The sequence below is a fragment of the Oncorhynchus mykiss genome, chromosome 7, assembly GCF_057628025.1.
Source record: "Oncorhynchus mykiss isolate SJ-2025 chromosome 7, ASM5762802v1, whole genome shotgun sequence".
NCBI lineage: Eukaryota > Metazoa > Chordata > Actinopteri > Salmoniformes > Salmonidae > Oncorhynchus > Oncorhynchus mykiss.
Window position 1 is genome coordinate 54057762 of NC_143028.1, and position 72089 is coordinate 54129850.

General features: G+C 42.1%; 4 protein-coding genes and 1 long non-coding RNA gene across 6 annotated transcripts in view; 2 read left to right on the forward strand and 3 right to left on the reverse strand.

Moving 5' to 3' along the window:
- The window catches only part of LOC110528984 (photoreceptor ankyrin repeat protein), a 9804-nt gene extending 6652 nt beyond the window's left edge, over positions 1–3152 (forward strand). The window contains exon 5 of the mRNA XM_090241342.1: positions 1251–3152. Within this exon, the coding sequence (XP_090097468.1) occupies positions 1251–2074 (824 nt within the window). The 3' untranslated portion in view covers positions 2075–3152. The remainder of the gene's footprint in view (positions 1–1250) is intronic.
- Positions 3153–8896: 5744 nt separating this feature from the next.
- On the forward strand, positions 8897–38397 carry LOC110528117 (activin receptor type-1B). Of its 2 annotated transcripts, none has more exons than XM_021609938.3 (9): positions 8897–9100; positions 28680–28925; positions 30378–30644; positions 30866–31096; positions 31253–31420; positions 31698–31854; positions 32023–32147; positions 33144–33274; positions 33687–38397. In XM_021609938.3, exons 1-9 carry the CDS (start codon positions 9013–9015, stop codon positions 33810–33812), a joined length of 1539 nt encoding a protein of 512 aa, XP_021465613.3. In that variant the 5' UTR covers positions 8897–9012; the 3' UTR covers positions 33813–38397. The 2 variants fall into 2 exon arrangements, with proteins under 2 accessions (XP_021465613.3, XP_090097469.1); XM_090241343.1 differs by lacking the exon at positions 8897–9100 and adding an exon at positions 21278–21787.
- A 668-nt stretch (positions 38398–39065) lies between these two features.
- Positions 39066–45477, reverse strand: LOC110528118 (5'-AMP-activated protein kinase subunit gamma-1). The gene is made up of 13 exons (XM_021609941.3): positions 44857–45477; positions 43691–43742; positions 43277–43377; positions 43093–43174; positions 42913–42971; positions 42656–42701; positions 42506–42560; positions 42242–42368; positions 41809–41974; positions 41661–41698; positions 41066–41212; positions 40765–40870; positions 39066–40581 (listed from the first exon to the last, which is right to left on the reverse strand). The coding sequence occupies exons 1-12, from the start codon at positions 44863–44865 to the stop codon at positions 40766–40768; spliced, it is 987 nt and encodes a 328-aa protein (XP_021465616.1). The 5' UTR covers positions 44866–45477; the 3' UTR covers positions 39066–40581; position 40765.
- Positions 45478–49477: 4000 nt separating this feature from the next.
- On the reverse strand, positions 49478–53666 carry LOC110528119 (GTP-binding protein Rheb). The gene is made up of 8 exons (XM_021609942.3): positions 53228–53666; positions 52662–52733; positions 52379–52446; positions 52074–52156; positions 51873–51929; positions 51712–51759; positions 51387–51468; positions 49478–51274 (listed from the first exon to the last, which is right to left on the reverse strand). Exons 1-8 carry the CDS (start codon positions 53277–53279, stop codon positions 51182–51184), a joined length of 555 nt encoding a protein of 184 aa, XP_021465617.1. The 5' UTR covers positions 53280–53666; the 3' UTR covers positions 49478–51181.
- Positions 53667–55487: 1821 nt separating this feature from the next.
- LOC110528120 (uncharacterized) lies at positions 55488–60143 on the reverse strand. The gene is made up of 2 exons (XR_016497318.1): positions 60076–60143; positions 55488–58526 (listed from the first exon to the last, which is right to left on the reverse strand). It is a non-coding gene; the product is annotated as an uncharacterized LOC110528120 (long non-coding RNA).
- Positions 60144–72089: the final 11946 nt, after the last annotated feature.

A 72089-nucleotide genomic window follows, 5' to 3' on the forward strand; every position in this document is an offset into this window, starting at 1 on the left:
TGAGAGGCCTCCTCCACTTCAACGCTACCATACACACCATACTGTAGTCATGAGAAAACATCTTAGAAATGTTTAGATAACCTGACAAATTGATGTTACAAGTATAAAAACATAATTCTGACCCCAATTTACCTGGGTATAAGCCTTCATTGTATGTTTGTGCAGTTCACAGTTCTCAGTTCACATAGCTCACATGTATTATCAGACACACAACAGTGAGTCTGCTGACATTAAATTAATTGAATTACTTTAGAGATTCCAAAGGGTATACTTCTAAACAGGAGTAAGTCCCAGAGAGGGAAAGGGGAGGAAGAAATAGTTATACACACAGAATTCTGGGATTAGCCTATGCTTTCTCCCAGGCAGCAATGTTGCTGACTCAGGCAATTGGCAATTGTAAAATCTCTGTTCTATTTGGGGTTGAGCATGAACCCACAAATTGAAGGGCTAAGGGTATAGGAAGTGTGTAGCAATGTGGTTGGGATGGATGTACCTGTGGTGTGTCTGCCAATGTTTGCAGTCAACTTTATCTGGTTGGGAGCATGTGTTAGTGACGGCTGCCAGGTTTAAGGGATCAATTTGGGGGCACACTCTGGTGTGATCTTTGTCTTGGCTGCCAGGTTTAAGGGATCAATTTGGGGGCACACTCTGGTGTGATCTTTGTCTTGGCTGCCAGGTTTAAGGGATCAATTTGGGGGCACACTCTGGTGTGATCTTTGTCTTGGCTGCCAGGTTTAAGGGATCAATTTGGGGGCACATTCTGGTGTGATCTTTGTCTTGGCTGCCAGGTTTAAGGGATCAATTTGGGGGCACACTCTGGTGTGATCTTTGTCTTGGCTGCCAGGTTTAAGGGATCAATTTGGGGGCACACTCTGGTGTGATCTTTGTCTTGGCTGCCAGGAGATTAGCGAAGTTTCTTTACTCCAGATATGTTGTCCTCTTTTCACAAGATCAGTAGTATCCACTGGAGTCACAGTCACTCATTTGTCAATATGCTAAAAGAGTTGAGGAAAACATGCTCAGCTAACTGAAGCCTTTCCCCATCACATTAAAGATAATTCATTTTCCCCTCTATCCATCATAAACCAAGAAGCATCTATGTTTTCTTATTCATGTAGCACATGATTATCATTATGGTGCTATAATATAGATCTATATGCAATGGAATGTGAATGAAAGCGTTTCAATGGAGAAATAGTATGACCTGAAAGCTATTAAATGTTTTCCCTTCATTGCTATTTCTCTTCCAGGTGCAGACCTAAATGCAATAGACACCAGGAAGCAGAAGTGTGCGCGGGACTGGGCACTAAAGACGGGCCGCTACGAGACCTTGAGCCGCCTCCGCCGCCTCAACCTGCGGCCTAGAGCCGAGCAGTTTACTGAGAGCTACGTCCCCGAGTGGCCAGAACTGAAAGTGCTGGTGGCCAAAGCCACAGCCAACAAGAGCACTGGCCAGATGATTACCCAGCGCATCAAGTCCATCTTCAGCTTCAATTTTCTCCAAGACCCCCAGGACCACGGGGTCTTTGACCATATGGTGCGTATCACCACCAGCATCCACAGCCCTTTGGTGGCCACCGCCTGCCAGCCGCTATGCCCCACCAGCCCCCCTGAGGTGGGAAAGAGGCGCTTGGCCGTGCCTGATCTCAGGAAGAAGCACTCAGAGAAGAAGCTGGAGGAGAGCTCTGTGTGCCACAGCAATGGCTCCGTCTCTTCCATCATTCCACACATCCACTCGGCCGAGACCATCGCCACGTCCTGCTGTGTGGACACAGAGCGCAGGGGCAGTATTATCTCTATAGCCTCCACCGGGGTGCGCACCTTCATGCCCAGGAACATGGCCCACAGGAATAGTGTGTTCCCTTCTGGCTGCATCCCCAAGATCCAGATAGTGAAGTCTGGAGAGCCCACGCCTAGGAAGGAAAAAAATAAGAAGAGGCACAAGGGTCACCTGGAGCTGCCCGTATGGAAGTACAAAGCAGAGAAGCAAGAGAAGAAGGAGAAGAAGAAGGCAGAGAAAGAAAAAGAGAAGGCCAAGAAGGAAAAGGAAAGGAAAAAGAAGAGAGAGAAGTAGTGAGATGTCTAAAGCTGCCAATTTATTTCGATGCCACACATTTCCAATAACTTCCAATATATTTTTCCTGGAGTTATACTCCAAACATCGGAATTATGAAGTACTGCTCAAATTACTCAAAGGTCTGGACTCGGTTTTATGGGCAATGCAGTAAAATTGATTTTTTAAAGGCCATCATATTCATACTGCTTTGTAAATATTATTATTTATTTATTTTTTACAGGACCAGTAAAGGCCCAGTGCACTACATTTGTGAAATTTGTATAACTACATGTATTCAAGTGTTTACCAGCATTTGCAACTTGAGTCTGATAATTATTTGTATAAAACAGTTAATCTGAAAATACTTCTGGAATACACAGGAAAGTATTCAGAATAATAATTCTGGAATATACAGGAAAGTATTCAGAATAATAATTCTGGAATATACAGGAAAGCATTCAGACCTCTTGACTTTTTGACATTTTGTTATGTTACAGCCTTCTTCTAAAATGTTTTTTGTTTTTTAAATTATCCTCAGCAATCTACACACAATAACCCATAATGACAAAGAGAAAACAGGCTTTTAGAAATGTTTGCACATTTATTAAATATAAAAAACAGAAATACCTTATTTACATAAGTATTCAGACCCTTTGCTATGAGACTCCATATTTAGCTCAGGTGCATCCTGTTTCCATTGTTTTTACCTTTATTTAACTAGGCAAGTCAGTTAAGAACATATTCTTATTTTCAATGACGGCCTAGGAACAGTGGGTTAACTGCCTTGTTCATCCTTGAGATGTTTCTTCAACTTAATTTGAGTCCACTTGTGGTAAATTGATGTAAAAGGCACACACCTGTCTTTAGAAGGTCCCACCAATTGCTTTGGCATTATGGGGTACTGTATGTAGATCGATGAGGATTTAAAAAAATACGTAACAAAATGTGGAATATGTTAAGGGGTCTGAATACTTTCCGAATGCATATATATATATATATATATTCATCTATGTATGTATGTATATAAATGTATGTATGTACAGTGGAGCAAAAAAGTAGCCTCGGAAATTGCAGGCCAAATACTGTGGGCAAAAAAGTGCTTTCCTGTATTTGGTCACCTACAAACAAGCAAGATTTCTGGCTCTCACAGACCTGTAACTTCTTCTTTAAGAGGCTCCTCTGTCCTCCACTCGTTACCTGTATTAATGGCACCTGTTTGAACGTGTTATCAGTATAAAAGACACCTGTCCACATCCTCAAACAGTCACATTCCAAACTCCACTATGGCCAAGACCAAAGAGCTGTCAAAGGACACCAGAAACAAAATTGTAGACCTGCATCAGGCTGGGAAGACTGAATCTGCAATAGGTAAGCAGCTTGGTTTGAAGAAATCAATTGTGGGAGCAATTATTAGGAAATGGAAGACATACAAGACCACTGATAATCTCCCTCGATCTGGGGCTCCACGCAAGATCTCACCCCGTGGGGTCCAAATGATCACAAGAACGGTGAGCAAAACTCCCAGAACCACACGGGGGGACCTAGTGAATGACCTGCAGAGAGCTGGGACCAAAGTAACAAAGCCTACCATCAGTAACACACTACGCCGCCAGGGACTCAAATCCTGCAGTGCCAGACGTGTCCCCCTGCTTAAGCCAGTACATGTCCAGGCCCGTCTGAAGTTTGCTAGAGAGCATTTGGATGATCCAGAAGAAGATTGGGAGAATGTCATATGGTCAGATGAAACCAAAATATAACTTTTTGGTAAAAACTCAACTCGTCGTGTTTGGAGGACAAAGAATGCTGAGTTGCATCCAAAGAACACCATACCTACTGTGAAGCATGGGGGTGGAAACATCATGCTTTGGGGCTGTTTTTCTGCAAAGGGACCAGGACGACTGATCTGTGTAAAAGAAAGAATGAATGGGGCCATGTATTGTGAGATTTTGAGTGAAAACCTCCTTCCATCAGCAAGGGCATTGAAGATTAAACGTGGCTGGGTCTTTCAGCATGACAATGATCCCAAACACACCGCCCGGGCAACGAAGGAGTGGCTTCGTAAGAAGCATTTCAAGGTCCTGGAGTGGCTTAGCCAGTCTCCGGATCTCAACCCAATAAAAAATATTTGGAGGGAGTTGAAAGTCCGTGTTGACCAGCAACAGCCCCAAAACATCACTGCTCTAGAGGAGATCTGCATGGAGGAATGGGCCAAAATACCAGCAACAGTGTGTGAAAACCTTGTGAAGACTTACAGAAAACGTTTGACCTCTGTCATTGCCAACAAAGGGTATATAACAAAGTATTGAGATAAACTTTTGTTATTGACCAAATACTTATTTTCCACCATAATTTGCAAATAAATTCATTAAAATCCTACAATGTGAATTTTCTGGAATTTTTTTCTTTCTCATTTTGTCTGTCATAGTTGAAGTGTACCTATGATGAAAATTACAGGCCTCTCTCATCTTTTTAAGTGGGAGAACTTGCACAATTGGTGGCTGACTAAATACTTTTTTGCCCCACTGTATGTATGTATGTATGTATGTATGCATGTATATGTATATATACAGTGCCTTGCGAAAGTATTTGGCCCCCTTGTACTTTGCGACCTTTTGCCACATTTCAGGCTTCAAACATAAAGATATAAAACTGTATTTTTTTGTGAAGAATCAACAACAAGTGGGACACAATCATGAAGTGGAACGACATTTATTGGATATTTCAAACTTCTTTAACAAATCAAAAACTGAAAAATTGGGCGTGCAAAATTATTCAGCCCCTTTACTTTCAGTGCAGCAAACTCTCTCCAGAAGTTCAGTGAGGATCTCTGAATGATCCAATGTTGACCTAAATGACTAATGATGATAAATACAATCCACCTGTGTGTAATCAAGTCTCTATATAAATGCACCTGCACTGTGATAGTCTCAGAAGTCCGTCAAAAGCGCAGAGAGCATCATGAAGAACAAGGAACACACCAGGCAGGTCCGAGATACTGTTGTGAAAAAGTTTAAAGCCGGATTTGGATACAAAAAGATTTCCCAAGCTTTAAACATCCCAAGGAGCACTGTGCAAGCGATAATATTGAAATGGAAGGAGTATCAGACCACTGCAAATCTACCAAGACCTGGCCGTCCCTCTAAACTTTCAGCTCATACAAGGAGAAGACTGATCAGAGATGCAGCCAAGAGGCCCATGATCACTCTGGATGAACTGCAGAGATCTACAGCTGAGGTGGGAGACTCTGTCCATAGGACAACAATCAGTCGTATATTGCACAAATCTGGCCTTTATGGAAGAGCGGCAAGAAGAAAGCCATTTCTTAAAGATATCCATAAAAATGTTGTTTAAAGTTTGCCACAAGCCACCTGGGAGACACACCAAACATGTGGAAGAAGGTGCTCTGGTCAGATGAAACCAAAATTGAACTTTTTGGCAACAATGCAAAACGTTATGTTTGGCGTAAAAGCAACACAGCTCATCACCTTGACCACACCATCCCCACTGTCAAACATGGTGGTGGCAGCATCATGGTTTGGGCCTGCTTTTCTTCAGTAGGGACAGGGAAGATGGTTAAAATTGATGGGAAGATGGATGGAGCCAAATACAGGACCATTCTGGAAGAAAACATGATGGAGTCTGCAAATGACCTGAGACTGGGACGGAGATTTGTCTTCCAACAAGACAATGATCCAAAACATAAAGCAAAATCTACAATGGAATGGTAACATATCCAGGTGTTAGAATGGCCAAGTCAAAGTCCAGACCTGAATCCAATCGAGAATCTGTGGAAAGAACTGAAAACTGCTGTTCACAAATGCTCTCCATCCAACCTCACTGAGCTCGAGCTGTTTTGCAAGGAGGAATGGGAAAAAATGTCAGTCTCTCGATGTGCAAAACTGATAGAGACATACCCCAAGCGACTTACAGCTGTAATCGCAGCAAAAGGTGGCGCTACAAAGTATTAACTTAAGGGGGCTGAATAATTTTGCACGCCCAATTTTCAGTTTTTGATTTGTTAAAAAAGTTTGAAATATCCAATAAATGTCGTTCCACTTCATGATTGTGTCCCACTTGTTGTTGATTCTTCACAAAAATATACAGTTTTATATCTTTATGTTTGAAGTCTGAAATGTGGCAAAAGGTCGCAAAGTTCAAGGGGGCCGAATACTTTCGCAAGGCACTGGATATAAATGTATGTATATATATATATATGTGTGTGTTGGTGACTTTATTTTGTAAATAAACCATTGTGAAAGATGCATGTTTATGATGTAATTTGATTCTGTGCTGTTTACCGTGGTCCTAAAATGGAGGGCTGAGGCTATTTTAAGATTTAGGAGTCAGGACTGGCTTGTGTAAATCAAGTCTTCAACGCTCTTAGTTGATGCGGAAATTGACCCACTATGCTGTTTACTTTCTCAATCTACGTCATATCGCTGAGTCTAATTTTAAAATAGTAATCCTCTGACATGAAGTCAAAGATATAATGGTCCATGCCATCCTAGGTAAAAAAATAAAAAATACATTAAAAAAAAAACATTTGCATGATGTATGAGCTAGATACAAGCATGGAATAGTGCAAAGTTGGCACCTGCTATTTTCAGGTGTAAAAATAATTTGACAGACTTCACTTGGGCTACACTTTACCTCAAATCTGCCACCAGAGGGCGACCTTGTTTCTCTTTTTTCATTCCTCACGGCTTTACTCAAGACTGTCGACGCAGTCTGACTGGAAATATTACAATCAAGGTAAAATGATCAATGTACAATAAGTGAATGCAACTACAAGACGGCATCGATTTAAAAATCCTACTTTTAAGATCAGAGTGTAATACGCAAAACTAATGAGCTCTAGCTAAGCTAATCAAAATGGACATGTATTTGACATGACTTATTGGTCACACTTACAAAAATTATACAACAAAATAATACTAATGCAAAAAAAAGACATTGGTTCTTTGGATTATACTTCACCTTAATCCACATTTTGACCCCCCAGAAATAATGCATTTGTGTCCCACACTCCTATCCATCAGATAATGTGTCTTACAGTATGTCAGTATATGGTTGAAGACAGTGTTTCCTCTCTACACTTCTCTCTGTGTAAGCTATGTGTAGGCCTGTCGGAGTATGGTTGTAAATATCTGTATGTGTGGGAGTCAGTGAACTTCAGAGAGATAATACCCCTTCAAAGCCTCCGCCTGTCTGGTCAGTCTGGCAACCTAGGGCGTGGTGGGGGTTGACTGGGGTCCAAGGGCAGAGTATTTTTTTTAGATTTAGGGGGATTAGGCGTTGCCATAATGTACAGACCAATCCCCCTATAAAGGTAGAGGACACTAGATTATGGTCTGGAGCTAATTCAAAGGAGTTCAACCTTTATGCAAATACTTACCAATGGAATTAGGCTATAGTTCGTATAATATTCATGACTTTAATTTATGTAACCAAAGATATTACAAAGTTTATTTCGGGTAAATGTCTGCTCTTTTAGTTATTTGAATGCTGGACAAATGGAGAGTTACAGAGGAAAAAAGAGATTCTATTTATATATTTTTTTAAAAGAGAGAGAGAGAGATCATGAGTGCTTCACTGGATTCGGTATCTAGATGGTAATCATGAGTAATTAAATCAACTCGTGTTGTATGCACACATCTCGTATTATCGGTTCCAGGAGAAATGTTGGAAGTATACATGTACTGTAGCAAGACAGAGTTGCATTGCTTTGAACACTACACTCCCACTGGTACACACTATTTGAATCAATGTTGTTTTAACGTCATTTCAATTAAATTGTGTTGAATCAACATGGAATAGATGTTGAATTAACATCTGTGCCCTGTGGGCTGTTCCTTATGACTGCATTAAATAATACTGGATACTTACTATGATGTGCAAAACTATTCTTGAATATATGTGTGTGTGTGTGTGTGTGTGTGTGTGTGTGTGTGTGTGTGTGTGTGTGTGTGTGTGTGTGTGTGTGTGTGTGTGTGTGTGTGTGTGTGTGTGTGTGTGTGTGTGTGTGTGAGAGAGAGAGAGAGAGAGCAAGAGAAAGAGAGAGAGAGAGACAATAAACTGGATCAAACTAGCTCCCTCTATATGTGACATACATGAGCAGGACCACACCCTCTTCTACTGTGGACAAATAAATCAATCCAAGGTGGAGCTGAGCGGAAAGACAGTATTAGGTAACTCTGATGCCTCTACAATGTAACACAATACAATGACAATGGAGGGATTACTGTACTGTGTCCAGCCTAAAGGCACATTTCGGTGTCTAGGAGGGAGGGACACGGCTCTCTCAAAAAGATGGAGTTGATTTCTGTGTCCTCCTTTTTAGATATATGGTGTCAATTTCAATGCATACACACTGTTTATTTTTCAGAAGTTCAGTAGCATAGTCTGATAAAGTGGGGCAGTGGTATGGGTATTCTTATTGGGGCAGCTTTACTGGGGTGGTTTACTAGTGGTTAGAGCACTGGTCCAGTAACTGAAAGGTTGCCTGATTTAATCCCTGAGCTGACAAGGTAAAAATTCTACCCCTGAACAAGGCAGTTTTGTAAATAAGAATTTGTTCTTAGGTGACTTGCCAAGTTACATTTTAAAAATATTATAGAGATCATGTTCTATGTGGGTGGTACATACGATGTTAAAGGCCTATTCAATATTTAAACCACCTGGGTATAAAATCACATTATCATATTACATTATTTGAATTTAAAGTTTATATTTTAAGCCTTGACCAGACGTCACATTGTGCTTTCTAATCTTATCTAGTTTATTTTATCGCCCTACTTCAAAATAACAGCTAGTTAGCCATTCCTCTCCTTTAAATTCTCCACACCCCTTTAAGGCGTCTGTCTGCTGGCTGGCTGGAGCTGTGTGTCCAATGATGTATATTTAAATCGTTGGTTGTGTCTCGCACTGCTGTCAATACCACACCACCCAACATATTAATGCAATGCAATGGGAATATAACGATCATGGCTAAGAAACAAATATTGTTAACGCTTCTCGTCCTGGGCTTATTCAGAAGTTATGATGGTGAGTATAATGTTTTTTTTTTACGCCTGTGTGTATTTATTTACTTGGTTTGTGCGACTGGGGCTGACATTGCTTGGCACAACAACATGGCGCACGTAACGTTATTTGGTATCAAGCAAGCCGAGTTCGCAAATTGGACCTGATTTTTATTTTTATTTATTTTTTACTGGTAGTTCATTGTTTAAATAGAGCATAAATAAATTAAGAGAAGCAGCTACATACCCCTCTTCACTGCGTTGTTTAAAGATGCATCATAACTAGCTATCTACTTGAGAATATCACAACGCCAGCTAGGTCTCTGGCCAGCTAGTAGCTAATTGTCAGCTACGATCACGTTAGTAAGTTAACATCTCAGAGAGCACATTTTTTGGATTTGGTAAGAACCGTCAAGGTTAGCTATCTACCAAGGATCTTCCACCATTCCTTGACACCCAACACAATAATCAAATAGCAGCAGTTTGAGTCTGATCTGATCAAAGTTAAATGAAGGCATTTGCTGTATTCTCAAAAGCTAATATGGAAATATTGGTTTTATTTATAATAAAAGACCACATAATATTACATATCATATTATCAGCTTCATGCTCAGATTCATACAGGTATGATATCCTTATTCCTAAATGTGAGTTTGTTTTTTCATCATTTTCAGTGAGAACATATTTGCTTATCTGCTTTTTAACAGTTTCTGATAGTGTGCTCACACGATAACGAGTGTTTTTTAAAGTGAAGCTCTCAATAAGCTTTTGCTGAAACTACAACACAATGAGGGACTGAGGCTGACCTATTTAGCTTTCAAGAGCTGCTGTACATTGCAAAATGAGCCATTGTGTGGTGTTCTACCCATCAGCCTGAGTACACTATGGCTTACACTGTAGCTATCATTATTGGATACAATATATTTTGCAGTGTGTGTGTCAGAGATGGAGAGCGATGTTATGTGAATCTGACAGTCGAACCTTAGAGGTTGTCAGGGCCAGCAGCAGAACGTGAGAGAGTGGGTTCATGCACCTCGTTCAGTTGAAGTCTGGGTGCTTTTGTGTCAGAAATGAGGGCAGGGATGAAGTTAGGCAGAAAGAGGCGACCTCCATCTTGTAGGCTACCCAGGGGCAGGTCCACTGCTGCTACACCCCCACCCTCTGCATGAACATGCAGCCCCAGTGAACATGAACCTCATCTGATGGAGCAGATCAATGGAGGACTGATACAACTGTAATGCAGCAAGAAGCTGCCTTTTTCACTCACTCAACGAACTGTTCAACAATGAGCAAACAGAACACCCCCCCCTCAGCCTCAGTTCCTCCTCTCCCTGGCCTTTAGTGCTTTTCAAGGTCTATAAACAGTCTGTCCCTCCTGATAAACCCCCTAATTGTGCACTCATGTTTGAATAACATGGATGATATGGTTTGGCTCTACTGTGGTTGGGTGCTTGTCTTCAGCGTTGTCTTATCAAACACAGATTGCATGTATACAGTCCTTTTACATTTAATCTGGGCACAGCAAGGGGCCCTGTTGTATCCATGTTTTGATATTTTTTTTAAAGCCCCAAAAGTTGGATAATGGTGATTTTCCAGCTTGTTATCTAATCTGCCAGACTGAATGGTGTTAAAAGCCTGAATAAAAAAATCACAGCTTTTCTTTGCAACTGACTCATTGTGAAAGTTTGAGCCTGTTTCAACCTTTAAGTCCTGTTTCTGTAGGCCTATTTGATTGCTGTTCTCCAGTTTTGTGACTTTAGGCAACTTTGAAGCCGGTGGGGGCCACAAAAAATCTGAACTCATGAGGGGCCGCAGCTGCTCGCGGGTCTGCCGTACCCACATCCGCCTTCTATATGTTGAGTTTAGGAAGATTTGCGTTGATGAAAAGGGTGTGTGTTGAGTTTGAACTTAACTCATTATGACATTATACTGAAAAAACTTGAACAATAAATAGTTTGCATAACTGTGACATGAAAATCTGGTAATTAACATGATTATGACATAAAGTGACCTGAATGGCACAACACTACATTTGGTAGTTTTAATTATGACAGACAATTGAAATACCACAACATCATAACCCAGTGACATCATAAACATCACATAACAATGTACAAGACAATGTTCAGTTTGCCTCTTTTCTCCTTCTCTCTACCCTTCCTCTTTCCCCCTCCCCCACTCCCTTCACACAGCCCTGTCACCAAACAATACCTGTACTGTGCTTGACTTCAGTAACACACCAAACACCTGTTTTTAACATCACTATGGCCCAAGGGTTGTTCCACCTCAAAAAGCACAAAAAATAGGATTTTGAAACGCACCATCTTAGATTGTTCAGAAATACTTTCTCTAGTTAGAAGCAGAAATTAGTATTCCTGCAGCATTATTTTGTTGAAATATAATTTAATCTCTGAGAAATTAAGCTAATTGATTGCTCCCCTCATTGGCCATTTAAAAAAATATGATTCATATAATATTCAATAAATACAGTACAAAACCTCTGATTTGGACCCCCCAAAAATATAAAAATGTATTAGTGACAGATTTTCATGCAAATATTTTTTTTAAAATCGGAAAGATATGTTTCTATCAACTTGATGACGTAGAGCACATAAGTTCCCGCAAATAAAAACAATTCAAGTTTAATTGGTTTCCATTGCATTTAACTCTACAGATTGTTTTGTCACAACCTGGTTAGTAAGTAAGACATGAGGATTCCAAAGAAATAGTAAAAAGCCACTCGTGAACCCCCGCACATCCCATTTCAATCCCAAACCAACAACAAGTATACAGTATCAAATAAAGTTTTTAAAAAATCAAATCAATCACAAGGTAACACAAGAAATGTACATAGCTATAATGAGGCTATATACAGGGGGTATCGGTGCCTAGTCAATGTGCAGGGGTACAGGTTAATTGAGGTAAAATGACTATGCATAGATAATAAAGCGAGTAGCAGCAGTGTAAAAAAACAAAAGGGGGAGATTCAATGTAAATAATCCGGTGGCCATTTGATTAGTTGTTCATCAGTCTTATGACTTGGGAGTAGAAGCTGTTAGAGCCTTTTGGTCCTAGACTTGGTGCTCTGGTACCGCTTGCCGTGCAGTCCATGACTTTGGTGACTGGAGTCGTTGATAATTATTTTGAGTAATTCCTCTGACACCGCCTAGTATATGGTCCTGGATGTCAAGAAGCTTGGCCCCAGTGATGTACTGGCCGTACGCACTATCCTCTTTTTGAGGATCTGAGGACCCATGCCAAATCTTTTCAGTCTCCTGGGGGGGAAAATGTGTTGTCGTGCCCTCTTCACAATTTTCTTGGTGTGTTTGGACCATGATATTTTGTTGATGTGGACACCAAGGAACCCGCTCCACTACAGCCCTGTCGATGTTAATGGGGGCCTGTTCGGCCTTCCTTTTCCTATAGTCCACAATCCGCTTCTTTGTCTTGTCACGTTGATAGAGGTTGTTGTCCTGGCACCACACTGCCAGGTCTCTGACTACCTCCCTATAGACTGTCTCATCGTTGTTGGTGATCAGGCCTACCACTGTTCTGTTGTCAGCAAACTTAATGATGGTGTTGGAATCGTGCTTGGCCACTAATCATGCACCCCTGAGGGGCCTCAGTGTTCAGGATCAGCGTGGCAGATGGGTTGTTGCCTACGCCTACCACCATGCCAAATCTTTTCAGTCTCCTGAGGGGGAAAAGGTTTTGTCGTGCCCTCTTCATGACAGTCTTGGTATGTTTGGACCATGGTAGTTTGGTGATGTGGACACCAAAGAACTTGAAACTCTCGACCCACTCCAATACAGCCATGCCAATGTTAATGGGGGCCTGTTCAGCCTACGTTTTCCTGTAGTCCACGATCGTCTCCTTTCTCTGACTCACATTGAGGGAGAGGTTGTTGTCCTGGAACCACACTGCCAGTTCTCTGACCACCTCCCTATAGGCCGTTTTGTCAGTGATCAGGCCTACCACTGTTGTGTCGTCTGAACTTAATGAGGGTGTTAAAGTCGTGCTTGGCCACACAGTCGTGGGTGAACCGGGACTACAGGAGGGGACTAAGTATACACCCTTGAGGGACCTCAGTGTTAGGGATCAGCGTGCCTACTCTTACCACCTGGCGGCGGCCCATCAGGAAGTCCAGGATCCAGTTGCAGAGGGAGGTGTTTTGTCCCAGAGTCCTTAGCTTAGTGCTTCGTGGGCACTATGGTGTTGAACGCTGAGCTGTAGTCAATGAACAGCATTCTCACATAGGTGTTTCTTTTGTCCAGGTGAGAAAGGGCAGTGGAGTGCGATTGAGATTGCGTCATCTGTGGATCTGTTGGGGCGGTATGCGAATTGGAGTGGGTCTAGGGTGTCCGGGAGGATGCTGTTGATGTGAGCCATGACCAGCCTTTCAAAGCACTTCATGGCTACCGACGTGAGTGCCACGGGGCGTAATCATTTAGGCAGGTTACCTTCACTTCCTTGGGCACAGGGACTATTGTGGTCCGTTTGAAACATGTAGGTATACAGACTAGGTCAGGGAGAGGTTGAAAATGTCAAGTGAAGACACTTGCCAGTAGGTTTGCGCATGCTTTGAGTACACATCCTGGTAATCAATCTGGCCCAGCGGCTTTGTGAATGTTGACCTGTTTAAAGCTTTTGTTCACATCGGCTACCGAGAGCATTATCACTCAGTCATCCAGAACAGCTGGTGCTCTCGTGCATGTTTCAGTGTTGCTTGCCTCGAAGCGAGCATAAAAGGCATTTAGCTTGTCTGGTAGGCTCGCGTCAATGGGCAGCTCGCGTCTGGATTTCCCTTTTGTAATCCGTAGTAGTTTTCAGGCCCTGCCACATCCGGCTCTGACGCTCGTCTGTGTAGTAGGATTCAGTCTTAATCCTGTATTGACGCTTTGCTTGTTTGATGGTTCGCCTGAGGGCATAGCGGGATTTCTTATAAGCATCTGGATAAGGGTTCCGCTCCTTGACAGCAGCAGCTCCAGCCTTTAGCTCGATGTGGATTCTGTGCTAGCAAAACAGTCCTCTAGTGTAGCATCTGACCACTTCCGTATTGAGTGAGTCACTGGTACTTCCTGCTTTAGTTTTTTGCTTGTAAGCAGGAATCAGGAGGATAGAATTATGGTCAGATTTGCCAAATGGAGAGCTCTGTGTGGAGTAAATCCACTGAGTGGATATTTTTTTTTCTCTGGTTGCACATGTGACATGCTGGTAAAACTGATTTTAAGTTTGCCTGCATTAAAGTCCCTGGCCACTAGGAGCACTGCTTCTGGGTGAGCATTTTCTTGTTTGCTTATGGCCTTAAAGAGTTCGTTGAGAGCGGTCTTAGTGCCAGCTTAGTTCTGTGTTGGTAAATAGACGGCTACGAATAATAGAGATGAGAACTCTCTTGGTAGATGGTCTACAGCTTATCATAAGGTACTCTACCTCAGGTGAGCAATACCTTGATACTTCTTTAATATTAGACATCGCGCACCAGCTGTTATTGACAAATAGACACACACCCCCACCCCTCTTCTTACCAGAGGTAGCGTCTCGGTTCCGCCGGAGCATGGAAAATCCTGCCAGTTCTATATTGTCCTTATCATCGTTCAGCCACGTCTCAGTGAAAAATAATATGTTTGTTTTTGATGTCCTGTTGATAGGATAAGCTTAATCGTAGGTCATCAATTTTGCACGTTAGCAAGAAGAACTAATGGCAATGGGAGTTTACTCGCTCGCCTACAGATTCTCAGAAGGCTGCCCGATCTGCGGCCCCTTTTCCTGCGTCTTTTCTTCACACAAAATGTGTGGATCTGGAACTGTTAGAGTGAAAGCCGGATATCCTTCTCTTCGGACTCGTTAAAAGATGAGAGGCCTGTAATGTTCATCATAGGTACACTTCAACTATGACAACAGACAAAATTATTTGTAAAAATCCAGAAAATCACATTGTAGGATTTTTAATGAATTTATTTGCAAACTATGGTGGAAAATAAGTATTTGGTCAATAACAAAAGTTTATCTCAATACTTTGTTATATACCCTTTGTTGGCAATGACAGAGGTCAAACATTTTCTGTAAGTCTTCACAAGGTTTTCACACACTGTTGCTGGTATTTTGGCCCATTCCTCCATGCAGATCTCCTCTAGAGCAGTGATGTTTTGGGGCTGTTGCTGGTCAACACGGACTTTCAACTCCCTCCAAAGATTTTCTATGGGGTTGAGATCTGGAAACTGGCTAGGCCACTCCAGGACCTTGAAATGCTTCTTACGAAGCCACTCCTTCGTTGCCCGGGCGGAGTGTTTGGGATCATTGTCATGCTGAAAGACCCAGCCACGTTTCATCTTCAATGCCCTTGCTGATGCAAGGAGGTTTTCACTCAAAATCTCACGATACATGACCCCATTCATTCTTTCCTTTACACGGATCAGTCGTCCTGGTCCCTTTGCAGAAAAACAGCCCCAAAGCATGATGCTTCACAGTAGGTATGGTGTTCTTTGGATGCAACTCAGCATTCTTTGTCCTCCAAACACGACGAGTTTAGTTTTTACCAAAAAGTTATATTTTGGTTTCATCTGACCACATGACATTCTCCCAATCTTCTTCTGGATCATCCAAATGCTCTCTAGCAAACTTCAGACGGGCCTGGACATGTACTGGCTTAAGCAGGGGGACACGTCTGGCACTGCAGGATTTGAGTCCCTGGCGGCATAGTGTGTTACTGATGGTAGGCTTTGTTACTTTGGTCCCAGCTCTCTGCAGGTCATTCACTAGGTCACGCAGTGTGGTTCTGGGATTTTTGCTCACTGTTTTTGGGATAATTTTGACCCCACCGGGTGAGATCTTGCGTGGAGCCCCAGATCGAGGGAGATTATCAGTGGTCTTGTATGTCTTCCATTTCCTAATAATTGCTCCCACAATTGATTTCTTCAAACCAAGCTGCTTACCTATTGCAGATTCAGTCTTCCCAGCCGGGTGCAGGTCTACCATTTTGTTTCTGGTGTCCTTTGACAGCTCTTTGGTCTTGGCCATAGTGGAGTTTGGAGTGTGACTGTTTGAGGTTGTGGACAGGTGTCTTTTATACTGATAACAAGTTCAAACGTGCCATTAATACAGGTAACGAGTGGAGGACAGCCTCTTAAAGAAGAAGTTACAGGTCTGTGAGAGACAAATCTTGCTTGTAGGTGACCAAATACTTATTTTACACCATAATTTGCAAATAAATTCAGAATATAATAATGTGATTTTCTGGATTTTTGTCTGTCATAGTTGAAGTGTACCTATCATGAAAATTACAGGCCTCTCATCTTTTTAAGTGGGAGAACTTGCACAATTGGTGGCTGACAACTTTTTTGCCCCACTGTATCTATACCACACCGAATAAAAGACCCCAAATGACTTTGCTTAACCACTCAAGCCCAGAGGAAACTCTAAACCACAGCTGTACCTTGTATCAAGGTTGGGAGGTGAGAAGGTTCCTTCACTTCAGGGCTCTTTTGAAAATATGAAAAATCCCTGGCCTTTACAACTCGGCATGTACATCCTTGTTGATAAAGAGCATCAGAGTAAACAAGCTTAAAGACAAACAGGGAATTGTTTGTGAAACGGTATGATTGAGATGCTTAAAGAAGAGGTTACAGGGAGAGTGACCAGCTCTCGTTCCCTGGTTTTGTGATACGTGGAAAGGGAGAAGTATTTTAGACTGAGGGTGAGATGGGAGGAGCTGAACTGTAGTAAGATTAAGCGCAGTTCATGGGATCTACAAAACAGGCATGTAATTACATTGAGAGGGGCTAATGCTGAAAGCATTTTACAAATGCATATCTTTTACCAAATGAGTAATTTAGTAAATTAAAGAGGTCTGTTTTCCCCTATTATCTAATTTCTATCAACTGCATTATCTACTCTTCTGTAGTTGCTCATTGATTTTCAATGTTTTTTTTCTCCGTCTCAAATTGACACGCTGCATCCTGTCTCCAAGGACTCCTGTGTCAAGGCTCTGAGTATCTGAGGCCAGTCTCCCATGGGCACTATAACCAGGGGGAAAAATCAAATCAAGTACTCACAAGTTTGGGCTGCCTGCCTATTATGTATCTGGTTTTACTGTCTGTTTAAAATAAATGGGAACTCTTTTGAACAGACCTCGCTCTGGCCTTCATTGATCAAAGTATGTTGACATGGAAACATATTTTGTTCCAGCATAACCTACATGTTCTTCTCACCGATCAAATTATCATGTTTTCTGATGCTGGTGTTTCTCAGGCTTGCAGTTTTCCCTCTTGCTTCCCAATCATTCTTCAACCAAACACTGACCGAACATGGCAAATGGCCATTCCATTACATGAATGTTAACATGCCTCCCCACGGACTAAGTACCACGCGAGGAACACACTGCCTGCTTATCTGAGATCACTGAACCTATGTTTAGAAAGCCAACTAGAATCAAAGACTGAGAGCACAGATACAATAACAGGAGCATGTGCACAAGCGTGCGTGCACACACACACTTCCTTTGTATCGATTTGAGTGGGATAGTCGGAGGGGGAGGATAGGGTGAGTAGAGTGTGTTTTCTGCGTGGTGGCGTCTGGGTGTCTTCATCAGGTGCTGCGCCTGGCCTGGTGCTCTTTCCTCCCTCCTCGTCTAGAGTATCAGCACTTAACTACACTACCTACAGCAAGTCATAATCCCCTTTCATTTCTCACTACTTTAGCTATTCATGTTTTTGAAGCCTTATATTTTCAGGGTTCTGGTTACACTTTCAATTAGGCTTCTATCAACATTAAGCTTATTCAGCTTTTTGGGGTCTCAACTTATTGTTGCAAGTTTAGAATAGTAGAATACACAAGGTGCAATTTTTTAAAATGGGGTCATGCATCAGCAGTTTTTCTCAATTAGCCCATGTCAAAAATGTTGAGAGCTGGCTGCTAAACTAACTATCTCCCAAACTATCTAAACTTGTTATCATTGTCGAATTCCTGGCCAGGGGGGGAAAACGTTTCTCTCCACCCCATGGCAAAATGTGTAGAATTACACAAAATTAACTCTAAAACATGGGGGGGAGGCACAAATGTTTTTCTCACTGAGGATGTGGGTCCGCAGACCCGGGAGCAACTGCGGCTCCTCTATGCACAAGGACTACCTTTTTAACTATTTTGTTGTGTGACAAAACTGCACATAGTGGCCTTTTATTGTCTCCAGCACAAGGTGCACCTGTGTAATGGTCATGCTGTTTAATCAGCTTCTTGATATGCCACACCTGTCAGGTGGATGCTCACTAACAGGTATGTAAACAAAATTTGAGAGAGATAATAAGATATTTTATTTCAGTTCATAAGCCATGGAACCAACACTTGCATTTTTATATTTTTGTTCAGTGTAGTGGCCAGGGGTTTTTACTTCTACATTATTGTGTTTTTTGATTTATTTCTAATATCTTTTAAGGCTTTTGTTTCCGGTAGATATATTTTTTTACTTTCCATCTGTTTGAACAGAAATTAAAGCCTTTGCTTATGCCCCCAAAAATAAATACAGTGCCTTCGGAAAGTATTCAGACCCCTTGACTTTTTCCACATTTTGTTACGTTACTTACGGCCTTATTCTGAAATTGATTAAAAACAACAATTTCCTCAATCTACACACAATACCCCATAATGACAAAGCGAAAACAGGTTTTTAGATTTTTTTGCAAATGTATTAAAAATAAAAATAGATTCCTTATTTACATAAGTATTTAGACCCTATGAGAAATTGAGCTCAGGTGCATCCTCTTTCCATTGATCATCCTTGATGTTTCTAAAACTTGATTGGAGTCCACCTGTGGTAAATTCAATTGATTGGACATGATTTCAAAAAGCACACACCTGTCTATATAAGGTCCCACAGTTGACAGTGCATGTCAGAGCAAAAACCAAGCAATGAGGTCGAAGGAATTGTCCATAGAGCTCCGAGACAGGATTGTGTTGTGGCACAGATCTGGGGAAGGGTACCAAAATATTTCTGCAGCATTGAAGGTCCCCAAGAACATAAAAAAAGTGGATACCGATTAATCGGCCGATTTTTAAAGTGTGTGTGTGTGTGTGTAATATATATATATATATATATATATATATATATATATATATATATATATATATATATATATATATATATATATATATATATATATATATATATATATATATATATATATATATATATATATATATATATATATATATATACACACATTTTTGTAATAATGACAATTGCAACGATACTGAATGAACACTTATTTTAACTTAATATAATACATATGGGCTTTTGGATGGGTGTTCTTAAGGTGATTCCACAGTGGTGGTATTTTTTTATTTAGCCGTTGCTGACCCCATGCTTACATCTTTATCACAAATAAGACACCTTGCTTTCCCTGGTGCCAATTCCATGTAATAGTCCCTCACTGGTGCTCTGCTTTTCTATGCCATCTGTAAAAAAACACACACACAGCTCTGAAGTGACAATGATACTGAAGAATCTGCTTAAGAGACAAATACTCTCAACTGTTTGAATAAAAATAGTTTAAGTTACCTGTGATGAATGTTGAAAACAAAAACTGTCATTTCTATATGCAGGAAATCCTATTTTAATAATGGACATGGTAAGAATGACTACCAAAGTGTGAGTCATAATTCCCATGACACCTTCTAGCAAAATCTGAAAAGCAGTTCCTTCATTCATTTATTCCATAGGATATTTTTAGATTCACTTAAAATAAGGTCTGTGTTTCGTGTCGGCTTACACCACCTTGCCAATTTTATAACTGTGTGGATATCCATAGGACAAGGTAACTGATCAATATTGGCTAAATATAAGCGAAGATACATTTTTTTGTAGAATGGATTTATGAAAATATTTTGACAAACGTTACCTTTTCCTAGTGAGATCTACACGGGTATCAAAACACAGAGGCGGTTTAAGCACGAAACACAGACCTAATTTGAAGTAGATCAAGACATTCTCTACGGAGGACATGGATGGTAAAATAACGAACCCCTTTCAAGTTCAGCCGCAAGTTATTACAGGAATTATAACACGGCAACTATTTCTCTCTAAACCATATACCTTTGACTATTACGAGCCTGCTGCTGCCTACCACCCCTCAGTCAGACTGCTCTATTAAATATCAAATCATAGACTTAACTATAATAAACACACAGAAATACGAGCCTTAGGTCAAATTATATATTCTTGTTACATTGCACAACCTTCAATATTATGTCATAATTACGTAAAATTCTGGCAAAGTAGTTCGCAAAGAGCCAGGCGGCCCAAACTGTTGCATATACCCTGACTCTGCGTGCAATGAACGTAAGAAAAGTTACACAATTTCACCTGGTTAATATCACCAGTCAACCCCGTCCTCTATACAAACCACTACTACAACCCCATCCCCTTCTTCCCAAAAACCCACCAAAGCCTACCCCCCAAAAAACAGTAATTGCTGCTGGGGATTAAAAAAAACTTGAATGCTACTGTGCCACCCCTCAAACCCCCTCCCCCTTCTCTGCCCTTAATCCCCCCTACCATCTCCTCTAGGTTGGGGCTAATCCCAAACCTCCACAACCGACAGCAATCTCCCCGAAATGTAGGAGCTCCCCCTTTAAGTACTGCCCCACCCCCACTACTACATCCTGGGTTCACTCCCCTACCCCCAATGATCTCAGTCTGGGTTGGTCAAATTCCATGTAATTGCCAGACAAAGGACCAGTATGATGTCACAAGATGAAGGATTATGAAATTGTATGGGCAAAGTCCATTTTTGACTAAAGTAACACTGTCAGTAGAGCACCACTATTTTAAAAGCAAGCTGTCAGCACCTTTTGTCTTTTGAACTTCACTTCCCCCATGTGTTTACCATTTTTATAGAGCCTGTAGGTTCAGAGTATCATATGACCAAGGTGTCTTTGAGCTTTCTGTTGATGTCTGCAAGTACAAGAATTTGTAAAATTGCTTGTCATTCAAAATAGAGCCCGACCATAACTAAATAAATAAATGTATGCTTAATCCAGTATAAACTCATTTATATAATTGATTACTCGAGACTAATTCTACAGCACAACGGCAGAGTCATGTCTTAAATGTAAAATTAACAATGACCCTGTAATCCTTGCCTTCTGGGAATGTTATAAAGTCATGGGCGGAGTTAGAAAGTTGTCTGGTGCTTGATCTAAAAGTTTCCTTATTGTCTAAATGTTGAACATGCGTGGGCAACGGAGAGAAACAAAATAGTGCAGTTTGAGACCATGTGGCTGAGAATGATGCTGAGACTGGAGATGTGAGCAGGTGGGTCTGGGCAGGGGTGATGTTGTGGATGTATGTTTGTATGCATCTGTTGTTTTGTATGTATGTTTTTTTTTAATATTGTACAAAATATAATCTTATCAAATAAAATGGAGCCCAACCGATTTATTATCTGCTGATATTATCCTTTTAGGATATACTTAATCAGTGTTTAGGTTAATCCACTGAAAAGGACCGATATAAAATGTGGTGAAAACGCACAAAAAGCTGTTCTTTATAGAATTAGACTTTTTTAAAAAATTTTATTGTTCAATTTCATTATTATGTCTTGGGGGAGCTGGCACTCTTTACATGGCTATACGCCTATCTTGCCGTGGCGCGCTACAGCAAGACTGGACACCCAATGTAACTACACCAGTCGGAGAGGAGAGTGACCTACTGTGAACTATGGTGAGTGCTAAGTAAATATAAGCTTGCCAGCTCAATAAAGTGCCAAAAATGTGTACTGACCATATACTGTTGCGTGAAGTGTCATAGTAGGGTGTAAAGCAATTGCCGTGCTAAGAAACCTCAACCTGCAAAATCTGGTTTGTTTATATGTGCTCATTGCGAAAAATGTTTTCAGACACTGAAAAGACACAGAAGGTTACAAAGTAGCGCTTCATTGCTATATTTTGATGTATAGGTTGTCATTTCTCAGGCCAGAGACGGGTCCAAATTTACGTTTTGGCATCCCCATTTCCATGACGAGTGCTAGCCAGCTAGCTAGTTGTGTGGAGGTACTTGATGCCGTTCACTCAGGCAATGCTTGAAGGCGAGAGGCAGCGTTGTGCCAGCAGCAAATTTTGTGATTTAGATTTTTTTTCCTTTCAAGTGACAACTACCAGAAATCAGTGGCTGCAACCCTGCAATTGATGAAAACATAGCTAAGTGCATGTATGTTGGTGTCCAGCTGGCTAGCATGAGGCAGCTCATTCTTCAGAGCCTAGGTAAATGTTTTGCTGGAATCTCCTAACCTTTTTTAGGGCATAAATGCAAATCTTGCCTAATCAATTAGAAATATTATATTATATCTAGCAATCTATCTGTATTTAGTATTTTGCCTACTGTATTTAATTATCCACTTCCATAAATCATGTTTCATTAATACTGTGTACAAATATTATTTTTCCAATTTTGGAATACACTGAATGACAATAAGCAAATCGCAATGCCCTCATTTTGTAAAAACTACAAGTTAATAATAATGCAAAATAGTTGTACTTTTTTACCCCTTTTTCTCCCCAATTTCATGATTTCCAATTGGTAGTTACGGTCTTGTCCCATTGCTGCAGCTCCCGTACGGTCTCTGGAGATGCGAAGGTCTAGAGCCATGCATCCTTCGAAACACGACACCGCCAAGAACACAAGCAATTTGTGGGCTCACCTGAAACTGAGACACAACGATGCCTACGAAGAGGCACAGGGACAAATGCACAGAGAATAACTTCTTCCCCAGCAACACTGCAGCTCACCCTGCTACAAATATTTGACAAAACACAGAAAATAGGGGGGCCTTCAGATCCTAGGGCAAAAAAAACATGACAAAAAGGTGAAGGAGATGATAGCCATAGATGTCCAATCATTCAACGTGGTTGAAGGTGTTTGATTTCGGGGGCTGCTGACTGAAGCAGAACCCAGATGCACTCTAAAGTCAAAAATATTTTATCACAAAGAAAAGCTGATTCAAGTACATAGCAAGGTAGACGAGAAAATTAAAACAAGTTCTGTCCATTTGAAAATGATGGCGACAGTATGGCATTCACAACAGATTGCTGGTTGGAGTCCACAGAAGCTCTGAGTTTAACTGTTCACTTCAAGAACTGAAACAGAATCCAGGTAGTCCTTAATGTCAAAGCCATGACCAGATCCCACACAGGAGAATACATCGGCAACCTCTTCCTTTAGATGTTACAGGTGTGGGCTATTGATGGTGAGCCTGTGCTACACGACAGTGGTGCAAACATGGTAAAGGGATGCGGCTAGTGGAGATGCCAGACCTCAGTTGAAGTGCACACACACTGCAACTTGTTGTGCATGATGGCCTGGAGTCAGAGGGTTGTAGGTTGTCACCTACTTCGGACACGCCACCCCAGCCAAGCAGAGACTCAAAGGCATTCAGGAGGAGTATGGTCTACCAGACCACACAATTCTGCAGGTGTGATCTACTGGAAGGAACTCCCCTTTGCACATGCTCCAATGCATGCAGGAGCAAAAGAACCATAGCAGCCTACTCTTAGGACTACAGTCATTTCATTCTGCAGCGATACGCCATCCCATCTTGTTTGCGCTTAGTGAGACTGTAATTTGTTTTTCAACAGGACACTGACCCAACACACCTCCAGGCTGTGTAAGGGCTATTTGACCAAGAAGGCAAGTGACTGAGTGCTGCATCAGATGACCTGGCCTCCACAATCACCTGACCTCAACCCTATTGAGATGGTTTGGGATGAGTTGTACAGCAGAGTGAAGGAAAAGCAGCCAACAAGTGCTCAGCATATGTGGGAACTCCTTCAAGACTATTGAAAGCATTCCAGGCGAAGCTGGTTGACAGAATGCTAAGGGTGTGCAAAGCTGTCATCATATCCAAGATGGTGTTGCAGTGGGGATATCTTTTTGATTGTCTCCTCCCGTCCCTTGTGTGTGTGTATATATAGTTGTTCTTCACCTAAACTGGGACATGCTTAACACCCAGGCCGTCCTACAATCTAAGCTAGATGCCCTCAATCTAACACAATCAATAAGGAACCTACCAGGTACAACCCTAAATCTGTAACCATGGGCACCCTCTTAGATATCATCCTGACCAACCTGCCCTATAAATACACCTCTGCTGTCTTCAATCAGGATCTCAGTGATCACTGCCTCATTGCCTGCGTGCGTCCTGGGTCCGCAGTCAAACGACCACCCCTCATCACTGTCAAGCGTTCCCTAAAACACTTCAGCGAGCAGGCCTTTCTAATTGACCTGGCCCGGGTATCCTGGAAGGATATTGACCTCATCCCGTCAGTAGAGGATGCCTGGTTTCTCTTCAATAGCGCTTTCCTCCATCTTAAATAAGCATGCCCCATTCAAAAAATGTACAACTAATGTGGTCATCCTCCTCTTCAAAGGGGGAGACACTCTAGAACCGAACTGTTATAAACCTATATCCATCCTGCCCTGCCTTTCAAAAATCTTCTAAAGCCAAGTTAATAAACAGATCACCGACCATTTCGAATCCCACCGTACCTTCTGCACTGGTTTCCGAGCAGGTCATGGGTACACCTCAACCACGCTCAAGGTCCTAAACGATATCATAACAGCCATTGATAAAAGAGCAGCCGTCTTCATCGACCTGGCCAAGGCTTTTGACTCTGTCAATCACCACATTCTTATTGGCAGACTCAATAGCCTTGGCTTCTCAAATGACTGCCTCGCCTGGTTCACCAACTACTTCTCAGATAGAGTTCAGTGTGTCAAATCGGATGGCCTGTTGTCCGGACCTCTGGCAGTGTCTATGGGAGTGCCACAGGCTTCTATTCTCGGGCCGACTCTCTTCTCTGTATATATCAATGATGTCGCTCATGCTGCAGGTGATTTTCAGATCCACCTCTACACAGACGACACCATTCTATATACTTCTGGCCTTTCTTTGGACACTGTGCTAACAAACCTTCAAACGAGCTTCAACGCCATACAACACTCCTTCCGTGGCCTCCAACTGCTTTTAAATGCTAGTAAAACTAAGTGCATGCTTTTCAACCGATCGCTGCCCGCACCCTCCTGCCCAACTGGCATCACTACTCTGGATGGTTCTGACCTAGAATATGTGGACAACTACAAATTCCTAGGTTTCTGGTTAGACTGTAAACTCTCCTTCGACTCACTTTAAGCAATCCAAAATTAAATCTAGAATTGGCTTCCTATTTCGCAACAAAGCCTCCTTCACTCATGCCTTAACATACCCTCGTAAAACTGACTATCCTACCGATCCTTGACTTCGGCGACGTCATTTGCTATTTTGTATCCAGTTTGCTGAGTAAAGTATCACAGTGCCATCCGTTTTATCGGGTGTATATATATTTTGATTTGGTTACGCTTTGGTTACAACATGGTTCCATGTGTTGTTTCATAGTTTTGATGTCTTCACTATTATTCTACAATATAGTAAAAAATTAAGAAAAACGCTTGAATGAGTGTCAACTTGACTGGTACTGTACATATACAGGCAGGCAGGCAGGCAGGCAGGCAGGCAGGCAGGCAGGCAGGCAGGCAGGCAGGCAGGCAGGCAGGCAGGCAGGCAGGCAGGCAGGCAGGCAGGCAGGCAGGCAGGCAGGCAGGCAGGCAGGCAGGCAGGCAGGCAGGCAGGCAGGCAGGCAGGCAGGCAGGCAGGCAGGCAGGCAGGCAGGCAGGCAGGCAGGCAGGCAGGCAGGCAGGCAGGCAGGCAGGCAGGCAGGCAGGCAGGCAGGCAGGCAGGCAGGCAGGCAGGCAGGCAGGCAGGCAGGCAGGCAGGCAGGCAGGCAGGCAGGCAGGCAGGCAGGCAGGCAGGCAGGCAGGCAGGCAGGCAGGCAGGCAGGCAGGCAGGCAGGCAGGCAGGCAGGCAGGCAGGCAGGCAGGCAGGCAGGCAGGCAGGCAGGCAGGCAGGCAGGCAGGCAGGCAGGCAGGCAGGCAGGCAGGCAGGCAGGCAGGCAGGCAGGCAGGCAGGCAGGCAGGCAGGCAGGCAGGCAGGCAGGCAGGCAGGCAGGCAGGCAGGCAGGCAGGCAGGCAGGCAGGCAGGCAGGCAGGCAGGCAGGCAGGCAGGCAGGCAGGCAGGCAGGCAGGCAGGCAGGCAGGCAGGCAGGCAGGCAGGCAGGCAGGCAGGCAGGCAGGCAGGCAGGCAGGCAGGCAGGCAGGCAGGCAGGCAGGCAGGCAGGCAGGCAGGCAGGCAGGCAGGCAGGCAGGCAGGCAGGCAGGCAGGCAGGCAGGCAGGCAGGCAGGCAGGCAGGCAGGCAGGCAGGCAGGCAGGCAGGCAGGCAGGCAGGCAGGCAGGCAGGCAGGCAGGCAGGCAGGCAGGCAGGCAGGCAGGCAGGCAGGCAGGCAGGCAGGCAGGCAGGCAGGCAGGCAGGCAGGCAGGCAGGCAGGCAGGCAGGCAGGCAGGCAGGCAGGCAGGCAGGCAGGCAGAACCAGTCAAGTTGACACATCTCTTGACTTTTTCCACATTTTGTTACACCCGGAATTTAAATTGGATTGAGATTTTATGACTGATCTACACACTATCCCATAATGTCAAAGGGGAATTTAGTTTTTTGATTTTTTTACAAAACTGAAATGGCTTGAGCCAAGTATTCAACCCCCTTTGTAATGGCAAGCCTAAATAAGTATGGGAGTAAAAATGTAAGTCTGTGGCCAATAATGGTTGTTCAACAACAAAGACCAGGGAGGTTGCCCAATGCCTCACAAAGGGCACCTATTGATAGAGGGGTAAAAAAATAAGCTGGCACTGAATATCCCTTTGAGCATGGTGAAATTATTCCAAAACATGCATCCTGTTTGCAATTAGGCACTAAAGTAATACTGCAAAAAAAAAATGTGGCAAAGGAATTAACTTTTTGTCCTGAATACAAAGCATTATGTTTGGGGAATACACAACACGTCACTAAGTACCACTCTTCATACAGTATTTTCAAGCGTGGTGGCTGCATCATGTTATGGGTATGCTCGTCATCGACAAGGACTGGGGAGTTATTTAGGATTAAAAGACATGTAGGCTGATAGAGCTAAGCACAGGCAAAGTCCTAGAGGAAAACCTGGTTCTGTCTGCTTTCCAACAGGAGACAAATTCACCTTTCAGCAGAACAAAAGCCTAAATCACAAGGCCAAATATACACTGGAGTTGCTTACCAAGACTACATTGAATGTTCCTAAGGCTCCTAGTTACAGATTTCACTAAAATCGGCATGAAAATCTATGGCAAGACTTGAAAATTGCTGTCTAGCAATGATCAACAGCCAACTTGACAGATCTTGGAAGAATTAACAAAAATAATAATGTGCAAATCATGTACTATCCAGGTATGCAAACCTCTTAGACTTATCCAAAAACACATATGGACTCCGTGGGTTGAATACTTATCTAATCAAGATACACTGAGTGTACAAAACATTACGAACACCTGCCTTGTCCATAACCTAAACTGACCAAGTGAAAGCTATGACCCCTTATTGATGTCACTTGTTAAATCCACTTTAAATCAGTGTAGCTGAAGGGGAGGAGACAGGTTAAATAACGATTTTTAAAGCCTTGAAACAATTGAGACATGGATTGTGTATGTGTGTCATTGAGGGTTAAAGGGCAAGACAAAGGATTTGAGTGCCTTTGAACGGGGTATGGTAGTAGCTTTGAGTGTGTCAAGAACTGCACTGCTGTTGGGTTTTTCATGTGTGTATCAAGAATGGTCCACCACCCAAATGACATCCAGCCAACTTGACAACTGTGGGAAGCATTGGAGTCACCATGGCTTGATGAATTGAGGCTTTTCTCAGGGCAAAAGGGGGTGCAGCTCAATATTAGGTGCGTGTGTGTATATACTTTTTTTTACGGACCCGAAAAAAATAGAACTCTTACGCAGCCTTGTCCAAATGGGCTTGGGAGAGGCGCCAAGCCACACTCCCTAACACCTGCCCGCCAGCTGCACCAATGTGTCGGAGGAAACACTGTTCAACTGATGACCGAAGTCCGCCTGCAGGAACCCAGTCTGCCGCAAGAGCGCGATGAGCCGGCCAAACCGTCCCCTAACCCAAACGACGCTGGGCCAACTGTGCACTGCCCTATGGGACACCCGGTCACGGCCAGTTGTGACAGAGACTGGGATCGAACACGGGTCTGTACTGATGCCTCAAGCACTGAAATGCAGTGTCTTAGACCGGTACGCCACTCAGGAGGCCCCTCCATCCAATAATATTAATGGCAGAGACATTTAAAATGGCCACAATTGTTTCGTGGCCCGCCACCGAACGCGTCTTTTGAAGATGTCATGCAGTTTGATTTACAGTTGATAAGTTCATATACTGTTTTTTGGATGAACCACCTCTGTAGGGTAGGGGTGTTACGCTGTCGTGGTGTTTTTATTTGGAGGAAAAATGTAATAAACACACCGTTAATCTGTTTGTCTATAGTCCTATGCTTGGTGGCACTGCTGCTGTCTTTGAGAGCCCTCTGCTGGATATGAACTTCATTCTCATACAGTGGAGAAGTGAAAAAATGTCACTCATGTGTCAATGCTGGACACAACTTCATAAGCAATTACAAAATATTGAAATACTCCCTGTCTCTCTGTTTGCAGCTTTGTGGTGTAACTGCACCACGGCCCAGTGTCAGAAGACTGGCTCCCAGTGTGAGACGGATGGGGCCTGCATGGCCTCCACGTCCTTCATCGACGGCCAAGAGCAGCACATTCGTATCTGCATCACCCAGGACAAGCTGGTACCCCCGGGCCAGCCCTTCTACTGCCTGAGTGCTGAGGGCCTCCTCAACACACACTGCTGCTACACTAACTACTGCAACAGCCTCAACCTCAAAGTTCCCTCTGGTGAGCTCCACACATTCCACAGGCTATCTGCTGCCATAGAAGACATGGGTCTCAAACAGTTCAGAGTTGTGTTTGGATTGTTATGTTTACTCATTAAATATATACTGAACAAAAATATAAATGCAACATGTAAAGTGTTGGTCCCATGTTTCATGAGCTGAAATGAAATAAAAGATCCCAAAAATGTTCCATACGCACAAACAGCTTATTTCTCTAAAATGTTGTGCACAAATTTGTTTACATCCCCGTTAGTGAGCATTTCTCCTTTGCCAATCTAATTCATCCACCTGACAGGTGTGGCATATCAATAAGCTGACTAAACAGCATGATCATTACACAGGTGCAACTTGTGCTGGGGACAATAACATTTCCCCAGTACAATGTGCAGTTTTGTTACACAACACAATGCCACAGATGTCCGAAGTTTTGAGGGAGTGGGCAATTGGCATGCTGACTACAGGAATGTTCACCAGAGCTGTTGCCAGAGAATAAGCTGCCTACAATGTAGTTTGAGAATTTGGCAGTACATCCAACCAGCCTCACAACCGCAGACCACGTGTAACCACACCAGCCCAGGACCTCCACATCCGGCTTCTTCACCTGCGGGAGGGTCTGAGATCAGCCACCCGGACAGTTCGTAACAACCAAAGAATTTCTACACAGACTGTCAGAAACCGTCTCAGGGAAGCTCATCTGCGTGGTCAACACGGTCATGTATGGCGTCGTGTGGGCGAGTACTTTGCCGACGTCAACGTTGTGAACAGAGTGCCCCATGGTGGAGGAGGGGTTATGGTATGGGCAAGATAAGGACAACTAACACAATTGCATTTTATTGATGACAATTTGAATGCACAGAGATGCCGTGACGAGATCATGAGGCCCATTGTCCTGCCATTCATCCGCCGCCATCACCTCATGTTTCAGCATGATAATGCACAGCCATCACCCATGTCACAAGGATCTGCACACAATTCCTGGAAGCTGAACATGTCCCAGTTCTTCCATGGCCTGCATAATCACCAGACATGTCATCCATTGTTTGGGATGCTCTGGATCAATGTGTATGACATCGTGTTCCAGCAACTTCGCACTGCCATTGAAGCGGAGTGTGACAACATTTCACAGGCCACAATCAACAGCCTGATAAACTCTATACGAAGGAGATGTATTGCGCTGCTTGAGGTAAATGGTGGTCACGACAAATACTGATTGGTTTTCTGATCCACACTGCTAGCTTTTTTTTATGGTCACAGATACTTATCTGTATTCCCAGTCATGTGAAATCCATAGATTAGGGCCTAATTAATTAATTTAAAATTACTTCCTTATATGAACTGTAACTCAGTAAAATCTTTGAAATTGTAATGTGTTGCATTTTCAAAATGTTTGTTCAGTGTAAATTACATGTGAATTATGTATTTATTCTCATTGTCTCTCTTCCCTCTTTCTCAGTGACTTTGCGGCCGGGCCTGGGGGGCGGCTTTGGCCCTGATGGTACATGGGGTCCAGTGGAGCTGGTGGCAGTGGTCGCAGGGCCCGTCTGCCTGCTGTGTGTGCTGCTAATCATGGCTGTGTTCCTGTTCCAGTACCACCAGAGGGCCTACAGCCACAGGCAGAGGCTGGAGGTGGAGGACCCCTCCTGTGACCACCTCTACATGGCCAAGGACAAGACCCTGCAGGACCTCATCTATGACATGTCCACCTCTGGATCAGGATCTGGTCAGTACAGCACAGCTGGGGCTCTCTAGGGGTCTGATCTATCTCAATAAATGTGACTGTAGCTTTAATGATGTCTTCCATAGATAAAGAAGATCCATAGGGGGAAATGTGGTTGATATTAGGCAATGTGATTCATTGTCTGACTGAATATTCCTCTCTTTTTTTGCCTTGTCTCTGTGTCCCGTATGTCTCGGTCCTTTCCGTCCTCTGTCTCTGTGCAGGCCTCCCTCTGTTTGTCCAGCGGACGGTAGCCAGGACCATCGTGCTGCAGGAGATAATAGGGAAGGGGCGTTTCGGAGAGGTATGGCGGGGCCGCTGGAGAGGAGGAGACGTGGCGGTGAAGATCTTCTCATCCAGAGAGGAGCGCTCCTGGTTCCGGGAGGCTGAGATCTACCAGACCGTCATGCTGCGCCACGAGAACATCCTGGGATTCATCGCCGCGGACAACAAAGGTAAACATTGGCCGTCATCGTGTGACATCACATATAAAATTATTCCCCTTCGAAGAGCACTTCTTGTAGCTATCTGGTGTTCAGGTCAGTTTTTCGTATTGGGTGGTGTCGGGTCTAACAATTGGTCTCTAAACTTAGTCTCTCTGTCTCTCATAGATAATGGCACATGGACCCAGCTGTGGCTGGTGTCAGACTACCACGAGTACGGCTCTCTGTTTGACTACCTGAACCGCTACTCTGTGACCATCGAGGGCATGATCAAACTGGCACTGTCGGCTGCCAGCGGCCTAGCACACCTGCACATGGAGATCCTGGGCACGCAGGGTGAGTGTGTTGTACTTGTGCCCATGTGCAAACTGGATTGCATGTTGCTGTATGTGTCAATTCTTCTGGGCTCTTCGATTTGTTCCCTACTCTACCTTTTCCTGGCCTGTGCAAACAGTGAATGTAGGCCATGCTTACTAGCTGATAGGAAACTCCAGGGTTATTGATCTGCCTAGTTTGATTTGCATAGCAAATCACGAATATGTTACATAAGTTCCATTGATTGCCAGGCATGCAGTGATTGTCAGGTTGTCTAACTCTCTCTGCCTTCCTCTAGGTAAGCCTGGTATTGCCCACCGGGACCTCAAGTCTAAGAACATCCTGGTGAAGAAGAACAGTACATGTGCCATCGCTGACCTTGGGCTGGCAGTGCGCCACGAGTCCACCACCGACACCATAGACATCGCTCCCAACCAGAGAGTGGGCACCAAGAGGTACAAACACACACATGCCATCAACCTTAAGAAGTACTTGATTTCCCAACTTCACCTACTGACCCCCCCCCCCCCCCCCCCCCCTCTCTCTCCCACATACCACAATACATACCACCACCTATCAGGGCTATAGACCAGCTTACAAAGACCTATTTTTCTCTGTGTCAGGTACATGGCCCCTGAGGTTCTGGATGAGAGCATCAACATGAGGCATTTTGATTCGTTTAAGTGTGCAGACATCTACGCTCTGGGCCTGGTGTACTGGGAGATCACACGCCGCTGCAGCGCTGGAGGTCAGACAGGCTCCCCCTCAGCACACTCTGGCTGGGTTCCAACTGGCACCCTATTGGCTATATCAGGGATCATCAACTAGATTCAGCCTCTGGATGTTTTTTTTTCTTGAGGGGATGACCAGAGGGGACCAGAACATAATTACAAATCATTTGTAGACTACAAATTGACCCAAGAAGCCCAAAGAGATATATATAATATTTTATTAAAACAATCTTTGCAAACCTTCCTTATATTTGTATACAATCACATACACTGAATGTACAAAACATGACAGACTGACCAGGTGAATCCACGTGAAAGCTATGATCCCTTATTGATTGAACTTGTTAAATCCACATTAATCAGTGTAGATGAAGAGGAGGAGACGGGTAAAATAATGATAAAAAAAAAACTTAAGACAATTGAAGCATGGATTGTGTATGTGTGCCATTCAGAGGGTGAATGTGCAAGACAAAAGATTTGAGTGCCTTTGAACGGGATATGGTAGTAGTTGACAGGCGCACCGGTTTGTGTCAAGAACTGCAACACTGATGAGTTTTTCATGCTCATCAGTTTCCTGTGTGTATCAAGAATGGTCCACCACCCGAAGGACATCCAGACAACTTGACACAAGTGTGGGGTCAACATGGGCGGCTGTTCTTAATGTTTTGTACACTCGGTGTATATCTCTCTATTATGCATAGGAATGCTTTGGAACCGATTTCCAATATTAAAATACCTTGAAGCTGATTTGCTGGTGTTTTCAGTCTTATGTCCAACAATAAAAAAATACAAAAACTTGGGACCAAATAAAATCACCTGTGCGCCGAATTCGGCACGCCAGTTGGGAACCCTGCCCTATTTATTGCCCATATGACCCCCTATAGTAGTGCACGATATAGGGAAAAGGGTGTCATTTGCGACACATACAGTATCTCTATCTTAATGTAGTTAAAAGTTTAATTCATCATCAATTAGAAACTGGGCCTTACCTGACCTTTGACCTCTGCCCTTAGGTATCCATGAGGAGTATCAGCTGCCCTACTTTGATCTGGTGCCCTCTGACCCCTCCATAGAGGAGATGAGAAAGGTGGTTTGTGACCAGAAACTACGGCCCAACGTGCCCAACTGGTGGCAGAGCTACGAGGTAGGGACAGACACATGTAGATAGATATGCATGCTCTTTTAAGGTCAATCAAACAGTCCTATTATGATAGCACAGCAGTTGCTCACTATTATGAAAGTGTCACTGGTTTCTTATAAGTATTACATTGTATACTTGTGTATTTTAAATTATGTTATTTTGCCGGGCTTGTTCTCTGGGGATGCATTGGTGGTTTTGATAAGCTTGTTTAGCCCTGTACATATCTGCACCATATTTGCTTGTATGACTTTATCTAATCTAATTTTCTTCATGTTCGCTCAATCCTACATTATCCCAGAGCTCTAGATAACACACTACATTACCCCAGAGCTTTAGATAACACTCTACATTATCACAGAGCTTTAGATAACAGTCTACTTTCTCTCCTTCTTTGCCTCCCTCCCCCTCCCCCCAGGCCCTGCGTGTAATGGGGAAGATCATGAGGGAGTGTTGGTACGCCAACGGAGCCGCCCGCCTCACCGCCCTGCGCATCAAGAAGACCCTGTCCCAGCTGAGTGTCCAGGAGGACATCAAAGTCTGAGAGGGTTCTGTCCCAAAGACCTGAGGAGAGCGCTAGGGACTCTATCCCGCACTAAAGTATACTGAAAGAGAAAGAACAGTGTCTTTTCCAATGAACGCACAAGTTAACAAAATAAAAGAATGAAATGACAAAAGCAAAATGTAAAAAGAACATGATATAAAAACTTTCCTGCCAGTCTTTTTAAAGCCACCACTGTTTGAGTTGTGACCAGCCCTACCTCGCCTATTCAGCCAAAACTACTGACAACCCCTGTCCTTCCCTGTCCCCAACCTACCCCACCCTTCTGTCCCTGCAGCCCCCCTTCCCCGTTCTGTTCCTACTAAAATGGCTGCCAACAATTACTGCTACTACTACTACTACTACTACTACTACTACTACTACTACTGCCCCTGACAATGCCCATGTTAATCTCAATGGCAGGATATATACTGTATACAACTGTGTATTTATTAACAGAATGTGTAATTTAATTCTAAACCCTTTTTTTTCTTAGTAACTTTCCCCAAGACTTATCAAAGGACACTAATGGTTTTACCCTACACATTAATTTATTTTTGTTCTGTTTATCTTTATACTGTATTCATGCCATGTTGACTCGATGTTGGGAGAGGTCTGACTGCTTTCTGTGTTTTCTTTGTCAGGGAGTATATAAGGGGAAGGTACAGTCTTTCTATGAATTCTGTGTAGGGGTCATTCCACCAATTCAGTGCCTTTTGAGATATCTAACTTGGTGGGGAAAAAACATTTGATTTCACCTCATTTTTACGTTCTGTCATAAAGAGCACATGTTCAACTTAATAAAAAAACATGTTTTCCCATCTCAAGGTTAAATCAAATTTAAAAAGACTATAGTATGTGCCTAATTAAGTAAAGTGTATAGGTTGACTAACAGTGTTGACGATTTCTTCTTTAATCAGCCATGAATCCTCTTGTGACAGGAAATGGAAGCTTATTGTGTGCAACAGGGAGGGGAAATTGAATGTAAGCTTCACAACAACAAAAATATTTTAAAAGATTCTAGCCTGTCTATCTATGAGTAACATGGTTGATGTGTTATACTTGACCCACTCAGTTTTCCACCACAAAACACCAGAAAATGGCCAGAAAGAGTAGAACCTGCTCACTTACTTTTACACTATGATTTGACTATTAGATGTTCAGAGTTCCACCATATTAAAACGAGAGTTCAGTTCACGTAACAGGGTTTTTTTTGTTGTTTTTTTTTCTTAAAATGAATAATCACATTTTTTTAAATACATAATCTTCAGAAATGACTATCAGAGCAAAAAAATAAATAGGGCTTTGCAATTATGGTGAAAACTTGGAGCAATGTTGATGTTAAAAACCTCTACAGGATCTGTGTCCCTATACCGGGACGGTTGAGATAATGTGCGCTAATGTGATTAGCATGACATTGTAAGTAACAGTAAACTTTCCAGGACATAGACATGTTTTATATAGGCAGAAAGTTTAAATTCTTGTTAATCTAACTGCACTGTCCAATTTACAGTAGCTATTAGAGTAAAAAAAATACTATGCTATTGTTTCAGGAGAGTGCACAACAAACTTTTATCACAGCAACGGTTTTGATACATTCACCTCTGAAGGTAAATAATGTACTTACATTCAGTAATCTTGCTCTGATTTGTCACCCTGAGGGTCCCAGAGATAAAATGTAGGAACTGGGTTGTACAGTTTGAACCCTTACTGTCTCTGCTCCACACCCACCCTGCCCGGCCATCTAGATGTGTGAAAGTTAGTGTATAACCTAATGATCCATCATGTATGACATTCCTGGGAGTGTGTCAACTTAAATGTTATATTACCAGATTTTTGTATGTTATCTACTTGAAAATATATAAATTGACCAGTTCGGCACATTTGGGCAAACTTGATACAAAATATTGTCCAGTATTGTTATGCTTCAATGGATCAATCTCAAACTTTGCACACACACTGCTAAATTGCACCTAAACTGCAATATTATATTATGGCCTTTCTCTTGCATTTCAAAGATGGTGTGAGAAAAAATTGAAATTGCATGTTTTTCTGTTCGTATTATCTTTTACCATATCTAATGTGTTATTCTCCTACACTAATTTCACATTTCCACAAACTTCAAAGTGTTTCCTTTCAAATGGTATCAAGTATTAGCACATCATTGCTTCAGGTCCTGAGCTATAGGCAGTTAGATTTGGGTATGTCATTTTAGGTGAAAATTGGAAGGAAAAAAGTGTACGATCCTTAAGAGGTTTTAAGTGGGTAAAAATCTTCCTGGAAGTCAGAGGGTGCATGGAGGGACAATTCAAAATGCTGGCACTTTAACAGAAAATCTGATTGATTGATTGAATTCTCCCTGTGGTCTATATTAAAGGGTACTTCATTGAATATAACAGTCTTTTAAAATTCAATATTGGTGCACAATTTCTATTTAAAATATCAAAGGGAAGCAAAAGGCACTCATTTGTGGAAATGATCAAGTTGTAGACGGATCTCTCTGTTGTACATATAAACTAAGAAATTGTTTTTTAAATCAATGAGGACCAAGTCTTCCTCATTTATCGGGTCATGTTATCTATCATTTATGGTAGCAGTGGACTGAGTCACTGAGAGATCAGCTTACATAGTTTCTTTAAATCTAAGTTTCCCATTACTACATCCATTGTTGTAATGGAACTCCTATTGCCCACTTAGAGGCAGGAATGGTCCATACAAACACCTGGCTCTATGGTATTTCATGACGATGGACTTTAGTGTAGCCATTTTGTAAACACTCACATCAATTGCTGTTATGATGATTTATTTACATTTTTTCTCACAATACCTCCATGTATGTTTCCCCTCATGTTATATTCTCCCTGACTGAGTATTATCACTGTACATACAATAACTTTTTTAGGTGTGACTGTATATGACCCTTTTTTTATTTGAGTTTCCATTGATATTTTAATAATGTTTTGGAATGTTTACCAACAGTTACACTGGTTACTGGTCTTGGATGGGAGACAATTGGAGAGGCTTATATGTGCTGTCAATCAACCACTGATAAACCAATGGAATATCTACAAAGCAACACTACTGTATCCTGAGTCATTGAAAGCACATACTGAGTCCCTCCTATTTGATGTCTCCCATTACTATAGAACAGTATTTGATTTTTTGTCTATTCCACTCCATATTCATAAATTATACCCCACCTACATTACCTCTTTGATATGCAAATTGTAAATAGTTTATGATAGTGTATGATAGTGTATGATGTAGTGTAGTGTATGATGGATGATGATTTGTCTGTCAAATCTTGTTTTCACCATGTATTCTGTTTTCAGGAAAATAATATGTACTGTTAAATTTGTCGCTTTATTTTATTTTTCGTTGAGCACAAACTCAAAAGGTACTGCTGACGTGAAGTCTCCTTCCTTGTGTTCCTAATCCTGCCAGTTTATTGCTAGTTCCTAGAAAAGGCTCTGCAGGGCCAATGTGTGCACTACTCACTCCACAGCACCTCAACCAAACTGTTCTCAACACCCATCACTGTTTTACTGCAGATCACACCAGTGACAACAGAGGGTGTTTATAATATATTAATTAAGCATTTTAATCAGTTATTCAGATTTGGTGATTGGTAAATACCTCTCACAGATTTCTTCACATTTTCATAAAGCTAAGTAACAGTGAAGAGTCCCCAGACCCTCTGTAAAGAGTGCTTATTCAGTGTGGCTGTAGCACAAAAAGTTGTCGTTAAACTTTTTTGTGATAAAATTAATACTACTGATACTTATCAATGCTGTTCCACAGGAAATATATATGGCCTGGATGCATTTATTTGATTTAATGTGTTAGTTTATGACCATGTCACACTCGCCTGTACTGTATATTATTTGTTTATAGTTCTTGGGTGATGGCCAAGAGGACTTGGCGTGCGTACATGTGCATATTTTTCCTGAAAATGTGGTTGCTTATGTTTTTGGCTGTGAGTGGTAGACGGGGCCTGGGTGTTGTCTGTGTACTCTTAGGTGAGTTCAGATTTTCTGTCCTTGGTTGGGAAGTGATCCTATGTAAACATCATAGGCCTTGTGTCTCTACATCACATACTGTTAAGGGGAATTATGACAAGATGAACTGTTGTATGCTGTTGTATTGCACTATGGAGTGTTTAAGCAATAAGGCACGAGGAGGTGTGGTATATGGCCAATATACCACGGCTAAGTGCTGTTCTTATGCACGACGCAACGCAGAGTTCCTGGATACAGCCCTTAGCCCTGATATATTGGCTATATACCACAAACCTCCGAGGTGCCTTATTGCAATTATAAACTGGTTACCAACATAGAGCAGTAAAAATAAATATTTTGTCATACGGTCTGATATACCACGGCTGTCGGCCAAACTGCATTCAATGCTCGAACCACCCAGTTAATGAAGTGACGAATGATGAGAACGCCCAGGTCTCTGTCCAGACATCTGGACAAAGAAATCAAAATAAGCTTTTAAAACCAAGTGAAAACCTTTTCAGGACTAGTATCCAATCATGTATATCGGTAATATTATATAGCCTATAGTAATAAATACAACTGTTTTCCTACATGGTTTGTCTTTATTTGCTCACACCAGTATGTACATCAATACAAAAACGGTTTCTAATACTGCATTTTGGTGTATGCATCTTCCAATGTTTTTCAGATACAAACTTAATGTCTTCCGACCCCTCATTCAAATCAAAAGGAAAGTTCTAGTTTAATGTCTCTATTCCCTGTAATAATGCTTCGTCCACAGTTCCTGATTCGTCTGGTCAGCAGTCTCATTACCCAGACTTAGGGCTAGTTTGTATCAGATCTGCACTAGCCTACACCCGCATAGCAATAGTTTGAGGTCGGCGGTGCAACTGCTTTAGAGCCGTCAAATCCACAAGCGACTCCCGGCATTATACCTAAAGCAGACATTTCTATATAGCCTACACTTTCTGGTTTGGTAATTAACATGAGTGAGAAGGGTGTGGCTTTTTTGACAATGATCACACAAGCAGCTGCTCACCGACTTGAACATTTGAACGCGCCAACGGCGTTACACCGACAACACATCTATCGCCGGTTAATTCTTGATCTGATTAAATCTAGGCCATAGTGTTACCTCACATCCTGCTCGTCCCACAACCTCCGACTGACCTACACCCACTCAGTTACACATCAACCCTACTGCTTCACCAAGACAAAACGCATTCAAAAGTGCATACATGTCAAAACCAACCCCATGTAAGAGAAATCATATTTATTGTTCATGCATTAAATTAGAACTTCACATGAGTAGTAGAAAAAAGACAGCATTTACATACTTGTACGCATCTTATTCATACCAAAAGTCAATTTTGAAAAGTAAAATGTTAAATTTTAAACTCAATGGCCCAAAGAAGTCCTTTTCATAGGTCGAGATTGGTTTGCCCTCGGAATGTAAAAAGGACAAAGAAAATGGTGGCAGTAATGAAAGGCTAAAATTGAATCCTATAACAAGGATGAAATAAAATGGAATAGACACAGCAAAAAGATAACGTCTAATGCTTCACTGATATACCCCCAATAAAATCATGATGGATAGCTCAGAAGCACTTAACATCCAATAAGGAGGACTAGAAAAGGCTCACAAGCAAATGTGAACGAATCCATCATGATCAATCCACACTCACACTACATGTTGTTGAAAACTGTCTAACGAAATATGGTTGGGATTGGGAAATTAGTAAAACTTAAAAAAGGCTAAATCATTTCTCATGTAGCTCTAGAATGACTTTGAAGAACAAGGCTAGGCAAGCCCTAACAGCAGCCTTATGTTATGGTTCACGGTGGAGCACTTTCTCCAGTCTTCAGAGTCAAACTGAATGCATGTCAAGACAAACAAGGACACACTGACTAAACCCCCCCCAAAGAAATTAAGAGCACTTTAGAAACGGAAATAACCAAAATAAAACATTGTTATATTTACATAAATATTAATTGGTTGTGCATCACTATATAAATGAGTAAAACTCAAAAATGACATCTTCTACAGCAGTTCCATCTCCGACAATCCACACCTACTGTAACCAAGGCAGCGGAGTTGCCGTTGTAGATTTGTATATCTTCAAGTTACACTGTGACATCCTTTAACCTGCGATCCATGATTGGCTGGCTAGTTGTGCTTTAGAGATACCAGACCTATAAGGATGATGGGTAAAGGAATGCTGCTCAGTTTAGGGCCAGGGTGGGAAGTTACTGACTCCTCTCCCCAGTGTATCTACAGACCAAATGGGAGAGAATAGGTGGGGAATAGATTTGTCTGAGAAGTGGCAAATTGATCCCCTTCATATAACTACACATGATTCCTGTACTATATAGGTCCACCACCTGCATTTACAGAGGAGAGACACCAGGTTGTGTTGGACTGCCCAGAACGGACATACAGCTCCACTCCATTGGCTACTTCTGGTCCTGCTTCTTGTTTGGGTCTTTTTGGTTGCTTGGGTTTTGGCTTGATTTACAGTGTTCCTGTATGTCCCTTGTTACTGCACGTGTCTATATTGCTGGATTGAGAAAGTCAATGGGACTTCACATTTGTATGCAGAGAGAAAGAGATGTCCTCCTGTGCTGTAGATGTACATTTGTACATGAGGGGATGTAGAAGACTTATCTTTCCCTCTCTCGCGCACTCCTCTTTCTCCTCTTCCAGGATCCTCATTTTCTCTATCCTTCCTCATCTTCTGGAGGAATATTTCCTTTATCACTCCCTCAAGCAGTTCCTGAAATACAAAACACCAGATGAATCTTTAGTTCAACTTGACAATTATTTAAATCCTTTAAAAATCACAAAACAATTTACAGGTAGGACAATGCCTCTCAGGAACTGAGTTGAAACTAAATTACATTCACATTGTTTTCATTTGATTTATCAAGGTCAGTGAATAGAGAAGGTTTGTGTTTACCTTAGTCTGCTTCTTCATTAGTGAGAACCAGTGCCTGGAGGATGTCTGAGAGAGAGACGATGCCCTTCACCACCTCCTGCTCATCAACCACCACCAGCCTGTGCACCTGAGAGAGATGGAGACAGAAAAACAAAACCATAAGTTACAAACTAAAAGCCAAGGCTAGATCTCAGCACCTGTGTGTATTACATTATGATTGTATGTACTACTTCTATTGACCTTGATAAACGCCCAGGAAACACATTTAAATTGTCGACCCAAACAATAATAGTGTATACACAGGTGTCTCCAGCTCTCTCACCTCTGCCTCCACCAGTCTGTTGATGATGGACTCCAGTGTGTCGTGTGTGTTGCAGGTGAGCACTCCCTCAAAATACTGAGAGCGGTGCTGTAAAGCTTTGGTCACAGTCACATCCAGGTTGTTGTACATCTTCTCTGCTGCTAGGTTCTGTGTGGGGGACATTATTACTTCTCAATGCTGCTTATGTTCGGTACTGTATTTGGATAGCAGAGATGAAAACACACAGACAGACACATACTGTCATCTAGGGGTTAATGGAGTCCAGTGCAGAGTGAGCCCACTTTCTCTTGTTTCCCCAGGCTAAAGGCTAATAAACCCCAGCCAGTTCGCTGGTCGATAACAACCCACAGGCTCTATATACTGCCTGCCCACTGGGTAAGAGACCCATTGATCTAGAACATGAGAGACTTACTGTGGTCTGCACTGAATGCTTTGCCTTTATAAAATACTTTTACAGCACAAGGATACAGACAATTTTGGTTACGGTCTTTCTGTTTCGTCTCATTGTCGGTCTCTCACAAACAATATTTTCTGATAACCAGTGACTATTCTGTTTAAATACCGCCCATTGGTGGCACAGCTGTCCAGTACTTACAATGACATCAAATTTGGAGTAAATGTCCACCACTCGTCCTGTGTGTGAGAGAGAAACATGGGTACATGAGAACTACCTACCATTTACAACAGGAGAGTGTCTGGGTCAGACATGTTTAACCAATTGTCCCCTCGCCTCCCTCACTTACCGTTGTCATCGACGACAGGCAAGGCAGACACTCTCTGGTCCACAAAGATTCCCAGTGCTGTGTAGAGGGGTGTGTCAGAACGCACCACTGCAATCTTATGGAATGTTCCGATGCCAAGCTCTTCTAGAGTCTGGCCTAAGAAGGCAGGTTTTGCCATCTCCGATATCTGGGAAGAAAATAACACAATGTTCCACTAATGCAAGTGGCTTGAAAAATACATAGAAATTAAACACGGTATATTACCTCAAAAGCATGAATAAACAGTTTGGTGTAGACTTCATTAACAGGCCTACAGTTGTAACAGTGCTCGTCCTACCTTATCTACTGCCGGGAATGAGACATTGAGATGTCAAGGAACAGCAGATGATAAAATGTGGTAAAAGAGATGAACGGGGAAGAGTGTAAGAAAGAGAGGATCACAAGAAAGACTCACAAAGAGCTTGAGGAACTTCAGGATCCTCTTGTGCGTGAGGATGTATAGGGTGTTCCCTGTCAGAGGGTCGACCACAGGCAGTCTGTGGATCTTATTCTTCAGCAGAGACGATACAGCATCATACAGACTGAAACAGGGAGGAAGCGGAAATTGATACACGTGTCAGTATCAAACAGTGCCAGTAAATCACCGAATTGATCTCAAGCTGCTTGAACCAACTGTCCAGTGACAACCCTCAACATCTCGCCATGGCAGTAGACCTACCTTGCGTTAGGGGATATGCTGACGAGGGGCTTGAAGGAGTCTTGAAGGTAGACTTCTATGGTGAAGGAGAACAGAATAGGCACTAGTTAATTCACTGGCGCTCCAGAAGGCTATCAGTCACTTATTATTACAGTTAATGAATGCTCTTACCTCTCCATGTCTCTATCTTGTGCTCCTCCAGCTCATATATCTGCACCTGAAACATTAGAACAGGAGAAAGTGCTGACTAACATAACAAGGGGGGTGAGAGGCATGAAGGTCAACTATTCAATAGACAGAAGGATGTGTGCTGCAAATCAGGTGTCGTGCCTTTTCACCCTCTACCACCACTATGATTCAAAATGTGAAATTGAGATAGGGTATGCTATAAACAAGCAGAAACAGTGGACGTCGAGGGCAGGCCTTACCAAAGGAGACTTGTAGTAGCGATGGAGGATGTTGATAAAGTCTGTGATGGTCAGCATACCTGCAGTGAGAGATCAGCAGGAGAACAGGGTCACCAGAATCCAACGGGACTCTACTCATTGTGCATTTCGAAATCTGTCAAAAGCCCAGCTAGCAAAATGTGTTTTTTACTCTATTCTTACCTACAAAACACTGCTTCTTACTGTCCCAGAGTGGCGCTGCTCTCACCCCATTGGACACCAGAGCGAAAAACGCCTTCTTTACCTATGGAGATCTGAACACAGTTATACACACACAAACACAATGCAGCATCTTTGGTCCAGATTTAATTGACAGGAAGGAGTTAAAAGAAGGACGTGGTCTTGCCTGTAGTGAAGTATCGAACACCACCAACTTGGAGCTGGTAGGGACCAAGTCATAGCACCGATGAGACTTCATAAACCGGGTGTAGACATTATAATCTGGGTCTGAGGAGAATGAGGAGGAAAGGGAAAGGGTTCAACTTACTGTCCATTCCTTATATGCATTTACAATTGTAATATTTTTGTACTTAAAAAGAGCTGCCTCAATAGACTCCAGAATTTATCACAATGTCACACTTTCAGGATTCCTTCCAACACAAGCAAAATAATGCTTTTTAAAAACACATGTAAAAAAAAAAAAGCACATTAACAATTTCTCACCATGCATAGGATTAAGATTACCTCATCATGCATAGCTATTTATCCTTTCATTGCTGTTTATTACACTATGCATTAACAGTAAAAGGAGGCTATTTACCTCCTAGAAGTGGCTCCTTTTTACAATCCACATCATCAACAGCAAGTGGAATCTGAAAGAGAGTATAGGTTCATTGACTCATTTCCCCCAGGCAAGGCAGAATTCCAAAGAAATTAAATAGTTTATGTTCTCTTCAAGAATCCAAGGCCTTTTATATTCATTACCACCAATGTGTTAGTCATGGCTAATCATCGCAAAGTTATATCAGGAATATAAAGTAGCCAACATACTGCTGTTTGAAAGTGGTTCAGTGTTTGATCACTCCTCCTAAGCAGCAACAAATACTGTGCAGGGCACAGGTGCACTGCACCAACACAAATGGCATTATTTAGCCACTACTGAGGAATGGGAGTCATTGTCTGACTGTCCTTGTCACATTTAGATATAAGAACCTTTGGACAGAAAAGGTAGCCAACAAGCTTAGCTGGATCATAGCTCAGATATTAGACAGTTCATGCAGTCAATGTAACGTTAAAGGAAAAATCTGCACAAAAAAACAACTAGTATTTAGGTCATTTTTCAATTCGTCCACTGTTGATACAGTCCCAGTTTTGTGTGACAGCAGTCAACTTTTCAAGATATTGGACATTCAAGAAGCAATGTGCCACATCATCATAAGATGCATTTTCGATCAAGTGTCACTTTGCTTTGAAAGTCTAATATCTTGAAAACTTGACTGCTGGCATGCAAAACATTGTGGGACTGTATCAACAGTGGACTAATTAAAACTATATAGTTCCAGTGGATTTTCACGAGAGGTAATGTTATCTCACCTAGTTCGCCATGTAGAAGACAAAACATTTTAACATCTCTGAAATGATAACTAGGGCTTGACAATGTCAACAGCTAATGATGGCCTCCAATTTGGTATTTTAAGGAGGTCATGATGTACACTACTACTGCAACGTTAACTAGCTAAGGTTACTGGCTGGAATGTGAACACAACAGATGCAGCAAACTAACGATGTTAGCTAACTAGTTACGCAGGCTACCAGTAGTTATGACACACAACCACAGAGAACCAAGTTGATCTTGCTAGCTAGCTACTCATGTATCATCTTGAATGTAACTAGCAAACATCAAGTACTGTGATTGGCTAGCTAGGGTAGGCTAACGTTACTAGATAGCTAGTTTAGCCTTGCTGGCGGTGTAGCTGAGCTACTTACACACTCCATATTCCATGCACTGGCTCGCCCTTGCTTGATCCTGTAAGGTAGCGACGTAACCACTGTTTCTCACGACGGACTTCTTTCCGAGGTATCTACGTTTTTTGTTAAACTGGAGCTAAACGACGAGAGACAAGCATTGAAACTCCCCGGAAGCGCGAGAGATTTGGGGCGGCAGTGGTTAGCGCGTTGGACTAGTAACCGGAAGGTTGCAAGTTCAAATCCTCGACAAAGTACAAATCTGTCGTTCTGCCCCTGAACAGGCAGTTAATGCACTGTTCCTAGGCCGTGATTTAAAATAAGAATCTGATCTTAACTGACTTGCCGTGTTAAATAAAATAAAAATGAAACTTGACTTGACTTCCGAATACACATGACCGCGAAGAAAGTTTGAGTCGGGGTGCCAGCCTCAAAGTCAAAATTGGCTATTATCGTAAAAAATCATGAAAACAAAAATGAGCTTTTGGGTCTTCATATAAGTGGTTAGGTTTAAGGTTAGGTTTAAAATCTGACTTTAAGAAGATACATTGTAGAAATGGGCGAGGTTTATGAATTTGTAGGTGTGACGACCGGGTGCTGTGGTATCAAACCTCTGATCTAATCTATGGTCTAATTTGGGGTAGGCAATTTGTTGAGAGTTAGTAGAAATACACAATAGGTGCAATTTCTTAATTTGTTTGTGCATCAGCAGTTTTTCTCTTTTTACGTCGGTCACTGATAATAACCACATTTCCATCCATGGAGACAGTACTTTCGGTACAACTTTTTAAATGCCAAGAGATCATTTGTTCGTTGGACATGGTGGTATCTTTTTGTGTAAATGTGGAGTGACAATGACGTGGTGTGTAGTCCTCCCACTATGACTAGAGAAATCATGCAGTTAATAGAGCCCCAAAGTGGAGGTGTCAACATAGCCATAGAAACTAGTGGTCAAAAATGGAAATGGTTCCAATCATTTTTTCACAATTCATTTTTTCCCATAGGGAGTTTTAGAAACACTTAAAATAACGGCTGTGTTTTGTGTAGGCTTACCCTGGCGTGACTTTTTGATAACCATGTAAATGTCTCTCAGACAAGGTGACTTTTATCAATAATTCAGCTCTATTTAATCTCAGATTCGAAAACGCTAATTAGTATCAATGTAGACATCATTCAAGACTACTAATCCTTGCAAACTCCTGCACGTCATCTCTAGCTGACACCTTTGCTAACAGGTATTGTGTCAATTTAAAACTTGCACAACACAGTTCACAGAATTGTCCATTTAAAGAAAGGTAGCCAATTTATTCATTTATTTCTACATTTAGCTAACATTAGATAGTTAATCCAGAGAGTTTTACCTTTATTCAGCAGTCTCATCCAAATCATCATGGCATTTGTAGTTCTTTATGATAGCCTAATTAGCATTTCATTTTGGGGGAATATATTGATTTTAAAAATCACCTCCTAGAGAGATTTGCACAGTTATCAAAACAACAGGCTAGGATAAGCCTACACAAAACACAGCCTTTATTTTAAGTATTTCTAAAATCCCCTATGAAAAATGAATGGGTAAGAAAATGAGTGGAACCATTTCTTTGTTTGACCGCTAGGTTTTAGGGGTATTATGACTCATACTGTTGTACTCTATTAGGCTACAGTTTAAATAAGTAATGATGAACTTCACAGGGTGGTGAAAGTGCCCAGTGATCTTGATGCTCCTTTCCAATAAATAATCGAGGGTCTTATTCTGGTGACATGATGATCGATGCTTGACTGCCATTTGACAAATAAAAATATTCTCCATAACAATATCATCTCTGGGAGCTGTTGGCGAAAGCTTGTTCCAAGTCCAGTGTAGTTACATTTACTATTTAACGCAACAGTTTATGTGACAAAACAATCAGTAGAGTTGAAAATGCGATGGAAAAACATTTTTATTTGGTACATGGAAATTTTATTGAAAAAGTACATTTTGTGTGCGCTACGTCATCACACACTGATTTTTATCTGCAACAAATCGTTTGTTGGAAACACCACTGGTGGGGAAATGCGCATATTTTCTTAATGCAGATTTGTCGCCAATTGGATGGAAGCCTAGCTACTCACTCAATTAGCCATGTCAGCAAATCATTTTTTGATTAGATAAATTAGTCTAGCCAGCTATCTAAACTTGTACTAATCATTGCCGAATACTGACCGGGCACGCGAAGCACCTGCCCAGGGGCCATGACCTCCAGGGAGCCCCATTGATTTTGTTAGTCACTCTCATTCAGATACCAAATTAAAATGGCATAAATCATGGCAAAATGCTGGGAATTCATTTTAAAACTCAGTGGCATGTATTCATGGATGCCACTGCCACTGTGTCTTCTTATTGTCTTGGCTTTAGGCTTATATACACTATATATGCAAAAGTATGTGGACATCCCTTCAAATGAGTGGATTCAGCTATTTCAGCCACACCCGTTGCTGACAGGTGTATAAAATCGAGCTCACAGCCATGCAATCTCCATAGACAAACATTGACAGTAGAACGGCTTTGCTGGCCTCCCGAGTGGTGCAGCGGCCTAAGGCACTGCATCGCAATGCTTGAGGCGTCACTACAGACCAATCCCAGGCTGTTTCACAGCTGGCCGTGACCGGGAGACCCATGAGGCGTCGTCCGGGCTAGGAGAGGTTTTGGACGGCCGGGATTTCCTTGTCCCATCGCGCTCTAGTGACTCCTTGTGGCGGGCCGGGCACCTGCAAGCTGACTTCGGTCGCCAGCTGGGCGGTGTTTCCTCTGACACATTGGTGGGGTTGGCTTCCGGGTTCAGCGAGCAATGTGTCAAGAAGCAGTGCTGCTTGACAGGGTCATGTTTCGGAGAATGCATGGCTCTCGACCTTCACCTCTCCCGAATCCATAGGGGAGACAAGACTGGATATCACGAAATTGGGGAGAAAAAGGGTTAAAAAAATAATAATAATCAAGAATGGAAACACGCTTTCTGGAGTGATGAATCACGCTTCATGTCTGACAGTCCGACAAGACGAATCTGGGTATGGCGGATGCCAGAAGAATGCTACCTGCCAGAATGCGTAGTACCAACTGTAAAGATTGGTGCAGGAGAAGTAATGTTCTGGGGCTGTTTTTCATGGTTTGGGCTAGACCCCTTAGTTCCAGTGAAGGAAAATCTTAATGCTACAGCATACAATGACATTCTAGACGATTCTGTGTCCAACTTTGTGGCAACAGTTTGGGGAAGGCCCTTTCCTGTTTCAGCATGACAATGCCCCCGTGCACAAAGTGAGGTCCATACAGAAATGGTCTGTCGAGATCAGTGTGGAAGGCCTGCACAGAGCCCTGACCTCAACCCCATCAAACACCTTTGGGATGAATTGGAACGCCGACTGTGAGCCAGTCCTACTCGCCCAACGTCAGTGCCGACCTCACTAATGCTCTTGTGGGTGAATGGAAGAAAGTCCCCACGGCAATGTTCCAACATCTAGTGGAAAGCCTTCCCAGAAGAGTGGAGGCTGTTATGGCAGCAAAGGGGGACCAACTCCCATTTTTTTTAAATGATATATTTTTAACCTTTATTTAATTAGGCAAGTCAGTTAAGAACAAATTATTATTTACAATGACGGCCTACCCTGGCCAAACCCTATAGATAGAATTGCAGGAAATTAGCTGTTAAATTGCATATTTTTTCTTATCTCATTAGAACTTATTTTATTTTTTATTTAACCTTTACAATGACGGCCTACCCCGGGCCAATTGTGCGCTGCCCTATGGAACTCCCAATCACGGCCGGTTGTGATATAGCCTGGAATCGAACTAGGTTCTGTAGTGACGCCTTAGGCCGCTGCGCCACTTGGGAGCCCAACAACTAACAGGTTAGTGCAAAAAACGCAATTATCACAACACAGAATAGACTTCACCGGACCAATGTAACATGGCATTATTTTCCTGGCTTGGCTTCCCCACTGATTTGACCCACACACCGCTAGTGTTAAAACTGCAAAAGTGTCTCTCCACCCCATGGCAAAATTGATAGAATTGCAGGAAATGTGCTGTTAAACTGCACATGTTTTTCTCTGCCCTATACCAAAATGTTTAGAATAGCAGGAAATGTACTTTAAAACCTACATTTTTCTCTCCGCTGTCAAGACAGGGCCAGTAAAATGCTTTTCCCCCGGGGTGGGGGGAACCCCAACCAAATCTCACTAAGGACCCCCAAAAGGTTAGGGCCAGCCCTGGCTACTGGTAATGCAATTAAGAGTTACCTTAACTGCACAAATGGATTGATTCCATAAATCAGTTGACTGCATGTGTGGGTATGGATGTGGGTACGCAGACCCACAAGCCACTGCGTTCCCTCATGATCAATTCATATTTTTTTGTGAAAAGTCAGTCAAAACCATCAATGACGGCTTAGGCTTAGTACAGGGACAATTTAAAAATACATCTGCATAATTGTAAGCATCATAATTCGGTTTTGTCAAATAAATAATTACTAATTTACTAACAGATTTGTCTCCAAGTGGTGTGGTGTTATAGTGGCTGCATGTCTCTGTTTCAGAGATGGAATTCAAATTCTTAGCTGCACACAGTTATTGAGCAGCCATGACACAACTAATCAATAAAAAAAAAATAGACTTTTAAAGGAGTAAAATATTTATATATACAAAACAGTTTACAGCAATATTTCTGAGTTAACACTAACCAATGTGGGGGTATTGGTGTTCAGGTGCGTGTTGTGCACCTTGTTTTCCCCATTGGGTCAAGTCAACAGAGAAGGGGAAAATAACCCAGAGGATCTTGAGTCAAGTAGGGAAACAGGTGTGTGTGGTGGGGGTGGGGGGGTATTGAAGGGTAAGGCACAAGACACAGCATCTCCAGCTTCTCTTAGGCTGAGTTTACACAGGCAGCCCAATTCTGATATTTTGACCGCATCATCAATCACCTATCAATCAATCAATCTACTACTTATTCAAAGAGAAGCACTCTATAAAAAAATTCTAAACAACAAATAATCGACACTAGGGGTTGGACCGTCTGGATAAATGTAAGTAATGTCAGTAAAAACCATTGGGCATCGAATTGATCTTTTGTGGACACGAAAATCAGGTTATGGTGAGCACTGTGTCCACTGGGAGTCCCCGACTCAACATAAATTCATAAGTGATCATGTGTCATAAGGTGTCCTTGCTTGGCTTGATGGAGCCCTACATCACTTCTGGAATCAAAACCCCAAAATGAAACCAGCAGATCCTGTGATCCCCATGAACTGGTTAACAGTCCACAGTGGTAAGGAATTGTCAGTGAATGCCCTTAACTGCAACTCCATCTTCTTAATTATAGTATAATTTATATGGAGACATTTCATTCAATATGCTGCCGAATGAACACACTTGTATTATCTCAGAATAAAACTAACAACACTATCAAACCTGTGTCTACGATCCTAGTTCTCTGGGATCAAAAGGCCACAACTTTTGTTTATACAACAGATCCATTCCATTCTTTTCTAAACATCATTCAAGGGTGCCTCATCCACTGGATAATTACAGCTTAATTATTAAAGTCAGATGGTAGATCATAGCAGAAAGGAGCGAGGACCAATCTGCCAACCAGAAGAACATAAAACTGTATTCTAGAAAATACAAATTGGCATGTTTCCTAAAATAAATGATTTACAGTTCAAGAGTGAAGTGTAACCTGAAGTTGACTCGCTGAAAGTTTTACAGTGAAACAATGTTAGCCAAGACCAATGCTAGAGGAAATGTATTTCTGCAATACACATCTTGTGTGAAAGAGAACTCATTCCAAGATACTGTAACCAATACATTAATCAGTTGTGAATTATAGTGACTTTCCAAACAATGACCTGAGGAAAAAAAAAGTCAGGCATGTTTTTTTAGGCATCAAGGTCAGCCCTTATTATGTACAAGGTGAAGCTAGCCAGTGAGAGTTGGGGACACTAGCCAGTCACCACTCCATCTGTTGATACACGGCTAGCTATTTGATTGCAATTATCAGGAAGCTGTTTTTTGTTGTGAAGTTTAGGCTTGTTGCTCTTACATTACATTTGGTATTTTCATGAAGTTTGGTTTATGCCAACCAAACTTGATAGACTTCAGTAAAACTGACAGTGAAACCCTTGTGTGACACCTGTCAGAGTTATTTTTTAGTTAGCCTCGAGTGTGATTGGGTGCCTTTGTGTAAAACACTGTTGAATTATAAAGTGGCCACATTGCGACTGCAGCTCCTTGGTGCTAGGGAAGTCATGATTGGCAGGCTGGTGACGTTGTGTCTCCTGGCTTCATCCAATGAGCTTACTGCTGTCCTGGTGAGACCCTCTTACATCACGGCACACTTTTTATCCTCTGAGGGAACGTTCCCATCCGCCCTCTCCATCTCCAGAATGATCCGCTTGAATACCTCTACAGCGGTCTGCAATGCATAGAGTTGAAAGTAGAAAAACAAATCAATAAATAAGTTCATGCTTTTCAAGAGACACATTTTTATGAGTAGCTCTGTCTGCAGAGAAGATATCTTTGTCTACCTCGTTTTCCTTGGCAGAAGACTCCATGAATGCTGCTCCCCATGAGTGGGCCAGCTTCTTCCCTTCCTCTGGTTTGATCACCCTGAGGGGAGGAGGGACACATTGAGCATGATGTAATGAAATCACACCTTTTTATAGGTCAGATAGCATTAATGTACCTATATGACCACAAGGTCCAAGACCTTAGATGGAAAACCAAGGTGAAACCATATGCCAGTTTTTAAAATGGGATGGTAGTGGCATGGTTCTATACATAATGTACCAGCCATGCATGTGAGTGGGAGCACCAATGCGCTCCTCCTTCATTCAGCTCAAGTAGGTTTACCTTTCCATGTGGAGATCTTTTTTATTTCCAACAAGAACAGTTGGCACCCTAAAAGAACACACCTACATTTTAAAAAGTGTACTTGGAAAACCAATTTTTTACAATCCAAACAGATCATCAAAAGCAGCATCACTAACCTTTTATAACTTTGGTTAACTTACTGTATTTTCCCAACCATATCTAGCAGCTTGTCATGAAGAACCTGAACAACTTCAAAACTGCAAAAAGTGAAAGACAAAAAGAGACAGGTTACCAGTGTGTATTGATGGACAGACAACTATCTATACACACTTTAGAGTCACAAGATCAGAGGGCCAGGACAAAAAATGAACTGCAAATTAAATGTATCCGTGACTCCTCACCTTTTCATGGAGGTTACTGCGTAGACCAAGACATAACCATGGATGTCCATTGAATGAGACTGATGGAAAATAGAGTACTCGTCCTGTAGAGATAAGGCGAGAAAATCGGTTAAAGAGAGAAAACACAAGGGCGGACAAGTGCTTCTGAAAATAATATCGTCTGTTGTTTTCTTTCATATCCCAACCATTTTACATGTTGCAACGGCACAAATGGTCACTAATCACCAGACATTTATTTTGTGTTATTTCAGAGAGCAGAGAAACAGAGGTAAAGAAAGAAGATGAGTAATGTAAAGCATACATACCTGACCAGCAGTATCGACCAACTGAAGATTGAAATCTTGACCGTTGACAGACACCATTTTGTTGAAGGCTGGAAAGAGTTGAAGAGGAAGTTGTCAAGTCCAGGCTATGCCACATAAGGTGAGCACATGGTAATTGCTGGATATAGCATGATCATAAAAAGGAGCATATGTTCTGCTTTTCACCCATGCATATTATTTGACCCTCAATGACACCTTAATAGTGGCTGCAATAACTTAGAATAACAAAACTGATCCAACGAAAAAACGAAATAAAAATACTTACTGTTTTCAATGGTAGGGTCATATGAATCTACAAACTGTCCTTCCACGAACTGTATTGTGAGAGAAGACTTTCCTGTAGAGGTAGAGAAAAATGGCATTGTTGAGGCCGATGAGCAGCAATTTCCAAAATCATAGGAAAACAAAATGACATTTGTTACCCGACTCTGAGCAACAGTTATACATTGTGATTGGCTGTGTTAGTTATGACTGCAGCGGTTTCACAATGAAAATATCTAGCTAGGTCTATGAGCTAACGTTAATAACGTTTGTTCGCCGCGTTAACACATCGTGGAACTTGGCTTAAGTTGTTAGCGCACAACTTTGGCATGGTGACTAGAGTAAGCAGAAGGTTATCAACTACAACGTTTATACATTAACACACTACACAATTACAGAGCTGTGACATTATCTTATGTGCTTGATTCTGTTTTGGTACTAGAAGCTAGCTAGCCTTTGTTTGTTTTTTATCATAACTACGCTATTGCTAGCTAGCCATCTAGCAGCAACGTTAACTATGAAAACAAAAACAAAGGATGGCTAAGTAACTTAGCTTCTTAGTTCACTCACCAACAGATCTGTACCCAATCACAGCAATCTTCCTGTATTTTGGTTGAGGCATTATTTTAAAATAGTAACGTAATATAGAATGTTGTTTTTGTATCTATGGTCGTTTTAATAAACAAAAAAAAACTTTATCACCGCATTCGTATCACGTCACGTGACAACAACAAACTTTTCAGCCGCTGGGCTTCGAGTTGCAACTTCAGAACTGAACTGAAGCTGATAGAACACGTATTTCGACTGATCGGTTATCGATATAGTTATGTATAGCGATAATTAGTTTGAAATATCTAAATATTAGTTTTCAGAACTTAAAACAGGAAACCAAAACGGATTATTCACAAGAGTTGCGCTTCCCGAGTAACACTGTCGGAAACTGGTAAAGCACACCGTCGTAAAACTACATACGTCAGAGCTTGTTCTTCGATGAGGTTTAACGGCGGTTGGCATCCAGTAAATGTTGCATTATCGCCACCTACTAGACTGGAGTACAACTCCCTAATACTTAGAATTAATAAACAAATACCCTACCATCTAACAAAACACTCACAAAAAAATATATAAATAACACTACCCTACTCCACTATTTACATCTATTTAGTCCTACCTCAGGCCAACAACTTGAAAGGAAGAGACCCCACCATTTAAGACACCCTGTAACTCTTCTGATGTAAAGTCTCGTACACCCAAATTCGCACAACCTCAATTTTCTGCAACATACATTCCATCCCTGCAGTACAGTTGATAACCATTGCTATAAATGCAAAAAATCTAATCTTACTGAAACATATCACTTGTTGGCATTTCCCTCTTTACTGGTACAGATCTACTACTCACACCACTCCTCCCAGGATCCCTCCCCCTTGACTCATCTCCAAATCAAATCAAACTTTATTTATCACATACGCTGAATACAACAAGTGTAGACCTTACCGTGAAGTGCTTACAACAGTGCAGTTCAAGAAGAGTTAAGAAAATATTTACCAAATCATCTAAAGTCAAAAATAATAAAAAGTAACACAATAAAAAACAATAAAGAGGCTATACACAGGGGGAACCGGTACTGAGTCAGTGTACGGGGGTACAGGTTAGAGGTCATTTGTACATGTAGGTAGGGGTGAAGTGACTATGCATAGACAATAAACAGCGAGTAGCAGCAGTGTACATAACAAATGGGGGGGTCAATGTAAATAGTCCGGTGGCCATTTGATTAATTGTTCAGCAGTCTTATAGCTTGGGGGTAGAAGCTGTTAAGTACAGCTCCGGTACAGCTTGTAGTAGCAGAGAAAACAGTCTATGACTTGGGTGGCTGGAGTCTCTGACAATTTATGGGCTTTCCTCTGACACCGCCTATTATATAGGTCCTCCTGGATGGCAGGAAGCTTGGCCCCAGTCATGCACTGGGCTGTACGCACTACCCTCTGTAGCACTACCCTCCTTTTTGAGGATCTGGGGACCTATGCCAAATCTTTTCAGTCTCCTGAGGGGGGAAAGGTTTTGTCGTGCCCTCTTCACGACTGTCTTGATGTGTCCTCTACTTTCTTCACTGCCTCAGCATATGAGAACTTCTGCCCTGAAACCACAAATGAATCAGTCAAAAGGCAAGGGTCCACTTTTACCAAAAACTTCACTCCTATTGTCTTTATCCTGACCATCGGTGCAAGCCTCAGGCTTCAAGAACTTCACCACATCTACCACCTCAGATACTTCGCCCTCATTCACTTCCACTTCTCCTCCTATTTCAGCTCACTCTGCTTACACTTTCTACCATTCTTCTTTAACAAACCATCTCCCTTGTTCTGCAATTTTTAACGACTCAAACTCACCCTCTTCCTCCCTCTCTCTTCGAAATAATCTGCCTCTCTTTTTTTCCTCCATATTCCAAGTTTACGTCTCCTCATGATAATACTGCACTTCTCCTGACATACATCTTGTTCTTACCTTCGCAAGGGAAGTCATTTAAGCGGCTGTCACAATCTCCGTACAATCAGCACGAACCCCTCGGGATGTTGCGCTCAACAGTGCATCCCATTTATAAAGCAGCTGCTTCTTCTTGATGTTCTTTATAAAAAGCTACCGCAACGCTTTTCCATTTCAAACAAGCGCGCTCTTCCAACCACCATCCACCATCTCGCTTCATGCGCTTGATACCCTCACGTCAGAGCTTGACATGAGGGTGCCCTATTTTGTACAGCAGAGGTCACTCTCACCCTGATTTAGTTATATGCAAACGCGTGTGAGAGAAATACACATTCAAATATCAAAACACTTTCAGCAGTTTTTATTATTAAATTGACAATGACCGTACAATATTAACATATACATCCTTTTACAGAAACATGTATTTTTTTATAAATAATAATTATGTGCCATTTAGCAGACGCTTTTACCAAAAACGATTTACATTCACGCGTGCATATATTCTAAATATGGATGGTCCCCAATACTTGACTTGGACTGAAATAGGCGCCGGTACTCATTTTGGGTGTTGGTACTGTTTATATTTAGGTGCAGGAGCTCCACAATACGTTTGAGCTAATATTCTATAACAGGAACAGGAGTTTAAGCAGGAGAATATTTGAGGTGCCGCTACTCAGCTCCGGTGAGCTTCCGCCCAAGTCAAGTACAGGAATCTAATCCAGTGTCCTGGCGTTGCAAGCGCCAGTAGTACCAATTGAGCTACAGAGCAAGCAAGTAGACAATGGACCCGATCGGACAGCTCAGAGCTTCAGCTACAGAGGACCACACAGAGAACCTTTTATCAGTTTTAAATAGGCCTATGCTTATTTTATGGCCCAGGCCCTATTCAACCATGAATGTGTACAGTGATCCTTGTTATGTGGAAAGTGATCACTCCACAACAAAATCAAAATATGTTAAATAGCTGCTTAAAAAGTTAAGCAAGTTAGGTTGAGTAGACTTATGCCATCTTTGTGTAGCCCCAGCAGCCCCTTAATTACACAATTGAAGAAGATAGAAACGATTTAAAATGATGACAGACTTATCTTTACCATACCATTTGGTACCAGACACATAACAGATGGTGTGGGAGAAGGGATTTGTATATAAAGACTAGCCTACTTTTGAGGCTCTAAAAACTTCAGGCAAACTTACAGATTGGAGTGAAACAGGGTTGCCAAATCAATATATTTTCTCAGTGGGTATGCTATGCTCAAATTAAAACAAGCAGCAACGGTGTAAGAAACAAACTGAAAAAAAACATGTATTGTTCCAGTAGAGGAGTCCTTACAAAACGCTCTTCAGTTTAGATATTCACAGTTTTAAACAATCTTCATATATTTTTAACCAGAGTTCACTTTTATAGCTAGCTAACAATCATACATCATCGTAAAGAATACAGTTTAACAGGACATACAGATAATTGAACATGTAGTAGCTGACTGTTCTGGCATTGTGATATGACAACCCATTTGGACATTTGTATGATTCAGGAGAGGTTGAGGAGTGTTTTTACCCCTGTGAGACAACAACATATGAACATTCACTTGAGGTCAACATAAATCTATGGACACAAACTCATAATTGAAAAACGTAATTTACAAAATAAAAGGAACTTGGAAAAAATATTGGAGAAAAATCTCCATGCATGTACACAACACGCTGCGCAAAAAAAATGAATGTACACTGGCAGACAGATCCACACACGCACACAAACAGTCTTTCTCAAACACACAGATCACAGTTTAACGTGGTCTTAAGTTCCAGACCATTGTTTCCAGTGTTTGTTGCTGTTCTCTTCATAAAAGTCTGTTGTCCAACTTTTCAATCCAACAATAAAATGTCCTTATTAAATAAGGTTTTGATTCAAATATGTAAATGAGAATGATATACTAAAAAGAGTAATATAGTACAATTGGCCATATGCATTGAAGTAGAGTTAATGTACTTTAATTACTGTTAACTGATTTACTCTAATTCTTTGACCCCATGCAGACATCTGCTTCTTTCCTAAACATTCCATTAAAGGACAACAGAAAGAAGGGAAATTATGTTCACAAGATGACAGCAGAATAAATCTTTTGAATAATACACAAGGTAATAAGTACAAGAGCGCAATAGGCAAAAAGGAGAGATGAAAAGACAGCGATATCTAGAGAAGTACACAGAGCTGAAGTTCTTGTGGATATAAGGGCACAAGGCGAGGCCCAGATGCAGACACAGGAGGCAGACGGTTAGAGTCTTTGTAGTTTATTTATAATCCAAAAGGAGTTGGCAAGAGAATGGTTGTGGACAGGCAAAAGGTCAAAACCAGATTCTGAGTCCAATAGGTAAAGAGTGGCAGACAGGCTTGATGTCAGGGCAGACAGAAGGGTCAGGAAGGCGGGTACAGAGTCCAGAAAAAACAGGCAAGGGTCATAACCGGGGAGACTAGAAAAAGAGAATAGAAAACAGGAGCACGGGAAATCACGCTGGTTGACTTGAAAACATACAAGACGAACTGGCACAGAGAGACAGGAAACACAGGGATAAATACACTGGGGGAAATAAGTGACACCTGGAGGAGGTGGAGACAATCACAAGAACAGGTGAAACCAGGGCGTGACAGTGGAGTTCTTTCCAGTCAAGGATCAAGATGTTTTGAGATTGGCAGACATTTTAGCAAAAGTCACCATGGATGTCGATGAAAAGTTCATGTATTGGGAAAGACCTCGAGACTAGATGACAACCATCTCTATACTCTATGTACTATACATGTCTATACTTTATATAAGATACATGTCTATACTCTATGTACTATACATGTCTATACTCTATATACTATACATGTCTATACTCTATATACTATACACTCTATATACTATACATGTCTATACTCTATATATGATACATGTCTATTCGTGCTCCCTTTCTATTCATTTTGTTTCCTTCACCATTGTCTTCCTCCCCTTTTTTTATTTTTTTCAATTTATTTCTCACATACTCCATTATAGACCTGACAGAAGAGGAGACTGGCATTGGTCCCCTTGGTGCAATACCTGTCCTGTACCTATACTCTGAAGTATAATCATGTCTGAGGTCCAAGTCCAGAGTTTCCTCCTCTTCTCATTTTAGTAGTAACAGGATCACCAGTCATCCATCAGCAAACAGGTCAATCCCCTTCTCTCTTTCAAAGAGAATTTACTACAGATACATATTTGGAGACACTGCTCTTTGGCAAGCTCACTTTGGTAAGCCCAGGTCATTAGCTTGTTCAAGTGTCACTGAATCTTTGTGAGTCCATTAGCCAATAGGAGCCTGAGTGGGATGGTGGAGCGGGACACAGTCAATAGCAATATATGCAGCCCTTGGAAGAGAGAGAGGACCATATTAGTGAATCAGCCGATCACAACGTGTGTACGCTGAAAACTGTTGCTCTGATTGAAGAAGCAATAAAACTGTCCTTCTTTAGACTAGTTGAGTATCTGGTGCATCAGCACTTGTGGGTTCGATTACAGGCTCAAAATGGATAGAAACAAAGACCTTTCTTCTGAAACTCGTCAGTCTATTCTTGTTCTGAGAAATAAAGGCTATTCCATGCGAGAAATTGCCAAGAAACTGAAGATCTCGTACAACGCTGTGTACCACTCCCTTCACAGAACTGTCTCTAACCAGAATAGAAAGAGGAGTGGGAGGCCCCAGTGCATAACTGAGCAAGAGGACAATTACATTAGAGTGTCTAGTTTGAGAAACAGATGCCTCACAAGTCATAAACTGGCAGCTTCATCAAATAGTACCCGCAAAACACCAGTCTCAACATCAACAGTGAAGAGGCGACTCTGGGATGCTGGCCTTCTAGGCAGAGTTGCAAAGAAAAAGCCATATCTCAGACTGGCCAATAAAAATAAAAGATTCAGATGGACAAAAGAACACAGACACTGGACAGAGGAACCTAGAGGCCAGCATCCCGGAGTCGCTTCTTCACTGTTGACATTGAGACTGGTGTCTACCCCAAAGTGCTCACTCCACCCCAACTCAAGGCTATCATGGTTATTGATACCAGACTGTCTCTTCTCCTCCCAGAGGATCTCTGATGGCTAACAATAACATACGCTGACATAATGTAAATGTTATACATTACCCTCTCTCCCTCAGTGACATTGTTAGTTTCTAAGATCTCCACCAATCTCCTCTTATCAATGCCTGCCACATGTATTCGCTTCCCTGCACTCAACACATTCCAAGCTTAGTTGCACACATTATGTACCTTCCTCCTATAACCCTTAACTTCTGGTGTAGACACTCAACCTTAGCACTCCATCAGTGACATTAATAAGTAACATTTCATATTCTCAGAACCCAACAAAAGTAACCTACCCAACCCTGGTTATGTAATGGGACTAACTAGTAAGTTTCCTGGATAAAGAGGCCTCTTCAAACTCAGCGCAACTCAATGTCTCTTCAAGGTCCTCCAGCAGCCGAGGATGGAAGACATTCAGGGACTCAGACCAGCACACACATACTGTACATACCAACACCACACACACACTGTACATACCAACACCACACACACACACTGTACATACCAACACCACACACATACTGTACATACCAACACCACACACATACTGTACATACCAACACCACACACATACTGTACATACCAACACCACACACACACTGTACATACCAACACCACACACATACTGTACATACCAACACCACAAACACACAATGTGCATACCAACACCACACACATACTGTACATACCAACAACACACACATACTGTACATACCAACACCACACACACACTGTACATACCAACACCACACACATACTGTACATATCAACACCACACACATACTGTACAAACCAACACCACACACTGACATGAGTCTCACACAGACACACTCACCTTTGGTTGGACCAGTAGACTTCCTGTGATGCTGAACATGTGTGATAATTCCAGAGACATACTGTGGGAGACAGAGTATACATTTATATAATATATAATACACAGGTATCACCGAGAGAAACCTCACATATACACAATGCCAATGGCCTGGGATATTCATGGGTAAAATCTTTCCGTCAGATTATAATGATGACAAGACCCTTGCTTTTTCCCTGCACTCAGCTTAATGCGTTCTCCTGTTTGTGTGTTATCTAGGGTCAGCAGACTATGTGTCTCCTCTGTTTTTAGCGTGCTCAGCTATACTAAAAATACTATACATTCCTCTATGCTATAGGCTTGCTTTGCCCCTGCACTTAGCTCAATGTGTGTCTTTATCTCGGATCAGCAGACTATGTGTCTCCCCTGTCATTCCTTCAGCATCTCCATGTCCTAAGAATATGTGAGTTATGTCTATAATCCATCAGTTGGTCATTTGGCTGACCCCCTCCTTTGTATATCCCTCTGACCTTTGTATGTCCAGCTGTCCTAGGCGCCTATGTGTCGCCTTCTCTTCATGTGGTTGTCTAAGATCAGCAGACTATACATCTATGGCCTCCTCTGTTCTCCTCTCCTATACAATAGACAATGTATTTTACCAGAATGGCAAATGCACTCTATAAGTGTATCTCTCTCTTGTGTTACAGTATTTATGTTCCTCCATATATGTACATAATTTCTCCCATAGTAGCATGAGATGGCACATCAATGCGAGCTGTGGCAAGAAGGTTTGCTGTGTCTGTCAGCGTAGTGTCCAGAGCATGGAGGCGCTACCAGGAGACAGGCCAGTACATCAGGAGACGTGGAGGAGGCCGTAGGAGGGCAACAACCCAGCAGCAGGACCACTACCTCCGCCTTTGTGCAAGGAGGAGCAGGAGGAGCACTGCCAGAGCCCTGCAAAATGACCTCCAGCAGGCCACAAATGTGCATGTGTCTGCTCAAACGGTCAGAAACAGACTCCGTGAGGGTGGTATGAGGGCCCGATGTCCACAGGTGGGGGTTGTGCTTACAGCCCAACACTGTGCAGGACGTTTGGCATTTGCCAGAGAACACCAAGATTGGCAAATTTGTCACTGGCGCCCTGTGCTCTTCACAGATGAAAGCAGGTTCACACTGAGCACATGTGACAGACGTGATAGAGTCTGGAGACGCCATGGAGAACGTTCTGCTGCCTGCAACATCCTCCAGCATGACCGGTTTGGTGGTGGTTCAGTCATGGTGTGGGGGTGGCATTTCTTTGGGGGGCCGCACAGCCCTCCATGTGCTCGCCAGAGGTAGCCTGACTGCCATTAGGTACCGAGATGAGATCCTCAGACCCCTTGTGAGACCATATGCTGGTGCGGTTGGCCCTGGGTTCCTCCTAATGCAAGACAATGCTAAACCTCATGTGGCTGGAGTGTGTCAGCAGTTCCTGCAAGAGGAAGGCATTGATGCTATGGACTGGCCCGCCCGTTCCCCAGACCTGAATCCAATTGAGCACATCTGGGACATCATGTCTCGCTCCATCCATCAACGCCATGTTGCACCACAGACTGTCCAGGAGTTGGCAGATGCTTTAGTCCAGGTCTGGGAGGAGATCCCTCAGGAGACTATCCGCCACCTCATCAGGAGCATGCCCAGGCATTGTAGGGAGGCACGTGGAGGCCACACACACTACTGAGCCTCATTTTGACTTGTTTTAAGGACTTACATCAAAGTTGGATCAGCCTGTAGTGTGGTTTTCCACTTTAATTTTGAGTGTGACTCCAAATCCAGACCTCCATGGGTAGATAAATTTGATTTCCATTGATAATTTTTGTGTGATTTTGTTGTCAGCACATTCAACTATGTAAAGAAAAAAGTATTTAATAAGAATATTTCATTCATTCAGATCTAGGATGTGTTATTTTAGTGTTCCCTTTATTTTTTTGAGCAGTGTACATATTTGTAATAATGACAATTACAACAATACTGAATGAACAATTGTCACGCCCTGACCATAGAGAGCCTGTTATTCTCTATGTTGGTTAGGTCGGGGTGTGACTAGGGTGGGTCATCTAGGGGAATTGTATATCTATGGTGGCCTGATATGGTTCCCAATCAGAGGCAGCTGTTTATCATTGTCTCTGATTGGGGATCATATTTAGGTAGCCATTTTCCCCATTGTGATTTGTGGGATCTTGACTACGTGCTTGTTTAGCTACTTGTTAGCAAACCAAAACATCATGGTTTGTTTGTGCTTGTTTGGTGAGTTTGATTTATTAAAATATGTGGAACTCTACATGCTGCACCTTGGTCCAATCATTATGACGATCGTGACAACAATGAACACTTATTTGAACTTAATATAATACATAACTAACTTTTTTGTCTCAAATAAATAATGAAACATGTTCAATTTGGTATAAATGATCCAAATACACAGTGTTGGAGAATAAAGTAAAAGTGCAATATGTGCCATGTAAAAAAGCTAACGTTTAAGTTCCTTGCTCAGAACATGAGAACATATGAAAGCTGGTGGGTTCAATATTCCCAGTTCTTCAATATTCCCAGTTAAGAAGTTTTAGGTTGTAGTTATTATAGGAATTATGACACGTCGACTATTTCTCTCTATACCATTTGTATTTCATATACCTTTGATTATTGGATGTTCTTATAGGCACTTTAGCATTGCCAGCCTAATCTCGGGAGTTGATAGGCTTGAAATCATAAACAGCACTGTGAATCAAGCATTGCTAAGAGCTTCTGGCAAACGCAGTAAAGTGCTGTTTGAATGAATGTGTACGAGCCTGCTGCTGCCTACCACCGCTCAGTCAGACTGCTCTATCAAATCATAGACTTAATTATAATATAATAAACACAGAAATATGAGCATTTGGACATTAATATGGACAAATCCGGAAACTATAATTTAAAAAACAAAACGTTTATTCTTTTAGTGAAATACGGAACCGTTCCATATTTTATTGAACGGGTGGCAACCCTAAGTCTAAATATTGCTGATACATTGCACAACTTTCAATGTCATGTCATAATGATGTAAAATTCTGGCAAATTAGTTCACAGTTTACCCTGAATCTGCTTGCAAGAGAAGTGACACAATTTCCCTAGTTAATATTGCTTGCTAACATGAATTTATGTGAACAAATTATGCAGGTTAAAAAAATATACTTCTGTGTATTGATTTTAAGAAAGGCATTGATGTTTATGGTTAGGTACATTTGTGCAAAGATTGTGCTTTTTTCGGCAATGTGCTTTTGTTAAATCATCACCCGTTTGGTGAAGTTGAAGTAGGCTGTGATTCGATGATAAATTAACAGGCACCGCATTGATTATATGCAACGCAGGATAAACTAGTAATATCATCAACCATGTGTAGTTAACTAGTGATTATGTGAAGATTGATTGTTTATTATAAGATAAGTTTCATGCTAGCTAGCTAGCTCATATCATATCTGTCTTATCAGCATCACTTGTAACCTGGGGTGGACTGTCATTTTTCTCTGAACAAATTCAATAGGAATAAAAATAAAATATGTGAAGCATGCACACTGAGAAGATCTTTCAACAGCACAGGACTTCAACCCACGTACAAAATGTCAGCATACATTTTTTTTTTTTTTTACCTTTTATTTATACAGGTTTTTTTTCATTGAGATAACTGGGTCTGACAACGTGTGTGTCAGCGTAACTATCTGTGTGAGTATGTTCATGTAGGGTCTTGTGTGTGTTTACCGTGTATAAGAGATCTGTTAAGCCACTGCATGTAGTAGTTGTGTGGGAAGGAGAGCAGGACCTCGTTGGAGAAGATGGAGAGATGTGGGAGTAGAACAGCGCCCACAGAGACAGAGAGAGTGAAAGTACAGAGCCACAGCCTAGAGAAAGACAGAGAGAGAAAGATATTTTACAAAAAGAAGCTGCATTCCCATATGACACATAGAAATATCAAATATGTAGGTACAGTATATTGGTTTTCTGACATTCTGTGGCAGATATAGATATGATCGGCGGTAATAACACCTCTATTGTTCAAAGTTACTTACGCAATTTTGTTGACTATTGCATCTTCGCTGTCATCTATAATTTAAAGCACACAACAATTATTATTATGGCTTTCAAAAAGAGGAATAAGTGTGCGTGTTGGTGGGGTGGGGGGCAGACCGGCTGGACAATAAACTGGGAACCTGATAAAAGACAATACCTCCTTTCACAAAATTGGCAACAAAAGGACGACAAGCACATATTGCTCAACTCTCACAAACACCTGCAGGCTAAAAGTGTTCTTAGAGTAACAACTACATACAAAAAACATGTTTGCACATGGAAAAGTGTTTTTGTGTGTGATGAAGCAAAGCACATTTTTGTGTACGTACAGTGTGTGGCAATACTAGGTTCTTTACAAAAACAGTAGATTAAATTGGCCAAAAGTAAAACACTAACCCTTATCACAGTACAGTAATGTCTGGACCCCCACAGAGATGGCCGCCTCACTTCGCGTTCCTAGGAAACTATGCAGTTTTTAGTTTTTTTACGTGTTATTTCTTACATTGGTACCCCAGGTCATCTTAGGTTTCATTACATACAGTCGAGAAGAACTACTGAATATAAGAGCAGCGTCAACTCACCATCAGTACGACCAAGAATATGACTTTCGCGAAGCGGATCCTGTGTTCTGACTTTCACCCAGGACAACGGAATGGATCCCAGCGTGTTTACAGACATATTCAATCAATCCTTATCCCAGTCTGCTGTTCCCACATGCTTCAAGAGGGCCACCATTGTTCCTGTTCCCAAGAAAGCTAAGGTAACTGAGCTAAACGACTACCGCCCCGTAGCACTCACTTCCGTCATCATGAAGTGCTTTGAGAGACTAGTCAAGGACCATATCACCTCCACCCTACCTGACACCCTAGACCCACTCCAATTTGCTTACCACCCAAATAGGTCCACAGACGATGCAATCTCAACCACACTGCACACTGCCCTAACCCATCTGGACAAGAGGAATACCTATGTGAGAATGCTGTTCAACGACTACAGCTCAGCATTTAACACCATAGTACCCTCCAAACTCGTCATCAAGCTCGAGACCCCGGGTCTCGACCCCACCCTGTGCAACTGGGTACTGGACTTCCTGACGGACCACCCCCCAGTTGGTGAGGGTAGGTAACAACATCTCCACCCCGCTGATCCTCAACTCTGGGTCCCCACAAGGGTGCGTTCTGAGCCCTCTCCTGTACTCCCTGTTCACCCACGACTGCGTGGCCACGCACGCCTCCAACTCAATCATCAAGTTTGCGGACGACACAACAGTGGTAGGCTTGATTACCAACAACGACGAGACGGCCTACAGGGAGGAGGTGAGGGCCCTCGGAGTGTGGTGTCAGGAAAATAACCTCACACTCAACGTCAACAAAACTAAGGAGATGATTGTGGACTTCAGGAAACAGCAGAGGGAACACCCCCCTATCCACATCGATGGGACAGTAGTGGAGAGGGTAGTAAGTTTTAAGTTCCTCGGCGTACACATCACAGACAAACTGAATTGGTCCAACCACACAGACAGCATCGTGAAGAAGGCGCAGCAGCGCCTCTTCAACCTCAGGAGGCTGAAGAAATTTGGCTTGTCACCAAAAGCACTCACAAACTTCTACAGATGCACAATCGAGAGCATCCTGTCGGGCTGTATCACCGCCTGGTACGGCAACTGCTCCGCCCACAACCGTAAGGCTCTCCAGAGGGTAGTGAGGTCTGCACAACGCATCACCGGGGGCAAACTACCTGCCCTCCAGGACACCTACACCACCCGATGTCACAGGAAGGCCATAAAGATCATCAAGGACAACAACCACCCAAACCACTGCCTGTTCACCCTGCTATCATCCAGAAGGCGAGGTCAGTACAGGTGCATCAAAGCTGGGACCGAGAGACTGAAAAACAGCTTCTATCTCAAGGCCATCAGACTGTTAAACAGCCACCACTAACATTGAGTGGCTGCTGCCAACATACTGACTCAACTCCAGCCACTTTAATAATGGGAATTGATGGGGAATTGATGTAAAATATATCACTAGCCACTTTAAACAATGCTACTTAATATAATGTTTACATACCCTACATTATTCATCTCATATGTATACGTATATACTGTACTCTATATCATCTACTGCATCTTTATGTAATACATGTATCACTAGACACTTTAAAATATGCCACTTTGTTTACATACTCATCTCATATGTATATACTGTACTCGATACCATCTACTGCATCTTGCCTATGCCGCTCTGTACCATCACTCATTCATATATCTTTATGTACATATTCTTTATCCCTTTACACTTGTGTGTATAAGGTAGTAGTTTTGGAATTGTTAGTTAGATTACTCATTGGTTATTACTGCATTGACGGAACTAGAAGCACAAGCATTTCGCTACACTCGCATTAACATCTGCTAACCATGTGTATGTGACAAATAAAATTTGATTTGATATGTGTGTGTGTGTGTGTGGCCCTGACCTGTGTGTAGGTGTGTGTGGCCCTGATCTGTGTGTGTGTGACCGCCCTTGACCGCCCTTTATGTGGCTCAAATGTATATTTTTCTGGTTCTTGTTGCTGCTTCGTCAGAACAGCAGTGGTGTAGCCTATGCAGGCAATACCCGGTGGGAACATACACTACCGGTCAAAAGGTTTTGAGCACCTACTCATTCAAGGGCTTTTCTTTATTTTTACTACTTTCTACATTGTATGAAACTATGAAATAACACATATGGAATCATATAGTAACCAAATAAGTGTTCATCAAATCAAAATAGATTGTATATTTGAGATTCTTCAAAGTAGCCACCCTTTGCCTTGATGACAGCTTTGTACACTCTTGGAATTCTCTCAACCAGCTTCTAAACATTCTAAACATTGTCACCAGCAAAGCACCTCCACACCATAGCACCTCCCCCTCCATGCTTTACGGTGGGAAATACACATGCAGAGATCATCCGTTCACCCACACCGCGTCTCACAAGGACACGGCGGTTGGAACCAAAAATCTCACATTTTGACTCCAGACCAAAGGACAAATTTCAAACCGGTCTAATGGCCATTGCTCGTGTTTCTTGACCCAAGCAAGTCTCCTATCATTATTGGTGTCCTTTAGTAGTGGTATCTTTGCAGCAATTCGACCACGAAAGCCTGATTCACACAGTCTCCTCTGAACAGTTGATTTTGAGATGTGTCTGTTACTTGAACTATGTGAAGCATTTATTTGGGCTGGTAACTCGAATGAACTTATCCTCTGCAGCAGAGGTAACTCTGGGTCTTCCATTCCTGTAGCGGTCCGCATGAGAGCCAGTTTCATCATACCGCTTGATGGTTTTTGCGACTGCACTTGAAAAAACTGGAGCGTAGTGGCCTTGAAGAGTCATGTGATGGGTTAGATCTGCAGTGAAGTGAATCAGCACATTACAACTTCAGCAATTTGAGATTTTAAAATAACTAGAAAAGGACATTCTTGAAGAAACTTTGTGGACTCAGCTGGCTAAAAGTTTTTCCATGGTACTAGTTTAATAATTATTTAGCAGTTACAACTTATACAGTGGAAGTCAGAAGTTTACATACACCTTAGCCAAATACATTTAATCTCAGTTTTTCACAATTCCTGACATTTAATCCTGGTAAAACATTCCCTTTCTTAGGTCAGTTAGAATCACTGCTTTATTTTAAGAATGTGAAATGTCAGAATAATAGTAGAGAGAATTACTTATTTCAGCTTTTATTTCTTTCATCACATTCCCAGTGGGTCAGAAGTTTACATACACTCAATTAGTATTTGGTAGCATTGCTTTTAAATTGTTTAACTTGGGTCAAACGTTTTGGGTAGCCTTCCACAAGCTTCCCACAATAAGTTGGGTGAATTTTGGCCCGTTCCACCTGACAGAGCTGGTGTAACTGAGTCAGGTGTGTAGGCATCCTTGCTCGTACATGCTTTTTTAGTTCTACCTACACATTTTCTATGGGATTGAGGTCAGGGCTTTGTAATGGCCACTCCAATACCTTGACTTAGTTGTCCTTAAGCCATTTTGCCACAACTTTGGAAATATGGTTGGGGTCATTGTCCATTTGGAAGACCCATTTGCGACCAAGCTTTAACGTCCTAACTGTTGTCTTGAGTTGTTGCTTCAATATATCCACATAATTTTCCTCCCTCATGATGCCATCTATTTTGTGAAATACACCAGTCCCTCCTGCAGCAAAGCATCTTGTTCATCTTTATTTGTGAATTGAACACTGAATGAAAAAACAACAAAAGAGAATGAACGAAACCGAAACAGTTCTGTCTGGTACATAATACAAAAAGAGAAAACAACTACCCACAAACACAGGTGGGAACAGGCTACCTAAGTATGGTTCTCAATCAGAGACAACGATTGACAGCTGCCTCTGATTGGGAACCATACCAGGCCAAACACATAGAAATACAACACACAGAACAAAACATAGAATGAAAAACATAGAATGTCCACCCCAACTCACCCAAACCAAACCAAAATAGAGACATAAAAAGGAACTAATGTCAGGACGTGACAATGATACTGCCACCCCCTTCAAGGTTGGGATGATGTTCTTCGGCTTGCAAGCCTCCCCCTTTTTCCTCCAAACATAACGATGGGCATTATGGCCAAACAGTTATATTTTTGTTTCATCAGACCAGAGGACATTTCCCCAAAAAGCATGATCTTTGTCCCCATATGCAGTTGCAAACCGTAGTCGGGCTTTTTTATGGTGGTTTTAGTGCAGTGGCTTCTTCCTTGCTGAGCAGCCTTTCAGGTTATGTCGAAATAGGACTCGTTTTACTGTGGATATAGATCATTTTGTACCTGTTTCCTCCAGCATCTTCACAAGTTCCTTTGCTGTCGTTCTGGGATTGATTTGCATTTTTCGCACCAAAGTACGTTCATCTCTAGGAGACAGAACGCGTCTCCTTCCTGAGCGGTATGACGGTGGTGTTTATACTTGCATACTATTGTTTGTTGTTTGTACAGATGAACGTGGTACCTTCAGGCATTTGGAAATTGCTCCCAAGGATAAAAAAAATTCTGAGGTCTTGGCTGATTTCTTTTGATTTCCCCATGATGTCAAGCAAAGAGGAACTGAGTTTGAAGGTAGGCCTTGAAATACATCCACAGGTACACCTCCAATGGACTCAAATTATATCAATTAGCCTATCAGAAGCTTCTAAAGACATTACATAATTTTCAGGAATTTTCCAAGCTGTTTAAAGGCACAGTCAACTTAGTGTATGCAAACTTCTCACCCACTGGAATTGTGATACAGTAAGTTTTAGTGAAATAATCTGTCTGTAAACAACTGTTGGAAACTGTAAAGACTGAGACAATTCATGATTAACAATTACCCAAGGTTTTCACTAAGGTAGACTTAGCCTAGCAAGTACATTGACTATGTTTCCCTAAGCAATCTGGCAGTCAGGCAGACAGACGGAGAGAGATAGAGAGCAAGATAGACAGCAAAACAGGCTATTTAAATGTATTAGTCAGCAGGCTGGATAACTTCTGTACTCCTTCCGTTCGTTCCTCTTCCATCCTTCCATCCAAGCTAGAAGATTCCTGTAAGTTAAGAGAATCAAGAATTTAAAAGGCAGTTGAGAGGTGCAATGTCAGATTGAGTGTTGAGGGGGAACAGGGATAGGTAAAATGTATCCTATTGTCAAATACAAAATGCATAAAAATACAGGGATCTCTGATTAATCAAGAAAATCTTCACATCCATTTTCGGGGGTACACGTTTCAAGAATTAGGCTAGTTTACTGTCTCACACACACAATCAATGTTTCGTATATGTGTATTTATGTACCATCTCTCTCTCTCTCTCTCTCTCTCTCTCTCTCTCTCTCTCTCTTTCTCTCTCTCTAACTAAAGGAAATACATGGACAGGTGACCATTCCAGGTGGGGGAATCTTTTAATCCAGTATATTACAGCATGTTTCTAGTGTACCTGATGTAAATATACAGCTATATCTTCCCTTCCCCTGTCAGACTTTGGATGAAAGGATCTGCCAAGCAGATATATGATTACTAGATTACAGTCACATGTGGTGTGACTGTCTGTTCCTTCTTTGTTCTTGTCAGGTGGGTGATCCTGACAAGTAGTGTCCTGGGGGTGTGTAGATCTCTCTCTCTCTCTCTCTCTCTCTCTCTCTCTCTCTCTCTCTCTCTCTCTCTCTCTCTCTCTCTCTCTCTCTCTCTCTCTCTCTCTCTCTCTCTCTCTCTCTCTCTCTCTCTCTCTCTCTCTCTCTCTCTCTCTCTCTCTCTCTCTCTCTCTCTCTCTCTCTCTCTCTCTCTCTCTCTCTCTCTCTCTCTCTCTCTCTCTCTCTCTCTCTCTCTCTCTCTCTCTCTCTCTCTCATCAGACTGCTGAATAGCCACTAGGTAGTTAGTTACCTGCTCCCCCTGTCCCCCGGACTTCCTGCCGCTCCCCCTATGAATGTTCTTCCGCCCCCTTCTAACAGACACTTACCCTGCCCACCCAACGGATTTTTATTTGTTTTTATCACCTTTATTTAACCAGGTGGGCCAGTTGAGAATAAGTTCTCATTTATAACTGCGACCTGGCCAAGAAAAAGCAAAGCAGTGCAACAAAAACAACAACATAGAGTTACACATAAACAAACGTACAGTCAATAACACAATACAAAAACCTATGTACAGTGTGTGCAAATGTAGAAGATTAGGGAAGTAAGGCAATAAATATGCCATAGATGCGAAATAATTACAATTTAGCATTAACACTGGAGTGATAGATGTGCCAGTAGAGATACTAGGGTGCAAAAGATAAATAATATAAATAACAATATGGGGATGATGTAGTTGGGTGTGCTATTTACAGATTGGCTGAGTACAGGTACAGTGATCAGTAAACTGCTCTGACAGCTGATGCTTAAAGTTAGAGAGGGAGATATAAGTCTCCAGCTTCAGTGATTTTTGCAATTCATTCCAGTCATTGGCAGCAGAGAACTGGAAGGAAAGGCTACCAAATGAATTGTTGGCTTTGGGGATGACTAGTGATATATACCAGCTGGAGCACGTGCTATGGGTGGGTGTTGCTATGGTGACCAGTGAGCTGAGATAAGAAGGGGCTTTACCTAGCAAAGACTTATAGATGACCTGGAGCCAGTGGGTTTGGCGACGAATATGTAGTGTATCATTGCTACAGTTGTAAAGTGTATATATTCTTATTGTAATTTGTATTTTTTTTTATTTGTTATTATTGTCTCATTCATTCCCTTTTTTGACCAGCACTGTTGGAGCTCGGAGCATAAGAATTTAATCTAATCTATTTGACTGTGGGTGTCTATACAGTGCATTCGGAAAGTATTCCCTTTTTCCACATTTTGTTACGTTCTTATTCTAAAATATATATTTTTTTAATGTTTCATCAATCCACACACAATACCCCATAATGTTATTTTGCAAATAACAAAAAAATATATAGAAATAGCTTATTTACCTAAGCATTCAGCAGCATACCACCCAGCATACCACTGCTGGCTTGCTTCTGAAGCTAAGCAGGGTTGGTCCTGGTCAGTTCCTGGATGGGAGACCAGATGTTGCTGGAAGTGGTGTTGGAGGGCCAGTAGGAAGCACTCTTTCCTCTGGTCTAAAAACATACCCCAGGGCAGTGATTGGGGACACTGCTCTGTGTAGGGTGCTGTCTTTCGGATGGGAAGTTAAACGGGTGTCCTGACTCTCTGAGGTCATTAAAGATCCCATGGCACATATTGTGCTTTTTCCATCTACGTAACATTGCAAAAATCAGAAACTTTCTGTCCAAAAATGATGCAGAAAAATTAATCCATGCTTTTGTCACTTCTAGGTTAGACTACTGCAATGCTCTACTTTCCGGCTACCCGGATAAAGCACTAAATAAACTTCAGTTAGTGCTAAATACGGCTGCTAGAATCCTGACTAGAACCAAAAAATGTGATCAT

Bases quoted from the DNA above. Each gene is read 5' to 3' on its own strand.
- LOC110528119 (XM_021609942.3), bottom strand. From the start codon at position 53,279: ATGCCTCAACCAAAATACAGGAAGATTGCTGTGATTGGGTACAGATCT. The intron at 52,734-53,227 runs GTGAGTGAACTA...CTACCTCTACAG, and splicing joins GATTGGGTACAGATCTGTTG to GAAAGTCTTCTCTCACAATA. The intron at 51,760-51,872 runs GTAAGTTAACCA...GTGTTCTTTTAG, and splicing joins GATATGGTTGGGAAAATACA to GGTGCCAACTGTTCTTGTTG.
- LOC110528117 (XM_021609938.3), top strand. From the start codon at position 9,013: ATGCAATGCAATGGGAATATAACGATCATGGCTAAGAAACAAATATTG. The intron at 30,645-30,865 runs GTCAGTACAGCA...GTCTCTGTGCAG, and splicing joins CACCTCTGGATCAGGATCTG to GCCTCCCTCTGTTTGTCCAG. The intron at 31,855-32,022 runs GTACAAACACAC...TCTCTGTGTCAG, and splicing joins CAGAGAGTGGGCACCAAGAG to GTACATGGCCCCTGAGGTTC.
- LOC110528118 (XM_021609941.3), bottom strand. The intron at 43,378-43,690 runs GTAAATAGCCTC...CATTCTCCTCAG, and splicing joins AAAGGAGCCACTTCTAGGAG to ACCCAGATTATAATGTCTAC. The intron at 41,699-41,808 runs GTAAGTGAGGGA...TCTCACACACAG, and splicing joins GCCTGTCGTCGATGACAACG to GACGAGTGGTGGACATTTAC.